The 71,703-nt window shown below is 46.5% G+C and overlaps 1 protein-coding gene and 1 pseudogene across 1 annotated transcript; both read right to left on the reverse strand.

Annotated features, from left to right (window-relative positions):
* Positions 1-28,693: 28,693 nt before the first annotated feature.
* On the reverse strand, positions 28,694-33,692 carry LOC120861134 (annotated as a pseudogene).
* Positions 33,693-38,583: 4,891 nt separating this feature from the next.
* Positions 38,584-56,730, reverse strand: LOC120861194 (neutrophil cytosol factor 4). The gene is made up of 10 exons (XM_040236848.1): positions 56,533-56,730; positions 50,283-50,367; positions 49,733-49,886; positions 47,433-47,503; positions 44,380-44,507; positions 43,283-43,340; positions 42,502-42,600; positions 40,461-40,591; positions 40,129-40,194; positions 38,584-38,955 (listed from the first exon to the last, which is right to left on the reverse strand). Exons 1-10 carry the CDS (start codon positions 56,562-56,564, stop codon positions 38,760-38,762), a joined length of 1,020 nt encoding a protein of 339 aa, XP_040092782.1. The 5' UTR covers positions 56,565-56,730; the 3' UTR covers positions 38,584-38,759.
* Positions 56,731-71,703: the final 14,973 nt, after the last annotated feature.

A 71,703-nucleotide genomic window follows, 5' to 3' on the forward strand; every position in this document is an offset into this window, starting at 1 on the left:
ATGGAGATGTCACCACCTATTTGTCACAACACTGCTGGGGAAAGTCAATGCAGTTACCTATGTTGCATGGCTAGCGTACAGTAGGCATGAAATTAGTGTAAGCATTCTTATACCATTCTTCTCTTCACCCTGAAATCAAGAACACTTCATTTCAACTCATTTCCTTCATTTCAACCAGTTCAACTCAACAAAGGTACACCATGGCAGCCAAGGTCTGCTGTCTACTCCACAGGCATGCCTTAACTGTCTCCCAGGTTGCCCCAACGAGTCCCTCTCCTGATTCACATTGATGTAGTCCAACCCCACACTGGGCCACGTTGGTCAGTGTGACCAGTAGAATAGAGCAGAAGGTAGCATGTTATTTTTTATATTAGGTTATAAAAAACACTGCAGCTTCCATCTTGCCCCTCCTCCTCTATTTCTCTCCTCCCTCCTTCCTTCCCAACCCTCTTGCCCGGCTCACTCATTTTGGAGAGGCCAGCTGCCACGTCATGAACAGCCTTATGGAGAAACCCACATGACAAGGAACTGAAGTCTTTTTGCCAACAAACACAGAAGTGATCTTGAAAGCAGATCCTCTGGACCCAGTCCAGCCTTCAACTGACTACAGCCCAACCAACAGCTGGACTAAAACCTCATGAGAGATCCTGAGCCAAAACCACCTTGCTAAACTGCTCCCAGATTTCTGACCCTCATATGACACTATATGAGACAATGTTTATTATTTTAAATTGTTGATTTTGGAGTAACTCAATATCCAGCAACAATTTACGTACTCCTCGCAACTGCTCCCCACTTATTCTAACAGAACCATGATTTTCCAGGTGGCTGGGGAGATCCTTATGCTCAGGGAAGATGGTTCTTTATTGCAATACATAATCAGAATCGTGACTTTTTTTAAAAAAACAAAGAGTCATAATTTAATAAAGCAGTTTTGGAAGCTTCCTTCTGCTTGAGCAGTGACTGGCCTACACTATGAATATCTGACCTGTTCTGACCAAAACAAGGAGGGTAGGAGAGAGCTCCACTTCACAAATAAAAAAATATAGGTTTGTGAAGAGATGGCCTTTGCCCTCTTGTCTTCACACTCCTCTGTCCCTAAACAGGAACTTAAAGCCTTGAGCACAACTGTCTTCCATCCATGGAACAACAGGGATGAGGGAGAAGCCAAGAGAATCATTCACACACTGGCTCTGACATCATCGGGGCAATGGACCAACACTGGCATCCCTCACTTCCAGATTTATTCTGTGAAAAGAAATTAAACAATTGCAAATGAATACAATCCTAATTGAATGATCTAAGCTCCTGCTATTTTTGGAGCACAGTGTAGGACATTGGGAACAGAGCAAGAACCAAATAGCCATGGTCCTGCCTTTGTGAAGTTTAAACCTTTGCTCAGGACAGAGTTCAGTTCAGTTCAGTCTCTCAGTCCTGTCCGACTCTGCGACCCCATGAATAGCAGCACGCCAGGCCTCCCTGTCCATCACCAACTCCCAGAGTTCACTCAAACTCATGTCCATCGAGTCAGTGATGCCATCCAGCCATCTCATCCTCTGTCGTCCCCTTCTCCTGTCCCCAATCCCTCCCAGCATCAGAGTCTTTTCCAATGAGTCAACTCTTCACATGAGGTGGCCAAAGTACTGGAGTTTCAGCTTTAGCATCATTCCTTCCAAAGAACACCCAGGACTGATCTCCTTTAGAATGGACTTGTTGGATCTCCTTGCAGTCCAAGGGACTCTCAAAAGTCTTCTCCAACACCACAGTTCAAAAGCATCAATTCTTCGGCACTCAGCTTTCTTCACAGTCCAACTCTCACATCCACATGTGACCACTGGAAAAACCAGTGACTGGACACTGGAAAAAACCTTGACTAGACAGACCTTTGTTGGCAAAGTAATGTCTCTGCTTTTCAATATGCTATCTAGGTTGGTCATAAGTTTCCTTCCAAGGAGTAAGTGTCTTTTATTTTCATGGCTTCAGTCACCATCTGCAGTGATTTTGGAGCCCCCTCCCCCTGCCCAAAAAAAATAAAGTCTGACACTGTTTCCACTGTTTCCCCATCTATTTCCCATGAAGTGATGGGACCAGGTGCCATGATCTTCGTTTTCTGAATGTTGAGCTTTAAGCCAACTTTTTCCCTCTGCTCTTTCACTTTCATCAAGAGGCTTTTTAGTTCCTCTTCACTTTCTGCCATAAGGGTGGTGTCATTTGCATATCTGAGGTTATTGATATTTCTCCTGGCAATCTTGATTCCAGCTTGTGCTTCTGCCAGCCCAGCATTTCTCATGATATACTCTGCATAGAAGTTAAATAAGCAGGGTAACAATATACAACCTTGTACTCCTTTTCCTATTTGGAACCAGTCTGTTGCTCCATGTCCAGTTCTAACTGTTGCTTTCTGACCTGCATATAGGTTTCTCAAGAGGCATGTCAGATGGTCTGGTATTCCCATCTCTTTCAGAATTTTCCACAGTTTATTGTGATCCACACAGTCAAAGGCTTTGGCATAGTCAATAAGGCAGAAATAGATGTTTTTCTGGAACTCTCTTGCTTTTTCCATGATCCAGCAGATGTTGGCAATTTGATCTCTGGTTCCTCTGCCTTTTCTAAAACCAGCTTGAACAACAGGAAATTCACGGTTCACGTATTGCTGAAGCCTGGCTTGGAGAATTTCAAGCATTACTTTACTAGCGTGTGAGATGAGTGCAATTGTGCGGTAGTTTCAGCATTCTTTGGCATTGCCTTTTCTTTGGGATTGGAATGAAAACTGACCTTTTCCAGTCCTGTGACCACTGCTGAGTTTTCCAAATTTGCTGGCATATTGAGTGCAGCACTTTCACAGCATCATCTTTCAGGATTTGAAAGAGCTCAACTGGAATTCCATCACCTCCACTAGCTTTGTTCATAGTGATGCTTTCCAAGGCCCACTTGACTTCACATTCCAGGATGTCTGGCTCCAGGTGAGTGATCACACCATTGTGATTATCTTGGTCATGAAGATCTTTTTTGTACAGTTCTTTTGTGCATTCTTGTCATCTCTTCTTAATATCTTCTGCTTCTTTTAGGTCCATACCATTTCTGTCCTTTATCAAGCCCATCTTTGCATGAAATGTTCCCTTGGTATCTCTAATTTTCTTGAAGAGATCTCTAGTCTTTCCCATTCTGTTGTTTTCCTCTATTTCTTTGCATTGATCACTGAGAAAGGCTTTCTTATCTCTTCTTACTATTCTTTGAAACTCTGCATTCAGATGCATATATCTTTCCTTTTCTCCTTTGCTTTTCACCTCTCTTCTTTTCACAGCCACTTGTAAGGCCTCCCCAGACAGCCATTTTGCTTTTTTGCATTTCTTTTCCACAGGGATGGTCTTGATCCCTGTCTCCTGTACAATGTCACGAACCTCCATCCATAGTTCATCAGGCACTCTGTCTATCAGATCTAGTCCCTTAAATCTATTTCTGACTTCCACTGTATAATCATAAGGGATTTGATTTAGGTCATACCTGAATGGTCTAGTGCTTTTCCCCACTTTCTTCAATTTAAGTCTGAGTTTGGCAATAAGGAGTTCATGATCTGAGCCACAGTCAGCTCCTGGTCTTGTTTTTGTTGACTGTATAGAGCTTCTCCATTTTTGGCTGCAAAGGATATAGTCAATCTGATTTTGGTGTTGACCATCTGGTGATGTCGATGTGTAGAGTCTTCTCTTGTGTTGTTGGAAGAGGGTGTTTGCTATGACCAGTGTGTTCTCTTGGTAAAACTCTATTAGCTTTTGCCCTGCTTCATTTTGTACTCTAAGGTCAAATTTGCCTGTTACTCCAGCTGTTTCTTGACTTCCTACTTTTGCATTCAAGTCCCCTATAATGAAAAGCACATCTTTTTTGTGTGTTAGTTCTAAAAGGTCTTGTAGTTCTTCATAGAACCATTCAACTTCAACTTCTTCAGTTCATTCTTGCCATCTCCTGTTTGACCACCTCCAATTTGCCTTGATTCATGGACTAACATTCCAGGTTCCTATGCAATATTGCTCTTTACAGCATCGGACCTTGCTTCTATCACCACTCACATCCACAACTGGGTAGTATTGTTTTTGCTTTGGCTCCATCTCTTCATTCTTTCTGGAGTTATTTCTCCACTCATCTCCTGTAGCATATTGGGCACCTACTGACCTGGGGAGTTCCTCTTTCAGTATCCTATCATTTTGCCTTTTCATACTGTTCATGGGGTTCTCAAGGCAAGAATACTGAAGTGACTTGCCATTCCCTTCTCTTCAGGACAGAGATAACAATCAAAAATCTGATGGACCTTTCAAAATATTGTAAAAGGAAAAGTAAAGCTGCTATGGGAGGTAAACCACAGAGTTGCCTGATCAAGCCTGAACTTTGGGGTAGATCCTACCACAAGCATCTTTTAAGGGGAGACCAGAAGGGTGGGTGAGAGTTGGCTGGGGAGGGAAGACTATCCAATAAGGGTCCCAGAGATAAGAGAATATGAGCTATTTGGGGAAACAGGAAGAGTGGGGGACATGAGGAGATGGATATTTGGTGACAGCTTGCATTCTAGGGGGACTCTTGGGCCACCGTAAGAATTTAGGACTTTAGCCTAAGAGCACTAAGAAGTTATAGGAATTTCCAACAGAGCAGGGATAGAATAAGGTTTGCTTTTTCGTTTGTTTATAATTTTTCTTTTAAAAAAATTTTTGGCTGTTCTGGGTCTTCATTGCTGCATGAAAGCTTTCTCTAGGTGGGGCAAGTAGGGGCTATGCTCTAGTTGGTGTGTGGGCTTCTCATCGCCTGGCGTCTCTTGCTGGGGAGCACAGACTCCAGGGCACGTGGGCTTCAGTGGTTGTGGCGCACAGGCTTAGCTGGCCCTCCCAGACCAGGGATTGAATCCATGACCTTATACCAGTCTGCACTGGCAGGTGGACTGTTAACCACTGAACCACTAGGAAGGCCCAAGATTTGCTTTTTGACCAGATGGCTCAGGCTGCCACACTAAGAAGGCTGGAGACAGGGTTATCACAAAGTAGGAAGTCATTTGGATGAAGATGATGCTGGAGGGGACCATGGTGGTGACAGTGGGGTGAGAAAAGTGAGTACATTCCAGACATGTTTAAAGGATACAATCACAGAGCCTACCGTCTTACTTGGGTTTCTCTTACCTTGGAAGTGAGGTATCTCTTCAAGGCTGCCGCAGCAAAGTGCAGCTGCCGCCCCTGACTTTGGACATGGGGTAGCTCCTCTCCACTGCTCCTGTGTGGTTGTGCAGCTGCTGGCTCCTGCAGCTAACCCAAGTAGGATGGTAAGCGCTGAGAGAGGGCATCAGAGGGCAGACAGACTGAAACCACAATCGCAGACAACTAGCCAATCTGATCACACAGACCACAGCTTGTCTAATTTAATGAAACAAAGCCACCCAAGATGGACAGGTCATGGTGGAGAGGTCCTACAGAATGTGGTCCACTGAAGAAGGAAATGGCAAACTACTTCAGTATTCCTGCCTTGAGATCCCCATGAACATCATAAAAAGGCAAAAAGATAGGACATTGAAAGATGAATTCAGCAGATCAATAGGTGCCCAATATGCTACTGGAGACGAGTGGAGAGAGAACTCCAGAAAGAATGCAGAGACAGGCCCAAAGCAAAAACAACACACTGTTGTGGATGTGAGTGGTGATAGAAGCAAGGTCCGATGTAAAGAGCAATATTGCATAGGAACCTGGAATGTTAGGTCCATGAATCAAGGCAAATTGGAAGTGGTCAAACAGGAGATGGCAAGAGTGAATGTCAACATTCTAGGAATCAGTGAACTAAGATGGAATAAAATGGGTGAATTTAACTCAGATGACCATTATATCTACTACTATGGGCAAGAATCCCTTAGAAGAAATGGAGTAGACATCATGTTCAACAAAAGAGTCCAAAATGCAGTACTTGGATGCAATCTCAAAAACGACAGGATGATCTCTGTTCATTTCCAAGGCAAATCATTCAATATCACAGTAATCCAAGTCTATGCCCCAACCAATAGTACTGAAGATGCTGAAGTCAGCAAAAACAAGACCAGGAGCTGACTGTGGCTCAGATCATGAACTCCTTATTGCCAAACTCAAACTTAAATTGAAGAAAGTAGGGAAAACCACCAAACCATTTAGGTATGACCTAAATCAAATCCCTTATGATTATACAGTGGAAGTGAGAAATAAATTTAAGGGACTAGATCTGATAGACAGAGTGCCTGATGAACTATGGATGGAGGTTCGTGACATTGTACAGGAGACAGGGATCAAGACCATCCCTGTGGAAAAGAAAATCAAAAAGGCAAAATGGCTGTCTGGGGAGGCCTTTCTGTGGAAAGAAGAGAAGTGAAAAGCAAAGGAGAAAAGGAAAGATATACCCATTTGAATGCAGAGTTCCAAAGAATAGCAAGGAGAGATAGAAAGCCTTTCTCAGTGATCAATGCAAAGAAATAGAAGAAGACAATAGAAGAGGAAAGACTAGAGATCTCTTCAAGAAAATTAGAGATACCAAGAGAACATTTCATGCAAAGATAGGCTCAATAAAGGCAGAAATGTTATGGACCTAACAGAAGCAGAAAATATTAAGAAGAGATGGCAAGAATACACAGAAGAACTGTACAAAAAAGATCTTCATGACCCAGATAGTCACGATGGTGTGATCACTCACCTAGAGCCAGACATCCTGGAAGGCGAAGTCAAGTGGGCCTTAGGAAGTATCACTACAAATAAAGCAAGTGGAGGTTCTGGAATTCCAGTTGAGCTATTTCAAATCCTAAAAGATGATGCTGTGAAAGTGCTGCACTCAATATGTCAGCAAATTTGGAAAACTCAGCAGTGGCCACATGACTGGGAAAGGTCACTTTTCACTCCAATCCCAAAGAAAGGCAATGCCAAAAATTGCTCAAACTACCACACAATTGCACTTATCTCACACGCTAGTAAAGTAATGCTCAAAATTCTCCAAGCCAGTCTTCAGCAGTATGTGAACCATGAACTTCCAGATGTTCAAGCTGGTTTTAGAAAAGGCAGAAGAACCAGAGATCAAATTGCCAACATCTGCTGGATCATCGAAACAGCAAGAGAGTTCCAGAAAAACATCTCAGTTCAGTTCAGTTCAGTTCAGTTCAGTTGCTCAGTCATGTCTGACTCTTTGCAACCCCATGAATTGCAGCACGCCAGGCCTCCCTGTCCATCACCAACTCCCGGAGTTCACTCAGACTCGCGTCCATCGAGTCAGTGATGCCATCCAGCCATCTCATCCTCTATCGTCCGCTTCTCCTCCTGCCCCAAAAGTTATGACCAACCTAGATAGCATATTGAAAAGCAGAGACATTACTTTGCTAACAAAGGTCCATCTAGTCAAGGCTATGGTTTTTCTAGTGGTCATGTATGGATGTGAGAGTTGGACTGTGAAGAAAGCTGAGAGCCGAAGAATTGATGCTTTTGAACTGTGGTGTTGGAGAAGACTCTTGAGAGTCCCTTGGACTCAGCTTGGAGATCCCCTTGGAGATCTCCCTTGGACTTACAAGGAGATCCAACCAGTCCATTCTGAAGGAGATCAGCCCTGGGATTTCTTTAGAGTGAATGATGCTGAAGCTGAAACTCCAGTACTTTGGCCACCTCATGCAAAGAGTTGACTCATTGGAAAAGACTCATGCAAAGAAAAGCATCTACTTCTGCTTTATTGACTATGCCAAAGCCTTTGTGTGGATCACAACAAACTGTGGAAAATTCTTCGAGAGATGGGACTCCCAGACCACCTGACCTGCCTCCTGAGAAATCTGTATGCAGGTCAAGAAGCAACAGTTAGAACTGGACATGGAACAACAGATTGGTCCCAAATAGGAAAAGGAGTATGCCAAGGCTGTATATTGTCACCTTGCTTATTTAACTTATATGCAGAGTACACCATGAGAAATGCTGAGCTGGAGGAAGCACAAGCTGGAATCAAGATTGCCAGGAGAAATATCACTAAATTTTGATATGCAGATGACACCACTCTTATGGCAGAAAGCAAAGAAGAACTAAAGAGCCTCTTGATGAAAGTGAAAGAGGAGAGTGAAAAAGCTGGCTTGAAGCTCAACATTCAGAAAACGAAGATCATGGCATCTGGTCCCATCACTTCATGGGAAATAGATGGGGAAACAGTGGTAACAGTGGCTGACTTTATTTTTCTGGGCTCCAAAATCACTGCAGATGGTGACTGCAGCCATGAAATTAAAAGACGCTTACTCCTTGGAAGGAAACTTATGACCAACCTAGATAGCATATTGAAAAGCAGAGACATTACTTTGCCGACTAAGGTCCGTCTAGTCAAGGCTATGGTTTTTCCAGTAGTCATGTATGGATGTGAGAGTTGGGCTATAAAGAAAGCTGAGTGCCGAAGAATTGATGCTTTTGAACTGTGGTGTTGGAAAAGACTCTTGAGAGTCCCTTGGACTGCAAGGAAATCCAACAAGTCCATCCTAAGGGAAAAGAGTCCTGGGTGTTCATTGGAAGGACTGATGCTGCAGCTGAAACTCCAATATTTTGGCCACATGATATGAAGAGCTGACTCATTTGAAAAGACCCTGATGTTTGGAAAGATTGAAGGCAGGAGGAGAAGGGGACGGCAGAGGATGAGATGGTTAGATGTCATTGCCTACTCAACGGACATGAGTTTGAGTAAACTCTGTGAGTTGGCGATGGATAGGGAGGCCTGGAGTGCTGCATTTCATGGGGTTGCAAAGAGTCAGAGATGACTGAGCGACTTAACTGAACTGAACTGAATCACAGAGCACTGGATGATGTCATCACAGAACCCTGCAGAGCTAGGAGGGGTGGCCCCAGGCATTTCTTTGCTTAGCTGAGTGGATGGATGGAGTGCAGGAGCAGGCCTCGGGGCCGAGGAAACCTCCAGGAAAGTGGCTATCACCACTCCTCTCCTTCCTCCCATTCCTCTCCCTGGACCATCTCAATGGCTTTGCCCTGGACTACTAGCTCTTCCAGGGCCAGAGAAGCTCCCCCCACATATCTCCGCACTGGCAGGGGCACCTGTGCCAAAAATAGGGAACTGCAAACGAGGTCAGATAACCATGCAGGAAACCATCTCTGTTTTTTGAGGGTGGGTCAAAGTGGTGGTAGAGATACCAGGAACCCAGCTGTGTGGTTTGGAGTCATGAGGAAGATAAGAGCCTGTCAGGGTTTCATCACTGCAGAGACAGATAAAACAACTGCGTTCATGTGATGAAGTCCAGGAAAATCCCTGCATGACAAACCAGGCTCCCTCCTCAAATGCTGGGCTGTTTCACAGGGTCTCTGGGCCCAGTGGAGTTCGAAGCTAAGAGGCTCCAGGCGATCACTAGTGACAGACAACTGTTGCCCAAGGAGAGGGGTGTCCCCACCACCTGATTACAGTGACAGTGAAAACTGGTTTGATCTGAAGCACTGCTATCAAGGGGGAGCTGGGGCCCATGCCCCAGGGCTGGGACCCAGGGTACCAGGTGCAAGATTAGGGAAGCCAGCTGGGATGGGGCAGAGGTTGGGGTGTAGACAGAATAGGCAGGCCTCCAATTGAGCTTGAAAGATTTTTTAAAACTTTTCTTTAGAGCAATTTTAGGCTCACAGCAACCTTGAGAAGAAAGTATAGAGATTTCCCATATATCTGTCTTACATCTGGGCAGCTTCCCCAATGAACCAGACCTACATATTAGTCACTAATGATAAACCTGCTCTGACACATCAGTCCAGTTCAGTTCAGTTGCTCAGTTGTGTCCGACTCTTTGTGACCCCATGGACTGCAGCACACCAGGCCTCCCTGTCCATCACCAATTTCTGGAGTTTACTCAAACTCATGTCCATTGAGTTGGTGATGACATCTAACCATCTCATCCTCTGTCATCCCCTTCTCCTCCTGCCTTCAATCTTTCCCAGCATCAGGGTCTTTTTAAATGAGTCAGTTCTTTGCATCAGGTGGCTAAAGTATTGGAGTTTCAGTTTCAGCATCAGTACTTCCATGAATATTCAGAACTAATTTCCTTTAGAATGGACTCGTTGGATCTCTTTGCTGTCCAAGGGACTCTTAAGAGTCTCCTCCAACACCACAGTTCAAAAGCATCAATTCTTCTGTGCTCAGCTTTCTTTATAGTCCAACTCTCACTTCCATACACGACTACTGGAAAAACCACAGCTTTGACTAGACAGACCTTCGTCAGCAGAGTAATGTCTTTGCTTTTTAATATGCAGTCTAGGTTGGTCATAACTATTCTTCCAAGGAGAAAGCATCTTTTAATTTCATGGCTGCAGTCACCATCTGCAGTAGAGCCCAAGAAAATGAAGTTTGTCACTGTATCCACTGTTTCCCCATTTATTTGCCATGAAGTGATGGGAACAGATGCCATGATCTTAGTTTTCTGAATGTTGAGTTCTAAGCCAAATTTTTCACTCTTCTCTTTCACTTTCATCAAGAGGCTCATTAGTTCTTCCTCGCTTTCTCCCGTAAAGGTGGTGTCATCTGCATATCTGAGGTTATTGATATTTCTCCCAGCAATCTTGATTCCTGCTTGTGTTTCATCCAGCCCAGCATTTCTCATGAAGTACTCTGCATATAAGTTAAATAAGCAGGGTGACAATATACAGCCTTGATGTACTCCTTTCCCGATTTGGAACCAGTGTGTTGCTCCATGTCCAGTTCTAACTGTTGCTTCTTGACCTGTATACAGATTTCTCAGGAGGCAGGTCAGGTGGTCTGGGAGTCCCATCTCTCGAAGAATTTTCTGCAGTTTGTTGTGATCCACACAGTCAAAGGCTTTGGCATAGTCAATAAGGCAGAATTAGATGTTTTTCTGGAACTCTCTTGCTTTTTCCATGATCCAGTGGATGTTGGCAACTTAATCTATGGTTTCTCTGCTTTTTCTAAATCCAGCTTGACCATCTGGAAGTTCATGGTTCATGTACTGTTGAAGCCTTGCTTGGAGAATTTTGAGCATTAACTTGCTGGGGTGTGAGATGAGTGCAATTGTACGGTAATTTGAGCATTCTTTGGCATTGCCTTTCTTTGGGATTGGAATGAAAATTGATCTTTTCCAGTCCTGTGGCCACTGCTGAGTTTTCCAAATTTGCTGGCATATTGAGTGCAGCGCTTTCACAGCATCATCTTTCAGGATTTGAAATAGTTCAACTAGAATTCCATCACCTCCACTAGCTTTGTTCATAGTGATGCTTTCTAAGCCCCACTTGACTTCACATTCCAGGATGTCTGGCTCCAGGTGAGTGATCACACCATTGTTATCTTGGTTGTGAAGATCTTTTTTATACAGTTCTGTGTATTCTTGCCACCACTTCTTAATATCTCCTATTTCTGTTAGGTCCATACCATTTCTGTCCTTTATCGAGCCCATCTTTGCATGAAATGTTCTCTTGGTATCTCTAATTTTCTTGAAGAGATCTTTAGTCTTTCCCATTTTGTTGTTTTCCTCTCTTTCTTTGAACTGATCACTGAGGAAGGCTTTTTTTTTTTTTTAATCTCTCCTTGCTATTCTTTGGAACTTTGCATTCAGATGCTTGTATCTTTCCTTTTCTCCTTTGCTTTTCGCTTCTCTTCTTTTCACAGCCATTTGTAAGGCCTCCCCAGAGAGCCATTTTGCTTTTTTGTATTTCTTTTCCATGGGGATGGTCTTGATCACTGTCTCCTGTACAATGTCACGAACCTCCATCCATAGTTTATCGGGTACTCTATCAGATCTAGTCCCTTAAATCTATTTCTGACTTCCACTGTACAATCATAAGGGATTTGATTTAGGTCATACCTAAATGGTCTAGTGGTTTTCCCTACTTTCTTCAATTTAAGTCTGAGTTTGGCAATAAGGAGTTCATGATCTGAGCCACAGTCAGCTCCTGGTCTTGTTTTTGCTGACTGTATAGAGTTTCTCCATCTTTGGCTGCAAAGAATATAATCAATATGATTTCAGTATTGACCATCTGGTGATGTCGATGTGTAGAGTGTTCTCTTGTGTTGTTGGAAGAGGGTGTTTGCTATGACCAGTGTGTTCTCTTGGCAAAACTCTATTAGCTTTTGCCCTGCTTCATTTTGTACTCTAAGGCCAAATTTGCCTGTTACTCCAGGTATTTCTTTACTTCCTACTTCTGCATTCCAGTCCCCTATAAAGAGAAGGACGTCTTTTTTGGGTGTTAGTTCTAAAAGGTCTTGTAGGTCTTCATATAACTGTTCAACTTCAGCTTCTTCAGTGTTACTGGTTGGGGCATAGACTTGGATTACTGTGATATTGAATGGTTTGCCTTGGAAATGAACAGAGATCATTCTGTCATTTTTGACATTGCATCCAAGTACTGCATTCGGACTCTTTTGTTGAACATGATGTCTACTCCATTTCTTCTAAGGGATTCCTGCCCACAGTAGTAGATATAATGGTCATCTGAGTTAAATTCACCCATTTTATTCTATCTTAGTTCGCTGATTCCTAGAATGTCAACGTTCACTCTTGCCATCTCCTATTTGACCACATACAGTTTGCCTTGATTTATGGACCTAACATTCCAGGTTCCTATGCAATATTGCTCTTTACAGCATTGGACCTTGCTTCTATCACCAGTCACATCCACAACTGGGTTTTGTTTTTGCTTTGGCTCCATCCCTTCATTCTTTCTGGAGTTATTTCTCCACTGATCTCCTGTAGCATTTGGGCACCTACCGACCTGGGGAGTTCCTCTTTCAGTGTCCTATTATTTTGCCTTTTCATACTATTCATGGGGTTCTCAAGGCAAGAATACTGAAGTGGTTTGCCATTCCCTTCTCCAGTAGACCACATTCTGTCAGACCTCTCCACGATGACCCAACCGTCTTGGGTGGCCCCACTGGGCAGGGCTCAGAGCCATGCTCAGTAAATCTTTAATCCAGTTCCCTCCCTGTTATTTGACCTGAGGCCAAACTATGGTTGAGGTAATTAAGATAATGGTGACCTCCTTCAAAAGGTCCCCATGCACATGCTGCTAAACTCAGTGCCCCCAACCCTGCAGCCAGCCACCGCCAACCCATGCCTCTGCCAGAGACTCCTGGACATTCATGGGCAAATCTGGGTCAGTCTCTTGTGGGGTCACTACTCCCTTCTCCTATGTCCTGGTGTGCACAAGTTTCTGTTTGTGCCCTCCAAGAGTCTGTTTCGCCAGGCCTGTGTAAGTTCTTGTGGCTCAGTGGTGGGGTTAATGGCAACCTCCTCCATCAGGGCTTTTGCCATACCCAGGGCTGCTGCACCCAGAGCCCCTGTCGTTGCAGCAGGCCACTGCTGACCTGTATCTCCTCAGGAGACACTCAAACACAGTTCTGTCTCAGTCTCTGTGGGGTCTCTTGGTCCTGGCACACACAAGGTTTGAGCCCTCTGAGTGTCTCTTGCAGATATGTTTGATTCTCAACATGGTTTCGACCCTTCTACCATCTTGCTGGGGCTTCTTCTTTGCCCTTGGACATGGGGTATCTCCTCAAGTCACTCCAGCACATGCAGCCACAGCTCCAGCACTGGAAAAGAGACTTAGAGGTTCAGTTCAGTTCAGTTCAGTCACTCAGTTGTATCCTACTCTTTGTGACCCCATGAATCGCAGCATGCCAGGCCTCCCTGTCCATCACCAACTCCCAGAGTTCACTCAGACTCACATCCATTGAGTCAGTGATGCCATTCAGCCACCTCATCCTCTGTCATCCCCTTCTCCTCCTGTCCCCAATCCCTCCCAGGATCAGAGTCTTTTCAAGTAAGTCAACATGTTGTATGAGGTGGCCAAAGTACTGGAGTTTCAGCTTCAGCATCAGTCCTTCCAATGAACACCCAGGACTGATCTCCTTTAGAATGGACTGGTTGGATCTCCTTGAAGTCCAAGGGACTCTCAAGAGTCTTCTTCAACATCACAGTTCAAAAGCAACAATTCTATGGCACTCAGCTTTCTTTACAGTCCAACTCTCACATCCATACATGACCACTGGAAAAACCATAGTCTTGACTAGATGGACCTTTGTCAGCAAAGTAATGTCTCTGCTTTTGAATATGTTATCCAGGTTGGTCATAACTGTCCTTCCAAGGAGTAAGCGTCTTTTAATTTCACGGCTGCAATCACCATCTGCAGTGATTTTGGAACCCCCCAAAATAAAGTCTGACACTGTTTCCACTGTTTTCCCATCTATTTCCCATGAAGTGATGGGACCAGATGGCATGATCTTACTTTTCTGAATGCTGAGATTTAAGCCAACTTTTCCACTCTCCTCTTTCACTCTCATCAAGAGGCTTTTTAGTTCCTCTTCACTTTCTGCCATAAGGGTGGTGTCATCTGCATATCTGAGGTTATTGGTATTTCTTCCGGCAATCTTGATTCCAGCTTGTGCTTCTTCCACTGTCTCCCAAAGTCCATAGTTTAAATTAGGGTTCACGCTTGGTGTTGTACATTCTGGGTTTGGACAAATGTCTAATGATATGTATCCACCATTATAGTATCACAGCAGCTGCAAAAATCCTCTGTGCCCCACTTATTCATTTCTCTCCTAACCTTTGGCCACCACTGATCTTTTTACTGTCTCCATGGTTTTTCCTTTTCCAGAATGTCATATGGTTGGAATCACACAGTATGTAGCCTTTTCAGATGGGCTTCTTTCATTAGTAATATGCATTTAAGTTTCTTCTCTGTCTTTTCACGTCTTGATAACTAATCTTTTTTTTTTTTTAGTAGTGAGTGTACTCCACTGTCTGAATGTATCCCAGCTTATTTATCCATTCACTTGCTGAAGAGTGGGCTTCCTTGGTGGCTCAGCTGGTAAAGAATCTGCCTGAAATGCAGGAGACCTTGGTTCGATCCCTGGGTTGGGAAGATCCCCTGGAGATGCGGAAGGCGATCCACTCCAATATTCTGGCCTGGAGAATTCCATGGACTATACAGTCCATGGGGTCACAAAGAGTTGGACACAACTGAGTGATTTTCACTTTCACATTCATTTTCCTGAAGAACATCTTGATCACTTCCAAGTTTGGGCAACTCTAAATGAAGCTGCTATAAACATCTATGTGCAGGTTTTTGTGTGAACATAAGTTTTCACCTCCTTTGGAAGAAACCACCAAATTGTCTTCTTAAGTGGCTGTACCGTTTTGCAGTCCCATCAGCAGTGAATAAGCTTTCCTACTGTTCCACATCTTCACCAGTACTTGGTGTTGTCAATGTTCTGGATTTTGGCCATTTTAATAGGCGTGTAATGATGTTTTGGCCATTCTAATAAGTGTGTAAAATTGTTGTTTTAATTTGCATTTCCCTGATGACATATCTTCTTTGGTGAGGCATCTGTTAAAGTCTTTGATTTATTTTTTAATCAGGTTGTTCATTTTCTTATTGTTGAGTTTGGAGAGTTTCTTTGAGTATTTTGTATAATAATCTTTTATCAAATGCATCTTTTGCAAATATTTTCTCCCACTCTGTGGCTTGTCCTTTCATTCCCTTAACATCGTCTTTCACAGAGCAGATACTTTTTAATTTTAGTGGAGTCCAACCTATCAGTTTTTTCTTCCATGGATTGTACCTTTGGTGGCATGCCCCTAAAAAGCCATCACCACACCTAAGTCATCTAGACTTTCTCCTGTGTTACCTTCCAGGAATTTGATAGTTTTGCATTTTATACCAAGATCTACAGAATGATCCACTTTGAGTCAGTTTTTGTGAAGGATATAAAGTCTTTGTCTAGATTCAATTTGTGCAGCACCATTTGTGAAAAAACTATCTTTGCTCCATTGTATTGCATTTGCTCCTTTGTCAAAGATCAATTGACTATATCTCTGTGGATCTATTAAGCTCTGTATTCTAGTCCATTGATCTGTTTGTCTGTTCTTTCACCAATACTGTACTGTCTTGATTATTGTAGTTTTTACAGTGAGTCAAAATTAGGCGGTGTTGGTCCTCCAACTTGTTTTTCTTCAATATTGTGTTGATCATTCTAGGTCTTTTGCTTCTCCATATTAACTTCAGAATCATTTTGGTGATATCCACAAAATAACTTACTGGGATTTTGATTGGGATGGGGTTGACTCTATAGATAAATTTGGGAAGAGCTGACATCTTTACAAGATTGAGTATGTCTGCCCATGAATATGGAATATCTCTCCATATATTTAGGTGTTTTTTTTTGTTCATCAGAGTTTTCCCCATGTAGATCTTGTACATATTTTGTTAGCTTTATACCTAAGTATTTCATTTGGGGGTGCTAACATAAATGATATTTCATTTTAATTTCAAATTCCACTTATTAATTGCTAGTACACAGGAAAGTGATTTACTTTTGAATATTAATCTTATATCTTACAAATGCTGTAATTGTTTATTATTTTCAGAACAATATTTTGGACCAGTTCTTTTGATTTTCTACACAGATCATCATGTCAGCTACTAACAAAGACTGTTTTATTTCTTTCTTCCCAATCTGTGCACCTTTTATTTCCTTTTTTTTTTTTTGTCTTATTGCATAAGCTAGACCTTTCAGTATAATGTTGGAAAGGAGTACTGGGAGGGGATATCCTTATTTTGTTCCTGATCTTAGGGGGAAAGTTTCAAGTTTCTCACCATTACTATGAAGTTAGTGGTAGGTCTTTTGGTAGATATTCTTTATGAATTTAAGGATCATCTTGAGTTTTTAGAATAGAGAGTGTGTCATGAAGAGAAATGTAGGGATTCAGTTGTTAGGCATAAGTACCTATGGCTCTCAGAAACAAGATTGGACCCGGAGGCAAGAACAGAGTCTTAAGGAGGTCTGGGAAATATCTACAATTCTGTTTATTCTTCCTGTTGTAGATCAGGATGGATCTGAGCCTCCAGCTGGGAAATGAGGAGACAGTGGCTAGCCATGAGGAAACAAGGACCTAGGAACATCACTGAGAATGCTCTCCTGTGAGACTGAAGTCTGTGCTCCAGGCAAGAATTCAGAGACCCCTGGAAGGCATCTTGGGGAGAGGCCTGGACAAACAAATCCTGTGATTGTGACTCTGATCAAAGGAATTTGAAGGCAGATGTCTAATGGAGTAGTCAGGAGAAGGGGGTGTAGAGTGCTGGGCCCAGAGAGAGCAGCCTAGTCTGGGATCCTGCACAATCTTTGGGAACCAGAATCACTAGCTCTGGTTGGGGAGGCTAACAGAGGGATGGGAGGGAACTTAAGCCCCTCGTGGCCCCCTTTCCCATCCAAAGGATCACCACCTCACCTCACCATTGGCAGGGACCTGCCAAAGACTTAGGGAGTGCTCAGTCTCTGTTCCTAAGTTTAGATGCATTTTCTCAGGGGTACTGCATAAGATCCTGCTTCTCTCTAAACTGTGGTTTGGTGCTATCTCTAGACTGAGCTCTCTGTTACATAATTTGATTCTTTTGAATTGATAATTTCTTGAGTACAACAGAGGAAGTGTTAAGCATGTGTCTTAGGGTGATTAGCATGGGACAGATAGTGTTTCTCACATGAGATGGTCAGGCAATGAGGCCAGGTAGGGGTTGGAATTTGGTAGGAAGGCAGATGAGGAGAGCAAAATAGATTCAGATGCATGGGGTCATCAGCCCTGGCTAGGGTCCAAGGCCATCAGGGCCTCTCCCATCTGAGTGCTGCCCCAGGACCTGAGCCCCAGCATTGCTCTCTCCTCCCAGCCTGGTTGGTGGGGTGGCTTTTCATGCAGCTAGTTCTCCTGTGGGCTTCAGAAATTCTCTGTATCACTCTTTCCCTTCAAGGGACCATTCACTCTGTAGCCTCAATACCCACTAAGGCAAGAGGCCTCAAAAGTGCCATAGGGCATTCCACATTCTTGGGACTTTGTTTCCCTGATGATTACAAGATAAAACTTGACAGAGGTAATAAATCTGGTTAATTGAGGGAAGTCACAGAGGTTCTCCCCTTCACGAATCACTGCAGCCATCAAATCAGAAGATGATTGCTTCTTGGCAGGAAAGCTATGACAAACCTAGGCAGTGTATTGAAAATCAGAGACATCACTCTGCCAACAAAGGTCTGTATAGTCACAGCTAAGCTCTTCCTAGTGGTCACATATTGTTATAAGAGCTGGACCATAAAGAAGGCAGAATGCCAAAGAATTGATGCCTTTGAACTGTGGTGCTGGAAAAGACTCTTGAGAGTTCCTCGGGCAGCAAGGAGATCAAACCAATCAATGTTAAAGGAAATCAACCCTCAATATTCATTGGAAGGACTGATACTGAAACTGAAGCTGATTTTGGGCAACTAACACAAACAGCCAACTCATTGGAAAAGTCCCCTATGCTGGGAAAGATTGAGGACAGAAGGAGAAGAGGATGTAAGAGGATGAGATGGTTGGATGGCATCACCAATGCAATGGACATGAACTTGGGCAAGCTCTAGGAGATAGTAAGGGACAGGGAGGCCTGGTGTGCAGCAGCCCATGGGCTCACAGAGTCGGATATGACTGAGCAACTGAACAACAACAAAGGTTCTGGAACTTCCATGGACCTTCCTCTGCACAGAATGGGTCAATGGTGCTCAGTGATGTTATCTCAGCTTCAATGACCTTGGAGAAGATCACCTGTCTTTTTTTTTTCTAGAAGGAGGAACTGCACTCATCCTCAATGATGCCTGAGGGAGAGGAAGCGTTCATTCATGCCTTGGCCCTGAATTATCAAGAATGGAGGATGGGTCAGGTGTCCAGTGGCCCCAGGCCAGCTGGAACTGGTTATCATTTTCCCCAAAGGGCTATCAGGCCAAGCCCAGCACATTGACTTCCTTATTCACCCCAGCCACCGCCAGAATTCCAGATGCCCAGGGCTTCCCCCATGACCTAGAACTTCATTCCTGAATTCTCTGTATGCTTCCTAATTGGACCCTTGTCTGATCATTCAGCCTTTCCAAACCCTTTCCTGCACTCTTGGGAACTCCTGGTCTAACAACAGCTCATGTTTCCTATTCTGACTCTTCCCATCATTCCTATTAAGGGTTGAATTGCATCTCCCCTCAACACAGTTCATGGACTTCTCAGATGGCTCAGTGGTAAAGAATCTGCCTGCCAATGCAAGAGACACAGGAAACTTGAGTTTGATCCCTGGGTCCTAAAGATCCCCTGGAGGAGGAAATGACAACCCACTCCAGTATTCTTGCCTGGAAAATCCCAAGGAGAGAGAAGACTGATGGGCTGCAGTTCATAGGATTGCAAAAAGTCAGACACAACTGAACGACTAAGCACACACCTACCTACCCTCAGTATGAAAAGGTAAAAAGACAGGACACTGAAAGATGAACTCACCAGGTCAGTAGGTACCCAATATGCTACTGGAGATCAGTGGAGAACTAACTGCAGAAAGAATGAAGAGACTGAGCCAAAGCAAAAACAACACCCAGTTGTGGATGTGACTGGTGATGGAAGTAAAGTCCAATCCTGTAAAGAGCAATACTGCATAGGAACCTGGAATGTTAGGTCCATGAATCAAGGTAAATTGGAAGTGGTCAAATAGGAGATGGCAAGAGTGAATGTCAACATTCTAGGGATCAGCGCACTAAGATGGACTGGAACGGGTGGATTTAATTCAGAAGACCATTATATCTACTACTGTGGGCAAGAATCCCTTAGAAGAAATGGAGTAGCCATCATAGTCAACAAGAGTCTGAAATGCAGTGCTTAGACGCAATGTCCAAAATGACAGAATGATCTCTGTTTGTTTCCAAGGCAAACCATTCAATACCACAGTAATCCAAGACTATGCCCCGACCAGTAATGCTAAAGAAGCTGAAGTTGAATGGTTCTATGAACACCTACAAATTCTTCAAGAACAAACACCCAAAAAAGATGTCCTTTTCATTGTAAGGGACCAGAATGCAGAACTAGGAAGTCAAGATATACTTGGAGTAACAGGCATATTTGGCCTTGGAATACAGAATGAAGCAGGGCAAAGGCTAATAGAGTTTTGCCAAAAGAACACACCAGTCACAGCAAACACCCTCTTCCAACAACACAAGAGAAGACTCTACACATCGACATCACCAGATGGTCAATACTGAAATCATATTGATTATATTCTTTGCAGCCAAAGATGGAAAAGCTCTATACAGTCAGCAAAAACAAGACCGGGAGCTGACTGTGGCTCAGATCATGAACTCCTTATTACCAAACTCAGACTTAAATTGAAGAAAGTGGGGAAAAGCACTAGACCATTCAGGTATGACCTAAATCAAATCCCTTATGATTATACAGTGGAAGTGAGAAATATATTCAAGGGATTAGATCTGATAGACAGAGTGCCTGAAGAACTGTGGACAGAGGTTCGTGACACTGTACAGGAGACAGGGATCAAGATCATCCCCAAGAAAACGAAACGCAAAAGGCAAAATGGTTGTCTGAGGAGGCCTTACAAACAGCTTGGCTCAGAGGTTAAAGCGTCTGCCTGCAATGCGGGAGACCCCAGTTCAATCCCTGGGTCAGGAAGATCCCCTGGAAAAGGAAATGGCAACCCACTCCAGTATTCTTGCCTGGAGAATCCCATGGAGGAAGGAGCCTGGTAGGCTACAGTCCACGGGGTCGCAAAGAGTCAGACACGACTGAGCTACTTCACTTTCACTTACAAACAGCTATGAAAAGAGGAGAAGTGAAAGGCAAAGGAGAAAAGGAAAGATATAAGCATCTGAATGCAGAGTTCCAAAGAATAGTAAGAAGAGATAAGAAGCCTTTCTCGGTGATCAATGCAAAGAAATAAAGGAAAACAATAGAAGAGGAAAGACTAGAGATCTCTTCAAGAAAATTAGCAAAACCAAGGGAAATTTTCATGCAAAGATGGGCACAATAAAGGACAGAAGTGGTATGGACCTAACAGAAGCAGAAGATATTAAGAAGAGGTGGCAAGAATACACAGAAGAACTGTACAAAAAAGATCTTCCTGACCCAGATAATCACGATGGTGTGATCACTCAACTGGAGCCAGACATCCTGGAATGTGAAATCAAGTGGGCCTTAGGAAGCATCACTACGAATAAAGCAAGTGGAGGTAATGGAATTCCAGTTGAGCTATTTCAAATCCTGAAAGATGCTGCTGTGAAAGTGCTGCATTCAATATGCCAACAAATTTAGAAAACTCAGCAGTGGCCACAGGACTGGAAAAGGTCAGTTTTCATTCCAATCCCAAAGAAAATCGATGCCAAAGAATGCTCAAACTACCGCACAATTGCACTCATCTCACACCCCAGCAAAGTAATGCTCAAAATTCTCCGAGCGAGGCTTCAACAGTACATGAACCATGAACTTCCAGATGTTCAAGCTGGATTTAGAAAAGGCAGAGGAACCAGAGATCAAGTTGCCAACATCCACTGGATCATTGAAAAAGCAAGAAAGTTCCAGAAAAATGTTTAATTCTGCTTAATTGACCCCACCAAAGCCTTTGACTGTGTGGATCACAACAAACTGCAGAAAATTCTTCGAGAGATGGGACTCCCAGACCACCTGACCTGCCTCCTGAGAAATCTGTATACAGGTCAAGAAGCAACAGTTAGAACTGGATATGCAACACACTGGTCCCAAATAGGAAAAGGAGTACATCAAGGCTGTATATTGTCACCCAGCTTATTTAACTTATATGCAGAGTACATCATGAGAAATGCTGGACTGGATGAAACACAAGCTGGAATCAAGATTGCCAGGAGAAATACCAATAACCTCAGATATGCAGATAACACCACCCTTGTGGCAGAAAGGAGCCTCTTGATACAAGTAAAAGAGGAGGGTGAAAAAGTTGGCTTAAAGTTCAACATGCAGAAAACTAAGATCATGGCATCTGGTCTCATCACTTCATGGCAAACTGATGGGGAAACAGTGGATACAGTGACAGACTTTATTTTCTGGGGCTCCAAATCACCACAGATGGTGACTACACCCATGAAATTAAAAGACACTTGCTCCTTGGAAGAAAAGTTATGACCAACCTAGACAGCATATTAAAAAGCAAAGACATTGTTTTTCCAACAAAGGTCTGTCTAGTCAAAGGTCTGTCTATGGTTTTTCCAGTAGTCCTGTGTGGATATGAGAGCTGGACTATAAAGAAAGCTGAGCACCAAAGAATTTGATACTTTTGAGCTGTCGGGCTGGAGAAGACTTGAGAGTCCCTTGAACAGCAAAGAGATCCAACCAGTCCATTCTAAAGGAAATCAGTCCTGAATATTCATTGGAACAACTGACGCTGAAGCTGAAACTCCAATACTTTGGCAACCTGATACAAAGAACTGATTCATTTGAAAAGATCCTGATGCTGGGAAAGATTGAAAGCAGGAAGGGAAGGGGACCACAGAGGATGAGATGGTTGGATGGCATCACCAACTCAATGGACATGAGTTTGAGTAAACTCCAGGAGTTGGTGATGGACAGGGAGGCCTGGTGTGCTGCAGTCCATGGGGTTGCAAAGACCGTGCTCCAGTCCATGGTTGGACATGACTGAGCGACTGAACTGAACTGACCTATCCTCAATCCATATGCTGGAGTCCTAACCCCTAGGACCTCAGAATGTGTCCTTATTTGAAGACAGAGGCTTTTTAGAGGTAATCAATTTAAAATGAGGTCACTATGGGTCAAATGAGGTCAAAATCAACCCCTCATGCAATATAACTGGTATCCTTATAAAAAGAGGAAGTTTGGAAGCAGGCACATCCTTATAAAAAGAGGAAATTTGGAGGCAGGCACATCCTTATGAAAAGAGGAAACCTGGAGATAAACACACATACAGAGAGAACACTCTGTGAGTATAAACACCATCTACAAGCCAAGGAAAGAGGCCAGGAACAGACCCTTCCTTCTTGGCCCTTGAAGGAAACAGCCCTGCCAACAGCTTGGCTTTAGCCTTTTGGCCTCCAGAGGTAAGGCAGATTTTTGTTGGTTGAGCTACGCAGTCTATGCTATGGTGTTAAGGTAGCCCCAGAAAACTGTGATTCCCGTCTAGCTCTGACTCAAACTTGCCCTCCCTGGAGGACACCTGCTTCCTCTGCATCTCTCTCTGGTGGAGGATTGTTTTCTCTCAATCCATCCCCTACTCATCTGAAGTTCACAGCATTGGACTTTACCTGGCTCCCTTCCATGTTCCTGGCATCTGCCAACATTCCAATTGACCCCTATCAATCACTGATGGCTCGAGGACCTGGCTTGCCGTCTTCTTCCCTTCACATCATTTCCAAGATTGATCCATCCAGCACCTCAGCCCCTTGACCACTCATCAGATGAGTGGCAGGGCTGTGGTTCAGAGTCTTTGTTTCCTTCTATAGTCCCGCGGCCGACAGGTGAAGCATCTGGATTCTGGAGTTAATCTACCTGGGGTTGATTTCTGTCACTGTCACCTAGAACTGAGTCCTCAGGCACATCTAACCTCTCTGTGTATCAATGTCTTTGCTTATAAAGTGAGAATAAGACTAGCATCTACTTTATGAAGTTGTTTTGAGGACTAAATGAGAAAAGACAAATAAGAAACTATATGCTACATAATAAACTCATAATAAATGCTAATATTGGGACTTCACTGGTAGTCTAGTGGTTAAGACTCTACGCTTCCAATGCTGGGGCCATGGGTTCAATCCCTGGTCAGGGAACTAAGATCCTTGTACCGTGGGATCTTAGTGGTATCACATGCTGTATCATGCAGCCCCCTAAAATTGCTAGTATTAGTATTCAGTTCAGTTCAGTTCAGTCGCTCAGTCGTGTCCGACTCTGCGACCCCATGAATCGCAGCACGCCAGGCCTCCCTGTCCATCACCAACTCCCGGAGTTCACTCAGACTCATGTCCATCGAGTCAGTGATGCCATCTAGCCATTTCATCCTCTGTCGTCCCCTTCTCCTCCTGCCCCCAATCCCTCCCAGCATCAGAGTCTTTTCCAATGAGTCAGCTCTTCTCATGAGGTGGCCAAAGTACTGGAGCGTCAGCTTTAGCATCATTCCTTCCAAAGAAATCCCAGGTCTTATCTCCTTTCGAATGGACTTGTTGGATCTCCTTGCAGTCCAAGGGACTCTCAAGAGTCTTCTCCAACACCACAGTTCAAATGCATCAATTCTTCGGCGCTCAGCCTTCTTCACAGTCCAACTCTCACATCCATACAAGACCACAGGAAAAACCATAGCCTTGACTAGATGGACCTTAGTCGGCAAAGTAATGTCTCTGCTTTTGAATATACTCTCTAGGTTGGTCATAACTTTTCTTCCAAGGAGTAAGCGTCTTTTAATTTCATGGCTACAGTCACCATCTGCAGTGATTTTGGAGCCCCCAAAAATAAAGTCTGACACTGTTTCCCCATCTATTTCCCATGAAGTGATGGGACCAGATGCCATGATCTTCGTTTTCTGAATGTTGAGCTTTAAGCCAACTTTTTCACTCTCCTCTTTCACTTTCATCAAGAGGCTTTTTAGCTCCTCTTCACTTTCTGCCATAAGGGTGGTGTCATCTGCATATCTGAGGTGATTGATATTTCTCCCGGCAATCTTGATTCTAGCTTGTGTATTAGTATTAGTATTAATATATCCTGGAAATAAAAGCAGTCTAGCAGACAGAACTTTGTAACCCAAGAGGATGATAACAGAATAAGAGGAACAAGCCAAGAAATTGTTTACTTGATTATATATTATATTCTTTATATACTGGTTACTTTATATATTGATGGTAGAAACAGGTATGTAATACAGACTTTCTAAGACTCAGACAGTGACAATGCAATAAACAGAATTAACTCAGTGTATAAGTCAAGGTCCAATCCATAGACAGAAATTATGTAATTTGACTTTGCTATATATACAGCAGAAATTAACACAATGTTGTAAATCAACTCTACTTCAATAAAAGAAATTTTTAAAATTACATGATTTATTTAACCAGAGAGAATTTGACATAAATAATTATTTAATATGGAGTTGGTAACTGAAAGTTTAAAAAGAGAGATAGAGAATTTAAGATTTCATGGAGGTAGAAACTGTAGGATGTAGTTACCAGCCTGAAGTCTGGGAGAACAAAGGGGAGAGTCTGGCATTATAAAAACTTAGAAATTGGGAGAAGGGACCCCATTAAGGCTAAGTTCAGACCTCTGAAGAGACAACATTGTTCAGCACGTGCTGGTGGGGGGCAGAATTGCCCAATGAAACTGGTACTGCCAGGGCTGGAAAAAATGGCAAATAGATAGGAAAGAATTGCCACTGGTGGGGTGAGGTGGAGTTCCCAAAGTGAGGCTCATTAGAACAGCGAGGAGGCAGGAAGGAGCAAGTCCTTTCTGCCTCCTCCAGCCTCACAGCATCTCTCTTGCATCCCCAGCAACAGACACTAAGAGGGAACCAACTGAAAGAGCAGAAATGTGGTTGGGAAGTCTCAGTACTCATGTGGCAACAAAGCAGAGAACAGAAGGAGCTAAGAGACAATAGCTTAATAATCAGTACAGGTGGGTTATAGATATGGGAGAAAAATAAGGAAATGGGGTGGGGTGGGGTGGGAAGGGGCTGGGTTATCCAATAAAAAGATAAACTTCATAATTAATGCCAATACATGTGTACTTATAATGGCAATATATATTTATATATATTTATTTATGGCAATATATTTATGGCAATATATATTTATTATGCATTTGAAGGAGATACGATTTAGAAAAATCTTCCATAACCACCCCTACACACACCCAGAAAAATACCCTGCTGGATTCCTATGACTAAGCTGATCAGGGAATCCCTTGTTTTGCTTTATTTATTTTTTAAATATTTATTTTATATTGGAGTAGGCTTCCCAGGTGCCTAAGCGGTTAAAAAAAAAATCCACCTGCCAGTGTAGGAGACATGGGTTCGATCTCTGGGTCGGAAAAATCCCCTGGCAAAGGAAATGGCAACCTACTACAGTGTTCTTGCCTGGAGAATCCCATGGACTGAGAAGCCTGGCGGGCTACAGTCCATTGGGTTGCAAAAGAGGTCTACAATACTGAGTGACTAAACAGCAACAACAGAGTTCATTAACAGTATTGTGTTAGTTTCAAGTGTACAGCAAAGTGAATCAGTTATACATATACATGTATTTATTCTTTTTCAAATTCTTTTCCCATTTAGGTTATTACAGATTGCTGAGCAGAGTTGCCTGTACAATACAGTAGGTCTTTGTTAGTTATCTATGCCTTTGTTTCTTTTCTGAGAGCCACTGAGTGACATTCTTCCAGAATTTAAAAAGCAGATCACACCTCCCAGAGCTAAACTTTAATTGCACAGGACTAAGATGTGGTAAGCGACCTTCTAAGACATCAAGAAAGTGACAGGCTGAGGGCAAAATTTTTCTAAACATGCCAGACACAGAGCTGATCTCTATAGGAAGAGCAGTATTACAAATACTTAAAAACATGAACATACCAAGTAACAATTCATAAAGGAAGAAATGTAAATGCCCCATAAATATGAAAAAAGTTTAACCAAGAAAATGCAATGTCATACTATTTTCTCAGTAAAAATAATAGACTGAAAGAAATACTAATATTCAGTGTTGCCAAAAGTTAGTAAAACAAGAGGGACTCAAATTCTTGGGCACTATTGGTGAGAGTATTGCAAACTTTCAGTGGGGCTACTTGTTAATAAGTATCAACAGCTTTAAGTAAAACTATGTATATCCTTTCACCCAGATATTTCGCTTCTGGGAATTTATTTGAAAGAGATACTTAAACAGAAGTACATGGGTTTGTACCAGGAAGGTTTTTGTTTTTATGTTTGCCCATGGCATGTGGCATATGAGATTTTAGTTCCCCAATCAGGGATCAAACTTGAGCCCTCTGCATGAAAAGCATGGAGTTTTAACTACCAAATCACCAGAGAAATCCCAGGAAGTTCTTTGAAGTGCTTTTTATAGCAAAAAAGAGAAAGAAAATAAAAGAGAAAAGAAACCATCTAAACATTAAATGAGAATGTCAGTTAAATAAGTTATGGAACATACACAACCATAAAAAGATGTTCTCAATGTATTGTTAAGTAAAAATGCTGGTTGAAAAACTATATTTGATCTATTTTTTGTCCCCAAATTATAAATTATGCAACTATAAAGGGAAATTTAAATATAAAAATATAAAAGGAAAAGACTGAAAAAGCCTATGCTAAAAAATGTCAAAAGTTTTTTCTCTGGCTAGGTGATTTTTGGTTACTTCTTTGCTTAGTTGTAGTTTCTAATTTTTCAACATGTATGGTTTATGAACAGGGCAAGAAAAGAGAAGCAAAAACTTACTGGTCACTGAAACTGCTAGTATACTTAAAGACAGCTATACCATCAGGAAGGACATGAGGAGCCCTTGGAAGGGCAGATGGACAAGGGTGGTGGTTGGTGTGGATTGGAAGCCGGTAGCTTCATCTGCCCAACCAAGGAGATTCTGACACTAGAGCAGAAGTAAAAATAAAATCTCAAACTTGTTCCAAACACGGCAAACATCCGCAATTCAAGAATAGAGGAATTAGAGTTAACCTCTGTCGAACCACATCTTGATGTCAAGAAACCCAGGAATGGTCCAGTCCCTTGAGTTCCACAGGAGAAAATATGTCATCTCAAAAATTAAGAAAAAAATGTTGGAAGGAACTGAAGCATTCAAATAATTGGATTTCAAAAATAAAGGCAAATACTTCTTATCTCATGGTAAGATAAGAAGTATTGAAAAGGCTGAGACAGAACCGCCTAGGTTCAAATACTACTGTCAGCAGAACTTCAAACAAGTTACTCAGTCTCTCCATACCTCTGTTTCCTTACTTCCAAACTGGGGATGCTATGAAGGTTCAGTGGGATGATCCATGGAATGGGCTTACAGCTTGCCCCAGCAAAGTATGTGTTCAGTATACGCTTCTGCTTCATTATCCTGTATGTTTTTGTTTTAACTTATTTTTTGCTTCTCTTTTTTCCCCTTCCTTTCTATAGGTCACATTCTAGAATTTTCCCTAATTAATTTTGATTTGCCTATGCTGTTTTGAATGTGTATCTTAGTACATCATTTTTAAAATTGAGTATAGTTGATTTACAAGGTTGTGTTAGTTTCTGGTGTACAGCAAAATGATTCAGTTGTATATATAAATGTGTGTATACACACATGGGCTTCTCAGGTGGTACAGTGGTAAAGAATCCTCCTGCCAATGCAGGAGATGCAAGAAACACGAGTTCGATCCCTGGGCCAAGAAGAGTAGGATATGACAACCCACTCCAGTATTCCTGCCTAGGAAATCCCATGGATAGAGGAGCCTAGTGGGCTACGTTCGTGGGGTCACAAAGAGATGGACACAACCGAGCAAGCATGCATATACTTACACGTTTTTTAATATTCTGTTCCTTTGTGGTTTTTTGTTTAGTTTTTATTTCACAATCATAAACTTAACTTTGCCATCCAGCTATACTTGGAGGGAGATTAGGAAAATGTGGAACCCAAAGAACTGCAGTGAGAGCACAAAGATTAGAGGGTATTTTGAGCAGATGGGGGTGTAGGGGTGGTCTCCTGAGCTACAAAAGAACGGACTGGTGGTTAAGATAAAACACAAATCAAAGGCTTCCCTGGTGGCTCAGTGGTAAAGAATCTGCCTGCCAATGCAAGAGACACAGGTCTGATCCCTGGTCCAGGAAGATCCCACATGCCATGGAGCAATTGAGCCCAGGGGCCTCAACTATTGAGTCTGTGCTCTAGAGCCTAGGAACCACAACTATTGAACCCGCATGCCACAGCTACTGAAGCCCACTCACCTAGGGCCTGTGTTCCACAACAAGAAAAGCCGCCACAGTGAGAAGCTGGCACACTACAACTAGAGTAAAGCCCTCGCGGCAATAAAGACCCAGCACAGCTAAAAATAAATAAACAAAAATCAAATTTATTTATTAAACCTGTCCACAGTCAGCTATGGTGGCCTTCTTGCTGGTCTTGCCATTCCTGCACCCAGAGCATGTCATGGCTTCCACAATACTCGTGCCCTCTTTCACCTTGCCAAAGATCACATGCTTGCCTTCCAACAGTCTTGGCACTGCAGATAAAAAACTGAGAACCATTTCTGTTGGGACCAGCATTTGCCACGAACAAGATGTCAGGACTCATACGCTTCAGGATGAAATTCTCATCATCAGACTTCGCACCATACATGGACTTGCCTTTATGGCATGTGAAGCCACTACCCTGGCACACAAATCCCGGAATTATTCTCCTAGTGCTCAGAGTACGGAAGTTTTCTGCCGTTTTGGAACTTTGTCTGCAAACAGCTCCAATGTGTTAACAGTTTTACTAGATGAGCTGTCGCCTCTCGGTTTCCAGGTCCCTTCCCTCAAAGGAGATGCAGCCCAAGAGCTCACCGTCAACGGCGCTGCGGAAGAATACAGTGCGGCAGGCCGTGGCCAACAGCACGAGAGGCTCCAGGGCGGCAGCCTCTGCAAGGTCTCCATTGTGGTTTATTACAGCGCATTGAGTATAGTTCCCTGGCCATACAGTAGGACTTTATTGTTTATGTGTTTTATGTACTGGAGTGTGAAGAGGAACTAAAGAGCCTCTTGATGAACGTGAAAGAGGAGAGTGAAAAAGTTGGCGTAAAACTCAACATTCACAAAACTAAGATCATGGCATCTGGTCCCATCACTTCATGGGAAATAGATGGGGAAACAATGGAAACAGTGACAGACTTTATTTTGGAGGGCTCAACCCACTCCAGTATTCTTGCCTGGAAAACCCCATGGACGAAGGCGCCTGGTAGTCTACTGTCCATGGGGTCGCAAACAGTCGGACTCAACTGAGCAACTTCACTTTCCAAAATCACTGCAGATAGTGCCTTCAGCCATGAAATGAAAAGATGCTTGCTTCTTGGAAGAAAAGCTATGACAAATCTAGACAGTATTAAAAAGCAGAAACGTTACTTTGCCGACAAAGGTCTGTCTAGTCAAAGTTGTGGTTTTTCCAGTAGTCATGGATGGATGTGAGAGTTGGACTATAAAAATGGCTGAGCACTGAAGAATTGATGCTTTCGAATTGTGGTGTTGGAGAAGATTCTTGAGAGTCCCTTGGACTGCAAGGAGATCAAACCAGTCAAGCCTACAGGATATCAATCCTAAATATTCATTAGTAGGACTGATACTGAAGCTGAAGCTCTAATACTTTGGCCACCTGATGCAAAGAGCCGACTCATTAGAAAAGACCCTGATGCTGGGAACTATTGAGGGCAAGAGGAGAAGGGGACAACAGAGGACGAGATGGTTGGAGAGCACCACCAACTCAATGAATATGAGTTTGAGCAAACTCTGGGAGATAGTGAAGGACAAGGAAGCTTGGCCTGCTGCAGTCCATGCAGTCAGAGTCAGACACAACTTAGCAACTGAACAACAACAACGAAAGTATGTATCTGGGGCTTCCCAGGTAGCAATAATGGTAAAGACCTGCCTGCCAGTACAGGTCTGAGCTGCTTATTGGGTGCCAACAGCCTCGACAAGCTATTCAGAGGAAAGTGGGGGCTAGGGGCGGGGGCGGGCAGGCATCTGGCTTCCTGCTCCAGCCACCCCTTTGCAGAAGGCTGGCAGCAATGGCTCCTACCAGATGACCTCCACTTTCCCTGGGACCAGGGCTTCCCTAGTGGCTCAGGTGGTAAAGAAACTGCCATCAATGCAAGAGACCTGTGTTTGATCGCTGGGTAGTGAAGATCCCCTTGGAAAAGAGAATGGTAACCCACTCCAGTATTCTTGCCTGGAGAATTCCATGGACAGAGGAGCCTAGTGGGCTACAGTCCATAAGGTCACAAAGAGTCAGACAAGATTGAGTGAGTAACATTTTCACTTTCTTTCCCTGGGACAAGGGGACAGATAGCACCACTGTTGGGCTGTCACCAGGAGTCTTTCGACTTCAGGTGGCAGAAACACTTTGTCCTTTTCGTACAACTTTGATCTCATCTATCCCACGTTAGTTTGTTTTTTGGGAGGTCTCTGCCCTGCTCACTCTCCCAAACACACACCCTGATCTTCAGAGATTCTGTGACTCAGACATTGGGGGTTCCAGGATTCCAATTGCTCAGGTTTCTGAGGTTATAAGACTTTAGCATCCACAAGAACTCTTTCTCAAAGGTCCCGGTTTCTGAACAGGAAGAATGCAAGCCCCGGTCCAAAATCATCAAACATCCCAATGGGTCCAAATGCTGTTTATATCAAAAGAGTGAAAAAATCAAACCAGCCTTATAGGAAATCTCCTGATGAATTCTCAACAAGCATGAGAAGAAAAGGACGTGGCTTATAAAAGTCCACTTAACAATAATAACCACGTCACTAGCACAGTCCCTCGACGGTTTTGTATTTACAGGACCAGATGGGGGTGGGGGGGTAGGGTAGGAAAGTATGACCAAAGTGTCTACAATTCCCTCCAGACTCCAGCCAGCCTGCACTGTGCCCCAGTTCCCCGTGGGACCAGGGGCCCCAGCTCAAATGCTCAGAGTTTCTGTTAAAGCTTAGACTTCTTTCCAGGTGGTCTTCTCTTTGTTAAGTCAGAGTTTTGGAGGTGAGTGTTATATGCCAAGGAATGTACAAGTTAGACATCCTTATTTTCACAAACTCAGTGACAAAGGAAGGCGCTACTATCACAAGCCCATTTTACATATGCGGAAACTTAATCTCTAACCAAGTTACCCAACTAAGAAGTGATGAAGACAGGACCCATATTTTCACCCATGGAGCCAGATGCCTAGCCTGTTTTCATGCTATTCACAGCCTCCCTCCAGCTGGTAACTGTTTTTCCCTTTCCTCCCCATGCCTTCCAAAAGTTGGCCCCACACTTCCTTCCTTTCGTCCATCCCTCAGTGCCCCTAAAAATAAATCTCCAAACCAAGGCTATTGTGAGGGTTTACTGCACCAACTTCTGGGGGAAATGGACCAGGAGCCAGAATTTCAAAGGAGGAAAGTCCCAAAGTTTACAGCCTGGGAAGACGGCTCGAAGTCTCTCACCACAACAGTGTTTACTTGGATCCCTGCCCTGGCCTCTCTTCTCCAAAGCCAGGCTCGTCAATCCACAACCTCATCTGGCCCTATCTTTCAGGAAAACCCCTCTTCTGTCACATCCATCAGCCAGAAGAGTCAAGGAAACATATTCAGGTCACGTTCACGGATCTCAGCCTTGAGCACTGCAAAGAATAGAAGTCACTCCCTCCCAGAAAAGCGGCATCCTCTGTTTATCAGAGAGATGGGAAATGTCAGCTCTCAATCCCGCCACGCCCCTTCTGGAGCCAGGAGAGAAAGACTTGATCCGTGTCACTTCATGTCCACGCATGTCCAAAGTGACCCAAGGGAAGGAGCCAATGCTCTCATAACATCATAGAGAGAATAATTAGTTCACACAAAATGAACCTGAAGTTGTGAAAACCAGAGAGCATGAACCTCCCATGGAAACTAACTCTTAAACTGTTTATAAACTGAAGCTGATTTAAAATGTCATGTGAGTTTCAGATGTACAGCAAAGTGATTCTGTCGTATAGGTGGGGTGGAGGAAAATGTTACTAGATCTTAAAGTAATCATCTGTCAAAGGTTCAAGGACAGGGAGGGAATATTTTCAAATGACAGGAATGAAGCCATGTAGAGTGTGAGGTTATGGGTGATTTTCAGTATCACTGTCTTGTTTTTCTGCATTTTCTAAGAGGAATATATTGTTGTTGTTGTTTAGTCACTAAGTCATGTCTGACTCTTTTGTGACCCCATGGACCATAGCCAACCAGGCTCCTCTGTCCATGGGATTTCCCAGGTAAGAATACTGGAGTGGGTTGCCATTTGCTTCACTAGGGGATCTTCCTGACTCAGGGATCGAACTTGTGTCTCCTGCATTGGCAGATGGATTCTTTACTACTGAGATACCAGGAAAGTCCGAAGAGACTAAATATCATCTCTATAATCAGGAAAAATTACAGTGAACGTTAGTAAAAGCATCATAATGTTTTAAAAAGTCAGGCCAGCTTCTTGACTTAGAAGAACTCATATTCACATGGAAGAATATGACACCTGGTATTGTATAGATCTTAAACTTTTGGAGAACTTCAAAATGTGTAATGATGTCTAATTTGGGGAACTGGTGAGAAATGCTTTTGAGTGAGGTATCTACTGAGGCTGTGCTTTCTATGCTGTGCTGTGCTGTGCTTAGTCACTCAGTCGTGTCTGACTCTCTGTGACCCCATGGGCTGTAGCCCACCAGGCTCCTCTGTCCACGGGATTCTCCAGGCAAGAATACTGGAGTGGGTTGCCATTTCCTTCTCCAGGGGATCTTCCCAACCAGTGGGTCAAATCTAGATCTCCCACATTGCAGGAGGATTCTTTATCATCTGAGCCACCAGGAAAGTCCATATATATCTTCTTTTTCAGATTCTTTTCCCTTAGATGTTATTACAAAATATTGAGTATTGTTCCCCATGCTATACAGTAGGTCCTTGCTGGTTATCTATTTTATAAATATTAGTGTGTATACATTAATCCCAAACTCCTAATTTATCCCTCCCCATCCTAAATTTTTAATCTCTAGGATACCTTTAATGTCTTAGTGATACTTAGAAAAGAATATGTGTAACATGTGTGAGGCCTGGCGTGCTTTGATTCATGGGGTCGCAAAGAGTCAGACACGACTGAGCGACTGAACTGAACTGAACATGTATGTAAGCTACAAAGTATAACAAACAGTTGTGAACCCACCACTCACACCTGAGTCCAGCAACACATTACGCATCATTTTTACCCAACTGTCTTTCTCCCCTATGTATTCCCTCCTTTCCTCCTGGAAGCAATTGCTATCCAAATTGTGTTTGCTATTTTTTTTTTTCATAGTTTTTGAGCTTCATAAAAATAGAAGCCTATCTTCTGAGGCTTAATTTTTTTCAATCGGTTATGTTTCTAAAACTCTTTCATGTTGCCATGTGTGTTTCACCATTGTGATCAAATCAATGAATGAATCTACAATTCTCTGGACGAGAGCTCAACTGGATAACCTTGTTGGGGGTTATTAGAAAGAGAGCTACTGTATCCCGGTCCCGTGCAAGAGTTCACTGTTGGATCATAAGCTACATGAACGTTCAACTCTACAAAACAATGGAAAATGGTTTTCCAAAGAGGGTGAATTACTTTACATCCCTCTTATTATTACTGGACATCTTTTCATTATTCATTGGCCATTTATTTGCTCCTCCTTGGTGGAAAACATATTCATGTTTGTTGTTCATTTTAAATAGAATTGCTTGTATTTTTCTTTTCTCTATGTGGGAATTCTTTATATATTCTAGACTAATCTTTTGTCAGTTATATATCTTGCAAATATATCTTTTAGCTTTTGGCTTATTTGTTCTCTTACATCTTTTGGTAAACAGAACTTTGTATGTTTAACATAATCAAATGTATTGATATTTATTTTTGTTTTGTTTAAGAATTTCTTCCCCACTCCAAGATTAGGTAGGGAATATTAGGTATATCTTCTCTAAGTATTATTTCCCCTTCCTACAACCTAATACATCTAAAACTGCCTTTGGGAATTGTTTGACAGAGATTCAGTCTCATTCGTTTTGCGTTCCATATGGTTGAACAGTTTGCCCAGGTACCATTCTTTGATTTTCTTCCTCCTTTCGCATGTGAAAGTGAAAGTGAAAGTCCCTCAGTCGTGTCTGACTCTTTGCGACCCCATGGACTACATAGTCCATGAAATTCTCTCGGCCAGAATACTGGAGTGGGTAGCCTTTCCCTTCTACAGGGGATCTTCAAACCCAGGTTTCCCGCATTGCGGGCAGATTCTTTACCAGCTGAGCCACAAGGGAAGCCCAAGAATACTGGCATGGGTAGCCTATCCCTTCTCCAGGGGATCTTCCCAACCCAGGAATTGAACCGGGGTCTCCTGCATTGCAGGTGGATTCTTTACCAATTGAGCTATCAGGGAAGACCAAATCTGCAAAACTTTGTTGCTGTTTAGTCGCTAAGCCAAACCCGACTCTTTGCAACCCCATGGTCTGTAGCCCTCCAGGCTCCTCTATCCATGGGATTTCCCAGGCAAGAACACTGGAATGAGTTACCATTTCCTTCTCCAGAGGATCTTCCTGACCCAGGGATTGAACCCTCATCTCCTGCATTGGCAGGCAGGTTCTTTACCACTGAGCCACCTGGGAAGCCCACAGATCTGCAAAGTTACTTCTATCATATATCAAATACATTTATGCCTGATGTTCCTGAGCTCTCTGTTCTGCTCCATTGCCAGACTATCAATTCCTGTCCAAATACCACGCCATTTTCTTTTCCGTTGCTTTAAAATAAGTCTTGCTATCTGGAGGGCATGCCTCATCACTATTCTCTTCAGGATTACTGACTATTCCAAGTCCTTTACTCTTCTCATATCAATTCTAGAATAGGTTTGTGAAACTCTAAACAACAAAAATATTATTGGGGTGTATTTTCTAATTGCATTAAACCCATGGATCCCTGTGGATCAGGGGGAGGAACTGACATCGACATGGACAGAGTCTGCATCAGCATTTGTCAATGCTGATTTATCAGCATCATCTTAAACGTTGGAAGTTCTGTAAATGACTTTCTTAAGACTGAACTCTTTCAAGAGTGTCAGAGTCTTAGGCTTTGTGATTGCAGCAAGCACAGTCAGGAAAAAAATGTGTTTACCCTTGCTCGAAAATTCTTTGTTCATGGACTGTAATGTATAAATCCCACCAGGGAGAAATTAAAGCTGAAACACTGCTTTTCATTAGAAGTTCAGGAAGGGAGTGTGCATAACAGTTTTCCAGGAAGGATGATAACATCTCACCAGTCTGGTTTGTTGTTCTTTTTTTCTCGTCCAGAATGCCTGCACTGAGTATGCACCATGGGCGCAAAGTGGTTGCTAATCAGTCAGATGATATTTCTCTGGTTACTCATGCTGTCTGGTTTGCACAATAGTGGACAACACTTCTTATCTAAACTAAAAAGAGTTTGGCTGCTGCTTCACAATCGCTTTCTAAATGTCTCTTGCAAAATGTCTCTTTTGGCTCATGCTAACCTGGATTTACACAGTGGAGAAAATTCTAGGAAATACAGTTGCAGTTTAGCTAAGTCAATACAAGTCCAAAAATTATGTTGACCTTTTTGTTTATCATTTGCTTTTGCATCTCAGACCATCCCTTAAGGGCCATTTTCCTTAGTCTTGAAGCATGTATTTTAAAGATACTTTTAGTTCAGGTATCTTTTTTCTTCGTTGAAGTATAGTTGATTTACAATGTTGGGCTAATTTCTGATATAGGCATAGTTCAGGTATCTTGATGACAGATTTTCCATATTTATCCATACTTGATTTCATTTCATATTCATTGCCTCCCTGGTGACTCAGACAGTAAAAAACCTGCCTGCCATGCAGGAGACCTGGGTTCGATTCCTAGGTCAGAAAGATCCCCTGGAGGAGGGAATGGCAATCCACTCTAGTATTCTTGCCTGGAGAATTCCATGGACAGAGGAGCTTGGCAGGCTATAGTCCATGGGGTCACAAAGAGTCAGACACAACTGAGTGACTAACACACACACTTTCATTATTTTTATTTATTTTTGGCTGCAGTGGGTCTTTGTTTCAGCACGTAAGCACCTCATCGCTGGTGGACTTTTGTCTAGTTGTGGCGAATGGTGGCTTCTCTTGTTGTGAAGCACAGTCTCCAGAGCGCCTGGACTTTAGTAGTTGTGGCTCACAGGCTTAGTTACCCCTGTTGCATGTAGGATCTTAGTTCCCAGACCAGGATTGAACCTATGTCTCCTGCATTGCCAGCTGATTCTTAACCACTGGACCACCAGGGAAGTCCTCTCACCTTCATTCCTGAAAGATGATTTTACTGACCATAAAGTTCTAGATGGAAAGTTATGTTCTCTAAAAATCTGAAGGTACAATTATAATGGTTTTGTCTTCCATTGGTGCAATTGAAAAGTCTGCTTCTCATTCTAATTGTTATTTGGTAGTTATCTTCACTTTCTCTGACTGCTTTTAACATATTCTCTTGGGCTTCCATGTTCTGTAGTTTTGATCTATTGTAGCCAGTTATGACCATTTTTTATTCAGCCTGCCTATCCATACATGTTTCTTATATCCATAGATTTAAGTTTTTCATCAGTTTTGAAATACTTTATCTGCCATCTATTTAAACATCACCTCTTTGCCACTCTCTGTATTTTCTCATACTGAGATCCTGATTTTTTTTTTAATCTCATTCTATTGTTTACATCTCTTAATTCCATCTTTATACTCTCCAACTACTTGTCTCTCTGTTATATTCTGCGTAATTTCTGGTTTTATCTTTCAATTCACTAATTTTCTCATCATCACCTGTGTGTAATGTTTTGATACTATTTAACTCATCCACTGTCTTTTCTGCCTCAACAGATGTACACACACATACACGCATACATACACCATTTTTCTTTTGCAAGTCTGCCTGGTCATTCACTTTAGGTCGTTTATTGTTATGATTTCATCCTTTATTTCTTTGAACACTTTAGCCGTGGAGTTCAATAATCTGCAGACCCTGGGAGTCTAAAGCTATCATTTATTCTCACTGCCTATTGTCACTCACAGAGATTCAGTGATCTTTGACAAGGAGATTTTATTGCATTTTAATTCAAGTGGCTCCAGTCAGCCTAACTGGGAACACTTCACTCCAGAGGGGACTTTTTTCTGCTTAGAGGCAGGGATACCACTCTCTCGGAATCACCTCATCCTTTACCCCTAGGCCTTGATCTAGCACAAGAGCCCCTGGTCCATGCTCTTTATGCCATGGCCTCCCTGGGCCTCAGCATTCTAACAGTAGCACTGCTTCTGCATTCCAGAACATCCTCCCAGAGTCTGTGGGTTCTGACCCCCGGTCTTATCATGGGATTTTTTTTTTTTCAGCAAGGGTGGGTAGTGGTATGGGAGGATCATTGGAGAACCCCCTGCTTCTTCTTAGGCTCATGATTCTTCAAAGAGTGTGTGCTATCTAGGGTCTCATTGTGCTGTAGCAGTAGGGCCTCTCAACTTTCAATGGTTGGTTTTTAGTACTTTTTAATCAGTTAAATGTTTGTTTCACTGAGAAGAGGGGTCTGCCAAGCTCCTCCTGCAGTCTTACTGAAGGTGATACCTACTGACATTTTGGCTGCTTAGGAGAGAAAAGGCTTCAGCTCACAGAGGGAGATCCTGCCATTCTGTTTCTTCTTCCTCCCCAGAGGGGCCAGAGTCCACCCTCCCTTCACCCCTTACTTACAATGAAGACCACCAATACCACAACTCAGGTCTCTGCCCTTCTGCAGAGTAGCAGGAATAAGAGGGCAGAGAAAGCCCCTGACTTTGGTCACACAGAGGGCTTGGTGTTGGCCTGACTCAGAGGGTACCCAGGGAAAGATGACTTCCATGAGGCAAGTGGTTACTCCTAGGAAAGGGTTTAAAAGGGAGTGACCAGAAGGGACAGGGGTGTCACTGGGTTTCCCCACACAAGGGGACAGGGCGAGGAAACAGGTGGCTGAATTAGAGGCTCAAAGCCAGGGCCCTCTTCTGTATATAAATGATCCCTCAGTGATACTCATGAATGGGTTTTTACTTCCTCTCCTCTTTCTTCCAAAGACATTCTCTTCCTCAGCCTAGCCCTTTGAGATGAAATGGTTTATTTAATTCAGAGACCAAATGTACAAGCCAAGGTCAGCAGGTCTGTCCAACTCAGAACCAGGAAGTCTGTCCCACACACCCAGCCTTTCTTGGTCCTAATCCCCTCGGAGGGCTCTTTGCCAGGAGTCCCCTCACTGCCCCAGGGACACCACTGGCTCAGGGGACCGTATTGTAGACCTTGTAGTTGTCCTCCTGGGTGACGTGCAGCTTCCAGGGGAAGAGACGCTTCTGGGAGGGGAGACCTCGGGCCCGCTTCACCATGAGCCTCACGTCCTCATCCGACAACAGCCGAACCAGGTCCCCCTCAGCATCCCGGTAGTTGAGGGCGATGTCCTCTCTCTGGAACTCCCGCCTGGATAGGAGAGATCGGGGTTTGGGAAAGGTCCAGCAGCCTTTAGGCCTAGGTGTGGGAGCAGGGAGAGGGGATGGAGCGAGATTTAGGGCCAGGATCTAAGAATTGGAAGAGGTCAGAGACGGACACTGGTTCTATCATCCGAGTGGCCCAATCTCCCATTGTACAGATGGGGAAACTGAGACCTCCAGGGGAAACTGGGACTTTCACAATAAATTCGTGGAACAGCTTGAAATGTCTTATAGTGTGCAGAAGACTTAAGAACTGTCATGGGGAAGAGAAGTGGGTTTTATTGAGCACAGAGTAGAGGAGGATAAAGCCTCTGAGACAGCCCTGTGTGTGGCCACAAAGAACTCATGAAGGACTGGAAGTGTCTGATCTGGGTACAGGCAGACGGGTGAACAGCCATTCAAACTTTCCACTGGTAAATCTGACAAAATGGGTCAGAAGCTCTATCTGACTTGCAAACACCTTGATCCCCAAATCTCACTTCTAGAAAATCATCCTAAGGAAATAATCAGGCAAGACATCAAATAGGCGAATCACAGCACTATTCACAGTAGTATAGTAAAAAAGTGGAAGATAACTTAAATGCCAACAAAAGGAGATAGCTGCTTTATGGTGCAGCCACAGAACAATGCTCTGAAGCCAACTAAATGATAAAATTATGGGGAGTGGGGTGCAGGTGGGGTGTGAGCTGAAGAAATATGAATGCATGTCAGATAATGAGAGGAGTAAAAATGAGGCGATTTCACTTCTTTATGCTTTTCCATGACTTCTGACATTCTTTTTAAAAAATAATGAATAGATATTACTTTTACAGTCAGGAATATAACAATGCCATTTCCCTTCTGTAACGCAACTGTTCATAACTGGGTCTTGGGAGGTGGTGGTTCCCTGATGGAGGAGGGTTCAAGTCCAAGGTTTTGACTTAGAAAAACTTCAGCAAACCCAGGCCCACAAACCGCAAGCCCCTTTACCTCTCTGCAGCACCCCTCCCCCCTCATCGCTAATGTGGTGAGCTGATACCCAGCCTGCAGGGCTGGGCTGTGGATAAAACAAAAAGGTGAAATAGACACAAAACGCCCAGTCCTTGAATGTGCTGTGTTCCTCCCTCTGTTCTCTGCTGCAGGGTGTCTGATGCCCCTCAAAACTCCCACCCTAGCCCCTCACCTCATGAGCTCCAGCAAGTCCTTGAAGAGAGGGGTGCTGCTGAGGTCCTCCTCCACTGCAATGTCCCTAAGGAGAGAGTGGGCAGGAGTAAGGAGGCAGCCGGCCAGGAGGGGGACAAGGGAACGAGGCTGGCCAGGTCACACTGGACCTTGACGTCTTGTGACGGGGTATGACTTATCTGGAGGATGGTGGGAGCCACTTCGGGTTTTCAGGTGTGTGTGTTTGGTCGGGGGACATGTGATCCGGTTTGGGTCTTGGAGCCCAAGGGTAGGGTGGGGTTGGGGAGGGCCAGGGAGGCTGGACAGATCCCTCCCTCCCAGCGGGCCACCAACTTGATGGTGCTGATCGTGTCCTCGTAGTAGTAGCAGCGTAGCCAGTTGGTGGGGTCTTCCTCCTCTGGGAAGTCCTTGAGGATCTTCACAAAGGACACTGGGAAGATGCCTGTGGTTCCCCGGACAGTGCCCTGAGGGAAGAAAGAAGACACTGCCCTGTGGGTGCCGGGAGAGGCAGCAGGGCCATGTCTCGGGGTCCTGCCCGTTTATAATGATGGGGAAAGGCAGACAAGGTCTGGGTCCCCTTATGCAGAAGAAAGAGAAAAAGTGGGCAAGGTCACCAAGCTGTTCACCCCAAGACATCCATTTTTGAACAAGTCAAGACCTGAATTTATCTGGAAACCTGCTTTCATCTCATTCATTTATTCACTCACTCAGTCATTCACTTGGCTACTTATTGAGTGCCAGCTAAGGGGTAGGCTCTGGGTACTCAGAAGAGTGGAAATCTCTGCCCTCCCCCCTGGAGCTTCCACTGTGCTCCAGACAAGGCACAGGTAACCAGGTGAACTTTACGAGCAGTCATATGGTGGTAGGTGTCCAGGAGGAAAACGGGATGGGGAGGGAGAGGGGTTAGAGTCGGGGCCCATTCATTCATTCATCCATCCATGGACACCACCTGCTCTAGACCAAACAACCAGAATTCTCCCTCCAGCCAGGCCTCTCTGCTAAATCCAGCCAAGACCTAGCCATCGCTGTGCTTTGTCCCCCTGTTCTCTTAATCTTCATAACCCTATGGAAGACATACTGTTCCAGCCTCTTTTACAGACATATAAACTGAGGCTGAGGTAGTTCCCTTGCCCTTCCCCTAACCCTCCCATCCATCTGAAGCCAGAAGTCAGTTAGCATACTGACCCACAGAACCTTCTAGAAAACAAGAAGTCAACAAACATTTCCTGTTTCTGGAGAATGACCCAGCAATACCCTTCAGCTGTCAGAGCTCATGAGTACCTGAGACAGAGCTGCGGGACTGGGGTAAAAATCAAACCAAGTTGTGAGATGAACAGTTGGCCCATACTCCTCTCCAGCCCCTGGGTGCCAGGGACCGTCCCCTTCCCTCAGTGGTTCCCGGACCCCTGGCAGCTGGCCCTGCCTCGGGACCTGTTCCATAAGCTCCTTCACACACTGCTTCAGGAGCCCTGAGAAAAGGGAATCTTTCATAACAAGAGGACTTAATCCAAAAGGCTGCACGAGGCCAGGACTTCCCACTCGGTGATACCCGCTCCATCTTCAGTTGTGCTCTGAGCCTCTGTAAGGACCATGCTTGCTGCTGGCAGGGACAAAGCATGGCCAAGATGCCACACACCCAGGCCCTATATGGGCCGAGCCCTGAACAGCTGCGTCTCCTTCAACCCTTCCCAGAAACCTATGAAGAAACAGCCAGGGTTATCTCCATTTACGGGAGAGGAAATCATGCGGTTGAGTAAGTTTCCCAAAGTCACAAAGCTAGCTAAAAACAGCTAGGATGTGACGTCAGACGCTGGAGTTCAAGTGAGTCTCCCACCTCACTTTCACCCCTGAGTGGTGAGTAACTTTACCCAATTACAAACAGCACATCTCCACTGGGCGTGATTCTGCCTTCTGGGGCCAGAGGTCTGGGGACACACTTGACTGCTGCAGCTGGAGGGGTGCTACTGGCATCTAACAGATGGATGCCAAGGTCACCATTAAACACCCCACAGTGCACAGGGGTGCACCCCAACAGAGAACTGCCTGCTCCCACGTGTCAGAGTGAACAGGCTGAGAGACCCTGTTACAGAACAAGAAATGAAACTCAGAGGGTTAACTGACTTTCTAATGTGACCACTGATGGGGTCGGAGGCAAGTGTAGGTGCCAGAATCTTCTGCTTCAGTCACACACACAATATTTCCTCAGGCTTCCCCGAGCTACACCTTTGGACAGCATTTTTTCCCTGGGGCCGTCTCAGATCCTTCCTCTTTCTCTGATCTCTCACAGAATCAAAACGACTTCACCTCTAACTTACCTGCAACCTCACTTCCTCCTCATCTTCAGTCTCACCTCCATGCTCACCTCCAAACTTACCTCCAGCCAGTCTTTATTGATCCGACTGAGAAGGAAGATCACATCTCCAACTTTGAAATTCAGCTCATGTTTGCTGTTCCCAGTGAAATCAAACAGGGCCTGGGAGAAGAAAATGGTAAGGAAGGAGGGAGGAAACAGTCACCAAGTTCCCACTACAGTGCTTTACATTCTCCAGTGTCGCATTTAACAGATGGGGAACCCGAGGCTCAGGGAGGGTGAGTGACTTTCTGATGCTCCACTCTATTTGTTAGGGAGAAGCCAGGTTTAGAACCCAGGTCTCCCTGACTCCAGAGCAGGTGCTCTTTCCAAGCCTGGGGGCATGAGCAAGAGAGGGAAGGGTTCAAACTCCCCAGACTTGGTAACTTCCTCATCTCCCAGGCCTCACTGGGGACTCCTGTACCCCCATAGTCCCCAGGGCATTGACCACATTGGTTTTGAAATGCCCATGTTTAAGAGTGTGTCCCTGGGGAGCAGTGAACCCCTTGAGGACAGGGCCTGGTCTAAGTCACCTCTGAAGCTCTGGTACCCAAGGCGGGGCTGAGCTTGCTGAATGAATGCTGGCTGGCTGGTACCCTCTGCCTCTGTGTGCTCATCACAGGCCCTCCCCTGTTCTGGCTGGGGGTTCTGAGGTGTCTGAGGCTGAGGCTGTGGGCCTTTCCCTCCCCTCCCCGCCTGCCCTGTACCTAACCCCCACCCTAGGCACATAGTGGGCACCAGCAGGACAGGCTCAGGGGCTGGAGATGGAGCCAGGCTGCTGCCCAGTGGTGAGGTGGGAGGGTACCTCTGCTCGTGGAGCTGCCATGCGGTCAATGCCAGCAGCTTGTGGGGACTCGCTTTTTCTGTGGAGAGAGAAGAGAGGCTTGTTATCCCTCCTGCTTCTGTGCCCAGAGTAGGGCCTCAGCAGAGGAGTTAAAGATGCAGCTACAATTGCTTCTCTGTGCCAGCATGCTACCCCCAGCTCTCATTGCCCTGGAGGAGGGACTGCACCCCACTCTGTGGACCAGAAAGCAGAGGCTCAGATAAACATTTGCTTAGGGCCGTAGCTTGCCAACTCTTTCCCGTTACTCCCCACACTCAACCCCTAATCTTCCGGCTGAGGAAATGGGCTTCAGAAAGTGCTGAGCTCCACTCCAGGACCTAGGGCTGCTGTGGGGCACAGCTGGAATTCAGGCCACACCTGCCTGGGTGCCTGTGGGAAATGGCCAGGCACGACTTGGAGAGGACACTCGGAGACACTGGCCGGAACAGAGGGAGGAGCTGGATGGGCAGGTGGGGCTCAGAAGCCTTGTCCTGGGATTCTTAGCAGCAGCAGCTCTATTTCATCGGCTTGAATTTTCAGTGATTTATTTCCCCCCCTGCTTAGAAGGGGCCAGAGGGAGCTGTGGGCCCTTTAGAATAAGGGAGTGAGCAGCAGCGTCCCCTGGTGGCCAGTATGATACACCAGGAGCCACAGCCGGCCCCATGGAACTAAAACTAACCAGGGACAAGGCGTCCCAGGCGATGATGGGAAGAATGTTTGCAGACAGGACCATTCCTCCTCCCTTCCCCACTCTCCCCACCCCAAGCACCCAATGCCCTCGGGCCATCGCCAGTGGTTACCATGGCAACAAGCTCTTCCCGTCACAGCCCCTGTCCTCTGGCCCGACGTGTCACACATCAAAACGCACCCACTTTCTGTCCGTCCAGGCCTACGCTTGATTTTCCAAGCTTACCTAACAACCCAAACCACCCTGGAGGGCTCAGACAAGAGAACCAGTTTCTATGCCTTTCCTTCTTTCAGGGGATAAAGTGCCTTCGCGGCAGGGGCCTCCCAGGACAGCCCACCCGGTCAGCAGCAGGTGGCCCAGGGCTGTTGGGAGCACGGGGCCCATCACTTACACTCTCCGAGTGCGCGGGCGGAGCCGCCGGAGCGCCTGAGGCACCTGCTCAGCGTCGTAGGACGACTGGTAGAAGAAGATGCGAACGTCCTCGTCCATCAGCACCCAGATGGGCAGGCTGAGGAGGTGCTGCGTTTGCAGAGAAGGCAGGACAGGTCGGGGGTCAGCAGTCTTGGCATCCCAACCCCGTAGCTCCATCCCCACTCCCCCTCGCCACACACACTATTCCCTGGCCATTAATGCATTCTCTGCGTGATAAAGAAACAAGATATATTTTGAAATTTCAACAGGGTGAATGAAACATGTCACAAGATCTACCCCCAGGTTCAAGGTCAGGAGGGACCAGCTAACTTGAGAAGAGCTCCTTTGGAAAAGACCCACAGGCCTCCAGACACAACAGACGACATGATGTTGTGGTGACTGTTCAGGTGCTGCCCTGAGTGCCACACCGTGTGACCTCGCTCCCTCTCACAATAAGCTGAGAGTGAGGGTCAGAGAGGTGAAGGGACCTGCCCAGGGTCGCACAGCCTAGTGAGCAACAGAGCTGGTCACCCAGAGCCATCTGTCACCGAAGCTCATCCCTTAGGTCAGAATGAGACAATGGTGGGGGAAGTACCTCCCAGATAAACCCCATTAACAACACTTGGTGATATTGCCACCTAAATGTTGCTTCCTGATACTGTATGTCGTATTATAGGATCAGAGTGGGAAAGTGCCCAGTGGGCAGAGCTTGGAAGTGGTAGGGTTGAGACTGATTATCTGGTGCTGGTTGCAACACCCGTGATGCAATGACCCTCAAGCTGTGAAGATGCAGAGCACCCAGAACCCGGCGGGGTCATCCCTCCAAGCTGTCCACTGCACAGGTCCCCAGGAGCACTGCAGTTGGCTTTGGGTGCTACAGTTCCAGAGGCACCCAGAGCCCCCCGCCCCAGAAAACCCCCTGGGGATGGCAGGGTGGAGGGAGGCCGGGAACTCCATCCCAGAGGGACTGCAAACTCAGAGCCTAGAAAAGGCACAGTTGTTCTATGGGGAGGATGGGAGAGGGCAGCCCAGAGATGAGCACAAGGGCACAGATAGAGCCAGGCTGTGCCTGGGACAGAATCTGCCACTCATCTAGGTGACCTTGGGCAAGGATGCCTCTGTGTGTTCATTAATACAATGGGGGTGAGGGTACCTCCCTTGTAGGACTGTGGAAGGACTAAAAAAGTGAATTCGTGCAAAACACTTGGAACAGGCATCTAGCAAAGGCCCCATCCAAGCTGAATGTTATCATTGTTTCTATTACTTTTATTCCAACACAGTACAGTGGATAAGAGCAAAATCCTGGAGTCACAGAAATATGTGTTCAAACCCCATGCTACTTACTAAATGCTCTGTGACACCAAGGGAATGACTCTACATCTCTGTGCCTCCATTTCCCCACTTTAAAATAGGAATAAGAGTACTGAACTCACAGGTTATTGAGAGAATTAAATAAGCCATTTATCCAACAAATGCATGGATATATCAAGAGCCTCCTAGTTGTACTCCACCTGGTTCCAGGCAATTGTCGTTATCACATGAACCCTATTCTTAATGAGGACAGATGTGAGACCAGTGAGTAGAAGTCACAGGAAGCCGGGCTTTTCTAATAGCTGTCCAACAATGGATGAGCAGCCTGGGTCAGGGAGAGTGGTAATGAGCTCCCTCCCGTCTCTGAATGTTTCAAGCCCAGGGTGGGGTTACCATAGCACTGATTGACCTCGTGGCTTCAGGGGACCCACTCAGACACAGACAGCTGGAGATGAGATTCTCCAGGCTGCTGGTTGCCAAGACCAGGTGAAGAGTGAAGAGCTCCAGCTCCACACCGCTCCCAGCTCCAGCTCCTTCCAGCCCTGCTGGAGACTGGAGGAGCCAGCCACCCTGAAGGAGCAGCTGTCACAGCGCCCCCTGGAGGGGAGATGCCACCAGTGCTGGAGCCCAGGTGCCTTCCTACCCTACCTGTTCTCCGCCCAGAGCCCAGGATTCCTACAGCCGCTGGGGAGGGCAAATCAGCCACCTGCTCCCTTCCGCTTCCCCCTCCGCACTCCTGCCCCCTCACTCCATTAGGAGTCATGTTGTCTCACATTCTGGAGGCAGGTTCACAGTTTACAAAGCACTTTTCTGTCCTTTTCTCAACATCAGTGCCCTCCCATGAAACCAGAAAGTTGGGGGCACCACCTCATTTCATAGGCAAGAAAACTGAGACCTGGACAGGATGAACAATTAACCCTAAATCACCCAGGGAATGACAGAGCAAAGACCAAAGAGACTCCTAGCTCAGCGCTCTTTTCCCGTAAGAGTAGGAGAGGAAGGGGTGATCTCACTGTCTCTGAAGATGCCTCTCGGCTCTGAAGAGGGCTGCCTTCTCCAGTTTCCTAAGGTTGCCATCAAGCCATGTCTTGTATACCTCTAGTAATGGGATGCTCACTACCCTAGTAACGCTATCCATTTCTTGCACAACTTTAATTGGTGTAAGGCTTTCCTAACCAGCCTTGGGTCTGTCTGTAAGATGCTCCTTCCTCTGTGGTCCCATCTCCTGAGGACGCAGACAGTTTACAGGTTGGGGAATACATAAGGGCATCTGTCCAAGGCCCATGGATGCCACTAAAATCCAGCCTGTGTCCTGTTCATATGTAAGTGCTATGTGAGAAAGCTCGGGCCCTGGTTTGCCATGCCCCTGTTATACAGGCCGTTCTTCATCTGTCTGTATTCCCATGAGACAGTGGGGACCTCGGGGCAGGCATTGGATCTTATTCTTCTCCTCTGTACCAGGAGGCTCAGCACAGCCATTAGTCAGTTCAAGGTATAGCTTCCTGAATCTTCTCCACTGCTCCTGCCCCATCCCCCGGAACCCTGAGAACATGTCCTGTTTCTCTCTCCAGGCCTGGCCTTTCAGAATTGAAGATAAGGGCCATCAGAGCAGGAGAACCAGCCCCAGTTCCCAAAGCCACTCTCAAGGATGGCACCTGGGCCCCTCCCTGTGCTCAGCACCCTGTCCCCTTCCAGGAGCCACATGGCCTAGCCCCGCCTTACCTTCATGTAGGCGTTGAGGGCAGGTATTCGCATCTCGGCGATCTCCTGTTTCACACCCACATAGACTTTGGCTGAGGAAACACAAAGAGCTGTAGAGCTGTCCCGAGAATCTGGTCCAACAGCATTGTCTCCAGGCCCGGAGGTGCCCACCAGAGGCAGGAGCCCTTCCTGCTAGCTCAGTGCTCCTCCGGCTCATCGGCCCACGGTGCTCTGGGGCCACCATCCAATGTGCATTCTCTGTTGTACTATCGTCAGCTGATACTTTTCTTGTTTTAACTGTTTATCTATTGCCTTTTCCTGCACACGCACACACACACACACACACACACACACACACACACACACAAACACGATTCTTAGTTCCAAGAGAACAGGATCTTTGCATTGCTCACAGCTACAGTCTCATCACCTGGAACAGTGGTCCTCAAGTCTGGCTGTGCATTCATGTCACCCAAGGAGTGTGTAAAATCTCACTGCATGGGACTCCCCCAGAAGAATTTAAACCAGAATCTCTGGGGGTGGAACACGGGCATCAAGAATCTTTTAACCTCAAGGTACTTCCACTATGCCACCCAGGTTAAAGAGCCATGTGTAGAACAAGGGCCAAACCAGTAAATATTCGAGGAGTGGATGGGTGACTCCTTCCTCGAAAGCAAGACAAAGTGTTTATGGGGAAAGGGAAACTGATGATGCTGATCAAAGACAAATGTCCTCTCTGGGAACTTCAGGGAGCTCTGAATCACCCACTCAGAGAGCCCCCAAGAAGGCAAATGTGAGATAGGTCTGGCTCCTGCTGGTCACTGCCCAGGAGGCACACTGGTGTCTGGGAGTGGCAGGAAGGCAGCATCTGAGGCCTGGGGTAGTGAGAAACTGGGGGGTTAGTAGCAAGTAAAGGGCAACTAAAGTCATACGCATGCAGGTCAAATTGCCTGTGCGCGGCAGCAGAGAAGAGGAAGGGAGGGGAGTGAGAAGACAAAAGTGAGGACGACGGGTGCCCACCTTCTCAGGAGCACCAGAGGAGGCGACTCTGTAAGGAGATGGAGGAGCCACGGGAGACAGGAAGGGAACTGGGAGAGGCTGGCACCACAGAGGTTTGGAGAGAGCATCCCAGAGGAAGAAGTGGGATGAGGAAGGTGAGGCCTGAGTTGTACCCATGGATCAGAGTTAATGCGTCATGGGCCACTGTCCCCAGAGGAACTCACAGAGCAGGAAGAGCTGAAACCCGGCTGGTGGGTTGAGCAGAGGATGGAAGATGAGAAGGTGAGACAGCAAGTCAAGATTTATTGTGGAAGGAAGAAAAGATCTTTGAAGGCCCTTGGGGCTCACAGAGGCTTCTGGCCAGAATGCTCACTTAGGATACGTTTTTGCTTAAAGATGAAAGAGAACCAAGCCCACCCGTAGTGAAGCTTGGCAGACAGTCAGTAGATGAAGGGGAAGGTGAATCTACAGGGGTCTCGAGGGACAAGCTGTCAGGGAGGAGAGGTCAACTGAGAGCAGGAGGGACCCTCCTCCCTGCCGCCCAGAGATGGGGAAGGGGTAGGGTGACGGAACAAGTGAGTTTCCTCCCTGGGGCTGGCTGCTGGGAACCTCAGGCACTGGCTGAGGCAGAGAGGAACCCCAGCTGGAGGCGGGGTTTGAAGCTTGAAGAAGGGAAGGTCAGGGAGTATTTTGCAGCCTGTGGGGTGGGGCAGGCACAGCCAAGACCACCCCGTGAACCCTACACCCCACTCAGGCAAGGTTCTCTCCTGCTGGGCTCACGAAGGCTGGCCTTAAGAAGCTGAGAAGTTTGCATCTTTCCAAGGTGCGTGTTAGGACCGAGTAGGTATGGAAGGCCAGGAGGCAGAGGGTGAGAGGCCCGTCCAAAAGCAGTAGTGGGTGCGCCCCAGGGTGTCCCAGAAGGGCAGGAAAAGAGGAGCACCCACAGGGGACTGAGGAGTTACAGGGTAGTTCCCCTCCAGCGGCTGGAAGATGAGTTTGTGTTTAACGTGGGGAACACAGGGATCCCTGTCTCCAGGAGGAGAGGCCGGGGCTGATGCGCTCAAACCTGGTGGTGGATGGCTAAAGCAGGGCAGCTGTGCAGGTCATAGAGCACAGGAGGTCCAGGGCTCGGGGGTCAAGGGTTCTGAGGCCGGAGAGCTAGAGGTGGCAGCCTGTGACTGGCAGGAGGGGGCCATGGATTAAATAGTTTTCACTAAAATAGAACAGTTTATGCTAAAACAGAAGCACCGAACAGCACCCACAGAGCTGGGAGGAGAGGCGAGCCGGCGGGCTCCAACCTGGGGCAGCCAGTCGCTGCCTACCTGGGAGCGTGGGGAGGATACAGGTGAAGGGGCTGGTCTTGCTCTCCCGCCCGAAGCGCTCCTCCAGCTTGCTCTGCAAGGCGTAGAACTGGCGGTAGCGGCGGTAGATGAGGTACTTGGACCCCCCTTTCGTCTTCACCTCGATGACAAAAACCTAAGGACAAAAACCACAGGCTGAGCTAGCAAGCCAGGGATTGGGGTTTTGCAGACAGGGGGCGGGGGGAGGGGTGGCCTCACAGGCCAGAGGTAGAGGACAGTGGAGGTCCAGAGGCCCTAGAGTTAGATAATAATTTCTCGACCTCAGTATCACTTTGGGGGTGAGGTATTTCCCTGTCGTGGGCACTGCATGACATGAACCAGAATCCCTGGATGCCACGCAGTAGATGCCCCACCCCAGGTTGTGGTCAAAGAATCTGTCTCCAGATATTTACTGCAAAGTGTCTTCTGGAGGGTAGAATTGCCCTGGTGAGAACCACCAGGATAGAACTTAGGAGAGGAAAGCATTGGAGGCTCAGAGGTCAGAGGGTGAGGGTGCAGGGGTCTCTCTTACAAAGTGGCTGGTGAAGCCTCTCTTCTCCTCAATGTCAGCGATGTTGGCTGAGATGGCAATGTCGTCAGGAAGCTGGTCGAAGTCGCTGAGGGAGGTGGGAGGAGAAGAAGTGCTGGTTATCATTCTGAAGTATTGAGGGGCTGGTAGGTGCAAGGCCCTGTGCCAAGTGAACCCATGTACCCAGCATTCTCTGTTCAACACCCTTCACCTGCCAGGCTGTGACACAGACCAGGCGTCTGGAGTCAGAGCCGCATGTCAACAACCATACTAGAATCTAGCAAATCGCTTTGGGGCTGCCTTATTCATTCAGGAACAGAGCATCAAGCACCCCTGCCTATCACACCCTGTTCTGGGCCCTGGGTCACCTACTTCCCAGAGAGGATGGCTCATTATACCCAGGTTGGGAAAATCCTCACAGAGGAGGTAGCATTTGAGCCAGGTCTAGAAGGATGAATAGAAGTCCACTGTGTAGGACCAGAGCAGGGGAATGCCTGCCCTTCTTCCTGGTAGAGTGAATGCAGGTGCTAAAGCTCTGAGGACCAAGTCTATTGTGGTTGGAGTCTGCTGTGAGTGTGATCAGAGTCTGAATAGGCAGATGAGGCAGGTTGAGGAGGGTCTCCAGCGCAGAGCTAAGGAATTTTGTAAGCAACAGGGAGCCATGGACAGCTTCAGAAGAAAGCGAAAACACAACAGGGTTCTGGCTTTAGGAGGCCAACTCGGGCAGCTGCGTGGAGAGAAAAAGGAGGGCAGAGACTGGGGGACGGAGTACCACTGGGAGGCTCTGAAGTGGTCCAGCTGAGAGATGAGGTGGGCCTGAGCCAGACAGTGGGGATGAGAAGAGAAGACAGACATGAGGGAGACCTGATAACAGACGCTGTGCCGTTTTTGTGCCCTCTGCTTCTTCCTAACTAATCAAGCTCCAGTTCTTTTCTCGGTGACAAAGCCTAGCCCCAAGGTGATCAATCACAGTTGGCCTGAGCCAAACAGAATAATCCCATTGCTATTTCCCAGACCCACTTGCAGCGAGGAGCAGCCATGTGACCTGTTCTGACCAAAAAGGCCTAAGAGGAAATCTGCTGTAGGAGCCTCTGGGAGAGGGTTTGCTTCAAGATCCAGAGAGATGGACAAAGCTAGGAGGGTCTCCTCCTCTTTCCCCAGCTGGCTGCCTGGAAAGCAGATGTGACATCTGGACTTGCAGCAGCTACATTGCATTCATGAGGCAAAAACGTGAGAATGATCACAGGAATCTCTGGGACTCTGGTCCTGAAGTCACTGAGCGGCAGAACCAGTTGTGGCCTACCTCTGAACTTCTCATTATGTGAAAGCATAAACCTCTCTTTGTTTCAGCCACTATCAGTTCCTCTGTTCTCTACAGCCTTCAGCATTTCCAACAGACACACTGCTAATTTGTGAGTCATTCCAGAGTTACAACCAGCAGGGTTTGGGGACTGTTTGGATACAGAGGTGAAAGAAAGGGCAGTGTCAAGAGTGACACCCACATATTACCCGTACAGGATGGGTGGAAGGGGAGCAGGGTTGATGGACACATTGTGGGACGTGCTAATCTGAGAGGCCCCTGGGGCACCCAGGTCATGGTCCTGCAAAAGTTGGTGTGTGGCTCTGGAGTCCTTCAGGGAGTGTGGTTGAAAGGGGTCCCAGCTGGAGTGGGAGTGGTAAGAACCTTCTGCCCTGTGACTAGTGGTTAAAACCCCCAGGGAAGAACAATCCGTGAGCAGAGGAGGGGACTGAGAGGGACAGATGGAGAAAGAGAAAAAGGAACACCAAGGCAAGGGGGGAGGAGCAACTAGGGGTCACCCAGGCCAGCCACTTGTAGACAGATGAGGAAACTAGAAGCCATCAGCAATCGTGTTCCTGTTGCGGCAGTTGGGAAACAGGGTGGGAGTGGGGGGCAGGGCTGCCTGAACCTCAGAGCCGGCAGGGACCAGTCCCAGCCCCTGCTGGGCCCCCCACGTGACCTGGGCTGCAGGGATCTAGCTCGGGACTCCGGAGGCTGGCACAGGAGGTGACTCAGGCGGTGGGCAGGCCCAGGAAATCCCCCCCACTGCCAGGCAAGCAGTCTCCCCACTCACTTTCCACACAGGGTCCTGTGGCAACAAACACCCTTGGGAGAAGCTTCCTCGGCCACTTTCTCCCCTGAGACGGTGAATCTCCCGACTATTTCACCTTCAGCAGGAGGCTGGTGGAGCAGGAAGGAACTGGAGGGGCAGCAACGGCCCTTTGCAGGGAAACAGGTAATGGTAACTACAGCTGACGATGTCCTAAGCGCACGGAGCTCTGGGGGCCCTTCTAAGACAGTGTCACCTTTTTCCAGACTGAGGCACAGAGGTTAACAAACTTGTCCCAAAAACTGAAAAACTGGGATTTGGCTCCAGAATTTTGTTCCCAGTCACTGCTACACTGGCCCTGGTTTGAAGCTCCCAACAGCTGGCTGTGTTAAACTGAGATAAATCCCAGCCTCTCACAGCGTCAGTGTCCCATCTAAAATAATAACAACAGTAATAATATTGTTAGCAGCTACTGTAACTCACACATTGTCCTAAGAACTCTAGGATGTGGCCTCTGCCTTCCTGGGTTTCATGGTTGATTGGAGGAGTTGGATAAATAATTACATGATTTCAGTAATCATAGAAGCTGTGAAGGAAAAGTCCACAGTGTTTCAAGCTACAGCAGGAGCCCAGCCATTACTATAGTCCCTCGAAGAATCAGTAGTGCAACAGGCAAGAAAGCTCGCCAAGCCGACACTCTAAGACGGGGGTGAAGTTATCAGAGGGAGAAGCAAGGATGCTGTACCTACAAGGAGGGCAAGGTGTGCTCAGACTGAGGATGACCAGGGAGGGCTTCCCAGAAGAAGTGGCACCAGGTAAAGAGGAGTTGACCCAGGACAACAGGCAAGAGAAAGAGTGGGTGCAGAGGCCTCAACTATGCAAGAAGGGGCAAGTTACAAAGGATGAGGCCAGAGAGACCAGCAGAGCCTGCTCATGAAGGGCGCTTGTGCCCCGCCTTGGGGTGGTGGGGCGAGGAAGCGTTATGTTGGGAGACCTGTGTGTCTCAGAGGGGAGGGTACAGGTGAAAGATGAAGATCTGAATTCTCGCTCTGACGTTGCCAAGGTCAGCAGACTTGGGAAGACTCCTCTCTGAACTCTGACCCCTCCGCCACTCTGAGACAGGGCCCAAGGAGGTATTTATATCCCAGGAGGGTTTGGAGGTCACATCTGTAACAAGCGTAGCTGGAAAAGCCCCACAGGAGCAGGGACCCTGCTCACTGCTATATCCCTAGTGCCCAGGACAGCACTGGCACATAGTAGGTGCTCAGGGAGGTGCAAGCCCACTCCCTGTGTCTGTTTTACAGCAAGTCCACTGTGGGCTGACACTGTGGCTCAGCGGTAAAGAATTCACCTGCAGTGTAGGAGACTTGAAGGAGACAAGGGAGACGTGGGTTAGATCCCTGGGTTGGGAAGATCCCCTGGAGGAGGAAATGGCAACCTACTCCAGCATGCTTGCCTGACATCCCATGGACAGAGAAGCCTGACGGACTACAGTCCTTGGGGTGGCAAAGAGTCGGACACGACTTAGCAACTAAACAACAACAAAAGCAACCACTGTGGGCCACATGGGAACAGCTTGGCTGCCTGCAGGGCGGGGCCAGGGAGCTGAACCAAGAAGTTGTTGCACCAGGCAAAAGCAGGGGTGCAAAAAAATGGGCAGCAAGTCCCCCTAGAAGAGTTGCCCCCTGGAGACCTCAGCCAGAACCCCTCTGAACTGAAGTCCACTCAGGGCCCATAGATTGATATTGTTCATGAAAAGTCCATTTGGGAGGCCTGGACAGGAGGGGCTGGGTGACGGGTGGAAAAACCCTGGGGAAGCAGCTAGTTCAGGGTTCCTGCCTCCTACACACAGTAGGCGCTCAAAACATGCTTGTGGAAAGTGCACTCAATGCCCCGACAGCAGTCCTTTCCACCTTCAGATGCCTCAGGCCTTTGAAAGTCCTGCTACCGGAAATCTGCTGCCCTCCCATTACATCCTCCACTTCGGCCTCAGGCATCCAGACCTCACGTTTAAATAGGCATCCAGACCTCACGTTTAAATAGGCATCTGGGTGGAGGGAGACTGAAAGATCCCAGGCATGGCTCCGTAGCCCCATGAAAGAGGGGGGAAGGGCGCCCTTCCTCCATAAAGGGGCAAGCACAGCTTCTAGGGGGCCAGGACTAGGAGGGAGGGGTCGGCTCTGGGCATCATCTCTCTGACCTACGTGCCCTGAGAAACAGGAGGTGCCACCAGCCTCAAACAGCAGGTATTTCCTGAAGGTTCAGGTTTACATGCCAGGCCCAGTCTCCACTGAGGACTTGGGGGCTGGAGGAGCTGGAATCTGTGGGGGGACCTGAGGACATAGGGCTTGGCTCCTGCCTTCCTGAACCTCACCCCAGCCCTCAGCAACACCCTCTGTGGCTCCTGAAGACCATTTTTTTTCTTTTTTTGGCTGTGAGATCTTAGATCTCTGAGCAGAGATCAAACCCATACACCCTGCAGTGGAAGTACAGAGTCTTAACCACTGAACTGCTAGGAAGATCCCTGGAAGGGCATTCCTGAATCACCCTCCAAGCATTTGCATTTGATACCCCTCCTGCAACACAGAGGTGTGTGTGTGTGCACGCACATACCTTCCTTCTGACATTTGACATTCAGGAATTCCATCGCGGCCCCCACTTCTAGCTGCAGAGTCCACCAGGGGCCCTCTGCTGCCCACTTTGGCCAGACCAGCCTGACCCATCCCCAGTGACCCTCTGAGCCACTTCCATGCTTTTACCACTCTTTCTGATGTCATCTGTGGCTCTGATCCAGAAAGGCAGGAACCAAGCCCTATGTCCTCAGGTCCCCTCACAGCTCAGAGCACAGGCTGACCTACCAAAGAAACTCAGAGACTGACTCCTGAGAAACGAGGCGAGGCCCTGGCAAGGCTATGCTCAGAGCCCCAGCCTTGCCACTCATTCCATGTGACCCTGAGTGAATATTTTATTCTCCTTGGGGCTCAGTTTTCTCACCCATACAATGACAGGATTGGTCCAGAATGATCTTAAGACATTTTCCAGCTCAAAGATCCATCCATCCATCTGTTATTCATTCGTTCACTCACTCACTCAGCAGCATTTACTAAGCACTTAGTACTGGCATTGTTAAAATCCTGGGATATTTGCTGTTCACTTGCTAAGTCATGTCGACTCTTTGCGACCCCATGGACTGCAGCACAACAGACTTCCCTGTCCTCCACTATCTCCCAGAGTTTGCTCAAGTTCATGTCCATTGAGTCGGTGATGCTACGAACCATCTCATCCTCTGCCACTCCTTTCTTCTCCTGCCCTTGATCTTTCCCAGCATCAGAGGCTTTTCCAATCAGTTGGCTCTTCACATTAGATGGCCAAAGTAGTGGATTCTGCTTCAGCATCAGTCCTTCCAGTGAATATTCAGGGTTGATTTCTTCTAGGATTGACTGTTTTGATCTCCTTGCTGTCCAAGGGACTCCCAAGAGTCTTCCAAGCACCACAATGAAAAAGCATCAATTCTTCGGCACTCAGCACTTTTTACGGCCCAGCTCTTACATCTGTGCATGACTACTGAAAAAACCATAGCTTTGACTAGATGGACCTGGGATATAGCAATGATCAAAAGAGATAAATATCCTATGGGACTTCCTTTTAACTGCAGAGCCAGCGACAAAGAAAACAGATGAGTGCATATAGACTATTGTGCCAGAGAAGTAAGGACTACACAGAAGAAGGAAACAGGGCAAGTGTTTGGAGGGGGCTGTTGAGGAAGGTTTCTTGAAGGAGTTGACATTTGAGCCAAGCCCTGGAAAACAGCCAGATTCTGTGCCTCCATCTGAACAGAAGATGAAAACCCATTACTGAATAGTGTGGAGTAGCGAGGCCCAGCCTGGGCCCCAGACACCTGAGTTCCTGTCCAGACTCCACCACCCACTTCTGCATGACCCTGGGAAAGTCACTCCCCCTCTGAGCCTCAGTGTCCTCATCCGTGCCTGAGGGAAGTGAGCCACTACTAGGGGTTTCCTTTAAAAAGTTCTCAGAGGCTGTATTTCTGAGTATTTGGGGTCTGACTCAACTCCAACCTCTCAACTTTTGACATTGATAAGCGGCTGCAGGAGGGTGGGCCTCTGCCCTGCAAGGCCTGCCGGGAACAGTGAGGATCCCCGGGCGGGCAGCGCCCCTGCACTCACCTCTCAGCCCGAAGCTGCTGTGCCCTGGCCATGGCTGTCAGTCCAGGGCAGGGGTGGCGGAGGGTCTCACGACCGGGCCCAGGCCGAGGTCACCTCTCACTTCCCTCCAGCTAGCCTCGTCTCGGCTGTGGTCCCAGGAGTCCCCAGGAGCTGCCTCTGGGGAGGCCCCCAGCCAAGCCTCTTTCAGCTCTAGAAGAGGCTCCTCCTCCAGGCCCTCTGGGGCTGGCCTGTGGCCCATACTTCCTCTTCCTCACTTTGCAGATGTACCACAACTGGGGAAGTACACACTCTCTGACGCTGGGTGTGTGGGGTACACTGATTGAGGTGGAGGGGCACTGGGGACTTCCTCGATGTCAGTTCTTGGTGCCAGATCTTGGCTGGGTATCAGAGACCTGCTCTCCATCAGAGACTGGGCCTCAGTGCTGACTCAGCCACCAAAGGGGGCTTACATCCTTGGGGAGTTACTTCACATACACTGACTCATCACACCCAGCCTGCACCCCCTCACTGTTGAGACTTTACCCAACCTATTCCCTAGGCTGGGAGTGCGGGCCTCCACCTCACCTTCCTTCCCAAAGTCCTCTCTCAGATGCCACCTCTTCCAGGAAGCCTTCCTGGTACCCCCGACAAAGTTAGTGCTCACAGGCACTTGTGTCATATTAGAATGTGAGGGTTGGTTTATTCTTCTCTATTCCCCCTTTCCTGGAATTCTGGTCTGCACTTCTCTCATGCCTAGATCCCCAAGCCTACTTGAGCCTGGCACAGCCATTTCTCCCTACAGGGCTGCCAACCAGAGTGAGCATCACATTACAAATCTGAGCACACTCTTCCCTGATTAAACTTTAACTGCTTCACCTGCACTAGGAGAAAGTCCAAACTTCTAGTCCTGTCTGCCTCCAAAGTTCTGAATAACCTACTGGCTTCCCTAGCCCCCTCTCCTGGGCTGTTTCCTTCCCACACTGGCCTCTAGTCCATTTCTAGAATGTTCCAAGATGTCTTCCCCTTTTAGCCTTCATGCAGGCTGTTTCTGCTGGAATGCTCTTCCCTGTCTCCTTTAGGGCTCATCTTGGAAGTCGCGTCTTCCAGGAGACCTTCCAGGAATCTGAACTCTAAATATGTCACCCTCTCTCTGCTATTCTCTTTCAGATCCCTGTACTTTTGCTTTAGAGCATTGAGAACTATCGTAACTCCATATTTGTTTGTATTTTTATATGTCTGACAACTGTCTTCCCAGCGAGTGCAGTGCCTAGCATGTTGCAAGTGCTCACCCAATATTCAGGGAATTAACATGATTTTCTGGCCCCTCTAACTTGTATGGCTATAGAATTCTGAAGGGAGCTCTCCCAAGAGAGCCACACACACTTGTCACACACACACAAACATACACACACGCACACACACACACACACACACTCACAATCACTCATGCATCATAGATGCAAAGTAGAAAGCAGCAGTAAGAGGATATGGATGATGGGGAAGATGTGCCTTCTGGCATCACAGAATGGGCCCTTCTGGCCCTCTGTCCCAAACCCAAGCTGAATTAGGACCCACAGGACTGGGACGAGGCTCTGTAGGGACAGAGCCAGCCTGGTGGAGCCTGGAACCAGGATCTCCCACTGTAGTCCTTTTGTTGTTTCCCAGACACAGAGACTGGGGATAAGAGTCATTCTAGGATCCCAAGGGCTGTCTGGCTTACAAATGAAGGGCAGCTGGAAGCCTCAAGCCCTTCCTGTGAACCTCATCCCCACTCTAGCCAGCCACCTCAAGGGACCTTCTGCCCCAAATAGAGTTCAGGGCAGAGCCCAAATCCCCAGGAGACAATATGCTCTGGGCCCAGCACTACAGCCCTGACCCACTGAGGATCTGCCTCCCTTCCTGCAGCCTGGCCAGGGTCAAGGGCTCTTCAGAAACCAAGATTCTTTATGGACTCCTTGGGAAGCAGGAACAACATTGGAGGACAGAAGAGAAGGCAAGAAAGGAGAAAAATGGAGGGATGTACCCAATCAACTATTTATCAAACAGGGCATTTGGAATACAGAGATAAACATGGCAGGGTGAACACAAGTTAAAATTTCCCATCCTACTCCAGGCATATAAAAGCTGTGAGACAATATATTTTTAAGTATTTTAAACATATCAAGTCCAGCTCAAAAGCAAGAAAGTCTAATTTTCAGATTCTAAGAGAAGGGAACCTATACCAGTGAGAGGCACCCCACACCCAGTGGGAAAACCAGGGGTAGAAATGGGCTCATAGGGCTAAGATCTTAATGCCTAATCGGGGACTGAAAGTGTGAAAGTGTTAGTCACTCAGTCATGTCCGACTCTTTGTGACCCCATGGACTATAGCCTGCCAGGCTCCTCTGGCCATGAAATTCTCCAAGCAAAAATCCTGGAGTGGGTTGCCATTCGCTTCTCCAGGAGTTTTTCCTGACTCAGGCATCAAACCCAGCTCTGCATTGCAGGCAGATTCTTTATTGTCTGAGCCATCAGGGACTAGCCACCAGTCTGAGACTAGGTTCAGGCTCTAAGTCCTGCTCTGCTGGCAGGAAATCAAATCTGCACTCCCAGTTTGAAGCTGGGTGTCAGAACTGATTAAAGGAATAGAACATCTCCGCTATCAGCCTGGGATCACTGCAGGAGTTGAGATGCTCTCCCAGGACATGGGCAAAATGAGAGATGCATATACAAGACCAGAGCCTCAAACCTAAAATGTGCACTGGTGTCAGACCCAGATCTAAGCTACCCACGCAGTAGAGATATCCCAAGGTGAAGTATTAACATCAAAATACTTTGGATGCCATGAGCTTGCAAGGCAATAACAGAACTTCCCTGTAGACTCATAGACCAAAATTGCAAATTGTGGAAAGAACCTCTCCACTATGAAAAATAGCTTATAGACTCAGCGTACCAGAGAATTCACACCCAAAGAACTAGAAATAATACAGATAATGACTCTGTCCCGGTCATGGTGACTCAGGGTTCCCTATCTGGAGGATGAAACTAAACGAGCAGTAACAGGACAGGGTTACGTGTGGCAGGCGTCTGTGAGTTCCAAGAGGTGCAAGCACCTAGCTGTGGCTGGGGACCAGGAGGACGCTGGCCTGCAGCTGGTCAGGAAAAACAGAAGTGACAACGATTTTAGCAAGAAAGTATGACCCAGCACTGGCATGTGATTGTATCATCATATGTGCTTAGTTGAAAACATATATATAAACATGTTTATAAACATACATGAGTTTGTGTAGACAAGTGTGAGGGTATTTATATTGTATATATTAAGAATATGCAATGTACAGTAGTGACATTGTAAGTTTGAGAGGATATATTTATTTATTATTGAAGCATAATTTATTTACAATATTGTGCTAGTTTCTGGTATAGAAAGTGATCCAGATATATTATATATATATATGTAAATATCCATATATATGTATTCTTTTTCAGGCTTTTTCCACTATAGATTATTACAAGGTATTGAATACAGTTTTCTGGTGGCTCAGACAGTAAAGCGTCTGCCTACAGGGCGGGAGACCTGGGTTTGATCCCTGGGTCAGGAAGATCCTCTGGAGAAGGAAATGGCAGCCCACTCCAGTACTCTTGCCTGGAAAATCCCATGGACAGAGGAGTGTAGTATGCTACAGTCCATGGGATTGCAAAGAGTCGGACACGACTGAGCGACTTTACTTTCACTTCCTGTGTTGTACAGTAGGTCCTTGTTCTTGATCTGATTTATATACAGTAGTGTGGAAAATTCTGAAAGAGATGGGAATACCAGACCACCTGATCTGCCTCTTGAAAAACCTGTATGCAGGTCAGGAAGCAACAGTTAGAACTGGACATGGAACAACAGACTGGTTTCAAATAGGAAAAGGAGTACGTCAAGGCTGTATATTGTCACCCTGCTTATTTAACTTCTATGCAGAGTACATCATGAGAAATGCTGGGCTGGAAGAAGCACAAGCTGGAATCAAGATTGCCAGGAGAAATATCAATAAGCTCAGATATGCAGATGACACCACCCTTATGGCAGAAAGTGAAGAGGAACTAAAAAGCCTCTTGATGAAAGTCAAAGAGGAGAGTGAAAAAGTTGGCTTAAAGCTCAACATTCAGAAAACGAAGATCATGGCACCTGGTCCCATCACCTCATGGGAAATAGATGGGGAAACAGTGGAAACAGTGTCAGACTTTATTTTATCCAAAATCACTGCAGATGGTGACTGCAGCCATGAAATTGAAAGATGCTTACTCCTTGGAAGAAAAGTTATGACTGACCTAGATAGTATATTCAAAAGCAGAGACATTACTTTGCCAACTAAGGTCCGTCTAGTCAAGGCTATGGTTTTTCCTGTGGTCATGTATGGATGTGAGAATTGGACTGTGAAGAAAGCTGAGCACCAAAGAATTGATGCTTTTGAACTGTGGTGTTGGACAAGACTCTTGAGAGTCCCTTGGACTGCAAGGAGATCCAACCAGTCCATCCTTAAGGAGATCAGCCCTGAGTATTCATTGTAAGGACTTATGTTGAAGCTGAAACTCCAGTACTTTGGCCACCTCATGTGAAGAGTTGACTCATTGGAAAAGACTCTGATGCTGGGAGGGTTTGGAGGCAGGAGGAGAAGGGAACAACAGAGGATGAGATGGCGGCATGGCATCACTGACTCGATGGACATGAGTCTGAGGGAACTCCGGGAGTTGGTGATGGATAGGGAGGCCTGGTGTGCTGCAATTCATGGGGTCCCAAAGAGTCAGACACAACTGAGCGACTGAACTGAACTGAACTGAACTGAGTGTATATCTGTGGGGCTTCCCAGGTTGTACTAGTGGTAAAGAACCCACCTGCCAATACAGGAGACATAAGACACTTGGGTTTGATCCCTGAGTTGGGAAGATCCCCTGGAGGAGGGCAGGGAAACCTACTCTAGTACTCTTGCCTGGAGAATCCCACAGAGGAGCCTGGCAGCATACAGTCCACAGGGTCTCAAAGAGTCAGACATGACTGAAGTGACTTGGCACACATGCCCGTGTATTTGTTAATCCCACTCTCCTAATTTATACCCCTTTCCCCCTTTGGTAACCATAAATTTGTTTTCTGTGTCTGTGAGTCTGTTTCTGTTTTGTAAATAAGGTAATCGTATCATTATTTTAGATTCCGCACATAAGCCATATCACGTGGTACTTGTCTTTCTCTGTCTAACTTACTTCACTTAGTATAATAATCTCTAGGTCCATCCATGTAGCTGAAAATGGCATTATTTCATTATTTTTATCACTGAGCAATAATATTCCATTGTGTTCCCCAGGTGGCTCAGTGGTAAAGAGTCCACCTTCCAATGAGGGAGATCCAGAAGACATAGGTTTGATCTCTGGGTCAGGAAGATCCTCTGGAGGAGGAAATATTCTTGCTTGGAGAATCTCAAGGACAGAGGAGCCTGGGGGACTACAGTCCATAGTGTTGCAAAGAGTCACACACAACTGAGCAACTGAGCATGCATGCATTATTCCATTGTGTATGTGTGTGGGGGGGTATATATATATCTCACATCTTTATCCATTAATTTGTCAGTGGACAGTTAGGTTGCTTTCATATCTGGCTATTGTAAATACTGTTGCTAATGAATATTGGGGTGATTGTAGTTTTTCAAGTTAGAGTTTTCATCTTTTCCAGATATATGCCCAGGAGTGGGGTTGCTGGATCACATGGTAACTCCATGGTTAGTCATTTAAGGAACCTCCATCCTCTTCTCCACAGTGGCTGCAGAGAGGCTATATTGAAATGCTGGAATCTGAGGGGCACAAACTGAGCATAAACATAAATACATCCATAGCACATGAACTTGGGCACTCTTTAATCTGTGAACCAGGCTTACCAAACAGGGTTGTAGTAAAACTTAATGAGAAAAAATGCATGAAAAGTGCCTAGATATGGGAATATCTAAATCTTGTGCCAAGTTTTCAGTGTGGATGTGTGTGTGTTGTGTTTTGTGTGTGAGTGTGTGTGTGTGTGTGTTTAGGGTAGAGTGTGTGTGTGTGTGTGTGTGTGTGTGTAGGGTAGGATAAACCCTCAATTTCACCTTCCTGTGTTTCTCAAGATCTTCCTTTCCCATTCCCAGCCCCCTCCACCCCAAAAAGCCTCCTGGGGACCTGACTCAGCCACTGGGCAGCTGCCTCTGCCTCGGGGCCGCAGTCCAAGATTGTCCAGGGAAGGGCTGAAGGCCTGCAATGGGCCAGCTCTTCCCCTCCGCAACTCCTTCTCTCCCTTTCTTCTGTCCATAATTCCGCTGAATTTGGCTATTTTCTCTGGCTCCTCATACACAGAACACTGCTTCTAATTTTATGCCCGAGCTCTGATACAGTGTAATTTGAGGCCAGACACTCGGTCAGCAGTGGGCCCCGGTCCTGCTGCTGCTGTGATTCCTGTGTCCCTCACCCCCACCACTGGTCTCCTGCCGCCGTCGCTGCTGCTGCTACCGTGGTGAGAGAATGAGGCAGAGGAATTGCCAGGAAGAGAAGCCAAACCCTGCACACGTTCCAAGCCACACATTTGTACTGAGTCTTTCTGAGTAGGTACAAAGAAATGCCTGAAGTGATCTCTTACATCTTTAGAACTGACTTGTGATAACCTCCCCTCTCCACAGCCTGTGGGAAAAACACACACACAAGTTATTCAACTGTTTGCATTGGTAGCTCCCGGTCCAGGCAGTAACGCTCACATGTTTCATTCACAGAAACAAGTTTGCAGGCCCTCCCTTCCCACCAGGTTACTTTGAATGTACACCCAAACCTAACAGCTCAGGGGTTTGACGCCAAGAGGTCAGGAGGAAGAAAACTGCGAGTGTCAGTAGGAAGCAAATGACAGTAAAGTGACATTCTGACAGTTAAGGTGCCAAAGAGAATGCTGAAAAACAGAGGCTCAAGGACTCAAAAACAAATGCTAGGGTCTTTTCTGGTGGTCCAGTGGTTAGGAATCCAACTGCCAATGCAAGGGACATGGGTTCAATCCCTGGTCCGGGAAAATCCCACATGGTGTGAGGCAACTAAGCCTAGATGCGGTAACTACTAAGCCTGCATCCTAGAGCTACAGCTACTAAAGCCCCCACTCCCTAGAGCCCGTGCTCTGCAACAAGAGAAGCCTCCGCAATGAGAAGCCCAAGCACCACAAGGAAGAGCAGCCCCTCTTCACTGCAACTGGACAAAGCCCTCGCACAGCAATGAAGACCCAGCACAGTCGTAAATAAATGAATAAGAAAGAAAATGGAAGACACTGAAGCTATATATTAAAAAAATAAAATAAACCAGGGGCCACCCAAAGAAGGGGCATTGCTGCATTATGAAGGTTTACTAATATCCATTCAATAGGCTTCCCCAGAGGCTCAGTGGTAAAGAATCTGCCTGCAATTCGGAAGGTTCCTTCTTCGGGTCAGGAAGATCCCCTGGAGGAGGAAATGGCAACCCACTCCAGTATTCTTGCCTGAAGAATTCCATGGACAAAGGAGCCTGGCAGGCTACAGTCCCTAGGGTCTCAAAGAGTCGGACAGGACTGAAGCGACTTCGCATGCACGCATGCACTAATACCCATTCATCACCACATCTCCAAGGAAAGGTTCAGTACTCTCAGAACATATCTGAGGGCTGCCAGTCCTGAATGAGGACTGGATCTTTTTTTTTTTTTTTTTTAAGGACTAGATCTTAATGTCACAAAATGCACAGCAGTTTTCAAACCTTTCTCATTCAAGTGCTGCAGGTCTGCAAGATAAAATGAAGATACCCACCTCTGAGTAGCTGTTTATCAGGGCTAAGAGCTCCAGTGGCAGAAACAGGAGCGTGATGATGGTCAGGGCCTGGGGCAAGACTGGAAGATGGCCCTGGAGCTCATCTTACAGGAAGTCAGCAAGTGTCCACTGCCTGGAATAATGACTCTCCTAAGGAAGAGAAGGAAAATCCCAGATTAGACTGAGCAAGGTTCCTGGGGATCCCTCATGTACTGAATTCTCCAATCCTGACCCACATGTGTCTCTCTTTGTAATTTATGAGGGGAACCTCACTGACCTCCTCCCTGAGCCATAAATAGCCACCTGGCAGGCCCCAGGAAGCAACATTTGAAGACAAGGAGGGTGTGGATGAAGCCAACTAGACAGCAAGCTCCCTGAAGGCAGAAGGGCCCTGCCCTCCTCTGTGGTGTCTCAGCAAGCAGCAGAGCTGGGTCTGGAGCTTAGCTGCCCTGGCTCTGACACACCTGTTAGGCAACCTCTCTGACCCTCAGTTTCCTTGTTCAGTTTTCTAAGTGGAGATGATTATGCCTGTTTCATAGGATTATTGTCTTATTCATTTCTCAAAATGTAGTGAGCACTTACTATGTCCCAGACACCTACTCTGTGCCCAGCTTCAATGAAAGCCACTGTTCTCATGAAACCTTCTGTTCAGTTCAGTTCAGTTCAGTCACTCAGTTGTGTCTGACTCTGCGACCCCATGAATCGCAGCACGCCAGGCCTCCCTGTCCATCACCAACTCCCAGAGTTCACTCAGATTCATGTCCATCAAGTCAGTGATGCCATCCAGCCATCTCATCCTCTGTCATCCCCTTCTCTTTCTGCCCCCAATCCCTCCCAGCATCAGAGTCTTTTTCAGTGAGTCAACTCTTCTAATGAGGTGGCCAAAGTACTGGAGTTTCAGCTTTAGCATCATTCCTTCCAAAGAAATCCCAGGGCTGATCTCCTCCAGAATAGATTGGTTGGATCTCCTTGCAGTCCAAGATGGGTTAAATAAGTTGGTGAATGCCAAGTACTCAGTATAATGCCTGGCACGTGGAAGATGGACAGTAATTGATGGACATCATTGATGTTAATGTTGATGATAATTTCCTTGATATGGCTTCATCCCTTCTTGGTCTATCTCCCCCTGCACAGTTCACTCTCTTCTGACTTAAAACTTATTACAGCAAATTCTATTTTTCCCCCATATATGTCATCCACTGTCACTGCACTTGAGCTGTGGAAACCGCTCTGTGCCTAATCAAAATCATTGATGGAAATTGACCACAAGGGGACGCTGCGACCTAGAAGCCCATTTCCCACTCGGCAGCGCCACCTGGAAGAGGAAATATCATAAGTCACAAGCGAAAGGACCGGTCTAACAAGAGGGTCAAATAGTGAGAGCTAGTTTGGCAAAGCCGGAGAAGGCAATGGCACCCCACTCCAGTACTCTTGCCTGGAAAATCCCATGGACGGAGGAGCCTGGTAGGCTGCAGTCCATGAGGTCGCTAAGGGTCGGACACGGCTGAGCGACTTCACTTTCACTTTTCACTTTCATGCATTGGAGAAGGAAATGGCAACCCACTCCGGTATTCTTGCCTGGAGAATCCCAGGGACAGAGGAGCCTGGTGGGCTGCCGTCTATGAGGTCGCACAGAGTTGGACACGACTGAAGCGACTTGGCAGCAGCAGCAGCAGCTTGGCAAAGCGCTGCCTGCTGAACTCCACAGCCAAATCTCCAGACGCCTCATCAGCCAGAATCTGAGCAGGATTCATGAGAAGAAGCCCCTTGAGGCTTAAGGATCCGGAATCTCCTCTCCTTTGATCACAAATATGATAATGGCTAAGATACTCAGAGTTTACTGTTTAACCAACCCTCCACCACAAAATTGCAAAAGTATGTGAGTTAGCACTTTCAATGCCCTAGCTACAGTGTTTGGCTCAAAGTCCAGCCATGTTGGCTCTGATTATTGTTACTTAATCCTCATTCCACCCCCTATAATATGTCATTATTTTCCCCCTGCTCTTGAGATAAGGAAACCCAGGCTCTACGGGATTAGGAGACTGAACAAAAGTGACTTAGTGGATGAGTGATGAAGTAAGATTTTGACCTTAAATCTGGCTGATTTCAAACCCACACTGTCAATAAATGTTCTGGACTGGCTAATTCATTCATATATTCACTTCATAAGCACTTACGTCTGTTTTGTACAGGTGGAAAGGATATGGAGATGAATCCGGCACAGTAGTTGCCTTCATGAAACTCACAGCACTGTTGAAGTACACATGTGTGCATACACAAGAGCACACACACGCATGCATATGCACCCACACACACGTGAACACACACAGATAGGTGCACCCATGCACGCATGCATGCCCACACATACACTCAGGCATTTGGAGCAAAGCAGGGGAGAAATCAGGAGATACATGTTAAGAATCTAGTTTCCCTGATTCTATACCCAATGCTGTCTTCAGTCTCCAGGGGATTTCAAACACAGACGTCTCCAGGGGCCTGGCAGGTATCTTCAGTGTCAGCTGGAGCCTGGATGGAAAGCTCAAGGGGGTGGGCCAAACTGTGGCTTAGGGTCTGCCTTCCATGCCGTCACCTCTGGCACAGAACTGCAAGGACTCTAAGAATCTATCTGTGCACCTGGCCTTCCAGCTCCCCATGAAGGTCTACTGGTCAAGGCAGAAGAACAGAACTGTCTTATTAGCAGCTTGTTGGCTCGCTCTGCAGTCATAAGAATTTCAAGGCAGAAGAACAGAACTGTCTTATTAGCAGTCATAAGAATTTAAACACACAGGACACGGGCTTTCATTTGTCCTACTGCCCCAGTCCCTGTAGTGTTGGTGTCGGTAAGCAAGGCATAGGGACTTGTAGGCCCCAGTAATCCTCTGGATTTCATTCAAAGAGGAAAGAGAATCCTTGAGAGTGTTTAAATAAAGAGTGATGTAATCTGATTAATGTTTAAAAAAGATCCCTTTGTCTGCTGCTCGAACGGAGGCTCCCAGAAGTAAATAGATTATGTGCCCCATTCTAACAGCATTTTAAGAATTGGCTTTATTGAGGTATAATTTACATATGATAAAACTCACCAACTTAGGGACTTGCCTGGTGGTCCAGTAGTTAAGAATCTGCCTTATAATGCAGGGGACTCGGGTTTGATCCCTGGTCAGGGAACTAAGATCACACATGCCGAGCAGCAACTAAACCTATGTGCTTCAACTAGAGAGTCCTCGAGCTGCAGCGAAGACCCAGCACAACCAAACAAACAAAACACTCACCAAGTTCGAGTGTATAATTCAACGAGTTTTGACAATTATGTAGCCACTGCATCACAATACAGGAGATTTCCATTATCCCTCAAAAACTCCCAAAGGATCATGCCCCTTTGCCATCAATCTCCTCCCTTCCCCGCCCCAGGCCCTGGCAACCACTGATCTGTGTGCTATCATTCCACTTTGCCATTTCTCAAATTTCTTATGAACGGAATTAATTAGAGTATGCGGTCTTCTGTGCCTGGCTCCTTTCACGGGGTATAATTCATCAGTGTTGATGTGTATACATCAGTAATTATTCTTCTTATCACTAAGTAGCAGTCTATAGTAGGAACATACCATAATTTGGCATCTATTCACAAGTTGATGGGCATTGGGGCTGTTTCCAAGTCTGGGGTTATTAAAACAAAGTTGCTGCAAACATTCAAGCACAAGTGCTTGTGTGGACATGAGTTTTCACTTCTCTTGGGTAAATATTTAAGAGATGCTGGGCCATTTAATACTTGCATATTTAACTTTGTAAGAAAATCTCCAAAGTGGTCACACCATTTTGCATTCCTGGCAGCCAGTGTATTAAGAGGCAGATGTTCGAGGTTCCAGGTCCACACTGGCTCAGGGATGGGGGCTCCATCTGTAAAGACCAGGGGTCTAAGTGCAGCTATAGCCTCTGGGTTACTTATTATCTCCTCTCAGCTCCAAACTTACCCTTCTGAGGACTTCCCTGGTGGTTCCCAGACTCCACACTTCCAACGCCGGCGGCTCAGGTTTGACCCCTGGTCAGGGAACAAAGATCCTGCATGGGGCACAGCCAAAAAACAAAGCAAACAAATCTACCCTTTTATGCCCACTTTTCTGCTTTGCCAGCTGATTCCCAATAGCTTCTGCGAACAGGGGCTACTAGAGGGAGAGGAGGAAGGCATTCACTCCTTCATGCATCTTCACTGTACCCAGCAGTCTTGCTGCCCTGGAAGCCCTAGTTGGTCCCAGTAACCACTGACTCTAGTTTCTAGTTCTTTCCACATTCCCAGGATGAGGTTCCCCACTCCCTCCTTAGAGGTCTGAAGTTGAGTCCCAGCTCCCTGAGGACCCTTCTCCAAGCTTCTAAGACACCAGCCCCAGATGGGCACCAACACTCCCTCCACCAGCTCCCTCTTCCAGGCTTCTAAGTCATGACAACCCCACCCTCTTCCTCCTATTCCCACGGCTAGAGGAAGCAGTTACTATCTGGTTACCTCACTGTCTCCTTTTGTCTCTTCAGTCTTCTGAGATCCATTCAACCAATCCCCTATATTAAATTCTCACTGTTAAAATAATTTGTCTACTTTCCCCGCAATACTCAGGCAGCCTCACAGGCCACAAGTCTAGCTCCCAGCTAGAATGTCTCCAGGGAAGCAGGATGGTCAGGCAGGAGGAGTCTCATGCCTGGGGCAAAGGGACAGGCCCTCAGACAACTCACATAACCACTCTGAACATCAGCTTCCTTATCTGTTAAAAAAAAGACACCTAGCTGGAGCCTGATCTAATTAAGGGTTCAATAAATATTTGAGGAGGAAAATGGGGGAAGGAGACATTTTATATTACAGACAGCTGCTCAAGTTGGGCATGTTACAAATTTTATTCCAAGACCCTCCAGGGAATGCAAATTCCTCTCCCTCTTCACTCTGTTCTTGACTACAGAATGCTCTAGAATCCATTTTCCTCTTCTTCCTTTGGTAATGAAGTCCATAAGAAGTTGGACTGGACTCATGGCCCTCTGGTAAAGGTATCATTTCCCAATCTATCTTGCAGCTACATGTGACCATGTGACCAACAGCTCATCAGTGGGATGGGAGGGGAAGTTATGGGCACAACTTTCAGGCTGTACCCTCAAAGAAAGAAGGCGTGTGCTCCACCTTCCCCCTCCCCTTCCTGCTAGCTGGAGAGGCCTGCAGTGGAGAACGAATGGCTGAGGGAACTTGGGTCTCCGATCAGACTGCATAGCTTACATTCAGATTGTCCATGGGAAAGAAGGAAACCTCTGTTGTGTTCAAGCCACTGAGATTTTGACCTTCACTGCAGCAACGGAGCCTGTGTCCTACTATATCCATTAGAGCAGTGCTGGCAAACGTGTTTTGTGAAGGGCCAGATAGTAAATATTTTAAGCTTTGCAGGGCGCCGGTCTCGGGCGGTCACAACTACTGGATTCTGCTGTCACAGCATGAAAGCAGTCATAAACAATAAATAATTGAATGGGTGTGGCTGACTTCCAATACAACTTTATTTACAAAAATAGGTCGCAGACGTGGCCCTCGGCCCGTACTTTGCAGATCGCTGCACCAGACTTAGGAGCCAAGAGTCTCCCTGGTACCAGTTCACAGAGTGAGTGCTGAGGAGAGCTCAGGTGGAGAGGAGGCTGAGCAGCTGCCCAAGCATGTGCCCTCCCTGACCCAGGGCCCCTCCTCCCTGGGGGGTCTACTGCTGTTTCTTGGTGCCACCATGGTGTCACTGCCTTTCAAGGAACTCTGCCCCAGGAAGGAAGGGCTCCTCTGATGGCGGTTTGTACAGCCTGGCCATGTTGGAAATTGACATTTCTTTTTAATGATTCCATTTCTTTTCACATTTTTTTTTATTGAGGTAGAATTGATCTGTGACATTATATAAGTTTCAGGTGTACAATATAGTGATTCACGATTTTTAAAAGCTATCCTCCATTTATAGTTATTATAAATTATGGGCTATATTCCCTGTGTTGTACAATATATTATTGTTGTTGTTGTTTAGTCACTAATTCATGTCCGACCCTTTGCGACCCCATAGACTGTCTGCCAGGCTCATCTGTCCATGGGATTTTCCAGGCAAGAATACTGGAGTGAGTTGCCATTTCCTTCTCCAGGGGATCTTCCTGACCCAGAGATCGAACCCAAGTCTCTAGCATTGGCGGCAGATTCTTCATAGTATTTCGTACTCTTCATACCCTACCTCTACCTTGCCCCTCCCTCTCCCCTCGAACTTGACTTTCTTGAAGGCACCAAAGGGGAGCCTCCCTCGCCCAGGCTCTCCCTCCAGCCCAAGCGCCCGCAGCCCTTATGTTTCCTACAGATCACCTTGGCCTCTTCATGCCTTCTCCCCATTTCCCTCCCACCGCTGTGATTCTATGGCTTTTCCTCATTCTTGTAATTCTTTGCATCACCTAAGCTGGTCAAAGACTTTCTCTGAAGACTGGGCAGCCTCTCTCCCAGCTCCTGGGAGTTGCAGGTCTCTGTGAGAGTGCCCTCTAGCCTTCCATCTCTTCCTGCTGAGGATTATGTACCATGAACACATTTAGGTCAAGGACTGTGTCATACTCATCTATGAGTCTCCAAAGCCCAATGTCCAAAGCAGGACCAACAGGAGCTGGTGAGAAGGAGGATGTGAAGAAGGGGGCAATCAGATGTGGGCCAAGGAGACCGCCGGGACTGGGCTTCCCGTCCCAGGAACGCCCCTCTCTCTGGGCCAGGCTGGGACCCTGGTGTCTGAGGTAATGTGTTTCCTCTACCTCAAGGCTCCACTTTCCGTGCTAAAGGAAGCACTTCCTCTCTCCAAGGCCACAAGGTGCAAGAGCTTCCCAGAGCACCCCACCACCTGGAAATGCAACCCAGGAACTGGACAGCTTTGCAACATGAGGTCTGAGAAATTCCATAACTGCCCTTCCCTCCTCTTACTCTTTGGTGATCTACACCCATCCCTGATGGGACCTCCTGGGGTGACCAGTGGTACCCTTGGTGCATCCACTCCATGTCTTACATGGCGCCCGTTCTCCAGCCTTGGCCTCTTCTGATGCCCACGAAGTTGCCTTTGTTCCCTGGCACCACCTCTCTGGCATCTCTTCCTATGAGTCTGGGGGCTCCATCCCAAGCTCCTTGCCATCTGCTTCCTCACCCCACTTCTCACCCTCCACACTCTCTCTGGCTGTGGGTTTCATCTACTCCCTGCCTCCAGGACCATGTACACACTGCTGGTTCCCCCGACTCCCTGGAGTTTCAGGCCTGTGTGTCCCAGTGCCTCCTGGACATTCCATCCATGCCCCCAGCTCCCCAAAGGTGGCCTCCCTCTCTCTTCACAGTGGATCCTCCTCACACGTTCTGTCTCCGAATTCACCAACGCCAGACACCTGAGAG

The sequence above is a fragment of the Oryx dammah genome, unplaced genomic scaffold, assembly GCF_014754425.2.
Source record: "Oryx dammah isolate SB20612 unplaced genomic scaffold, SCBI_Odam_1.1 HiC_scaffold_11229, whole genome shotgun sequence".
Lineage (NCBI taxonomy): Eukaryota > Metazoa > Chordata > Mammalia > Artiodactyla > Bovidae > Oryx > Oryx dammah.

Excerpts from the sequence above, each read along its gene's own strand:
- LOC120861194 (XM_040236848.1), bottom strand. The coding sequence starts at position 56,564 with ATGGCCAGGGCACAGCAGCTTCGGGCTGAGAG. Across the intron at positions 47,504-49,732 it reads TATCCTCCCCACGCTCCCAG|CCAAAGTCTATGTGGGTGTG; the intron begins GTAGGCAGCGAC and ends GTGTTTCCTCAG. Across the intron at positions 44,508-47,432 it reads CCCTCAACGCCTACATGAAG|CACCTCCTCAGCCTGCCCAT; the intron begins GTAAGGCGGGGC and ends CTGCAAACGCAG.